The sequence below is a fragment of the Lepidochelys kempii genome, chromosome 10, assembly GCF_965140285.1.
Source record: "Lepidochelys kempii isolate rLepKem1 chromosome 10, rLepKem1.hap1, whole genome shotgun sequence".
In the NCBI taxonomy this organism is placed as follows: domain Eukaryota; kingdom Metazoa; phylum Chordata; order Testudines; family Cheloniidae; genus Lepidochelys; species Lepidochelys kempii.
In genome coordinates this window covers 40,435,546-40,507,634 of record NC_136389.1, presented here as the reverse complement: position 1 = coordinate 40,507,634, position 72,089 = coordinate 40,435,546, and the positions used below count along the sequence as shown (strand labels likewise).

General features: G+C 45.7%; 1 protein-coding gene across 1 annotated transcript; it reads left to right on the top strand.

Annotated features, from left to right (window-relative positions):
- Positions 1-24,407: 24,407 nt before the first annotated feature.
- On the top strand, positions 24,408-65,919 carry LOXL1 (lysyl oxidase like 1). Its single transcript, XM_073363080.2, has 7 exons — positions 24,408-25,971; positions 55,383-55,491; positions 57,412-57,549; positions 58,305-58,461; positions 59,923-60,018; positions 60,935-61,050; positions 62,459-65,919. Exons 1-7 carry the CDS (start codon positions 24,768-24,770, stop codon positions 62,463-62,465), a joined length of 1,827 nt encoding a protein of 608 aa, XP_073219181.1. The 5' UTR covers positions 24,408-24,767; the 3' UTR covers positions 62,466-65,919.
- Positions 65,920-72,089: the final 6,170 nt, after the last annotated feature.

The window sequence follows — 72,089 nt, the reverse complement described above, 5'->3', positions numbered from 1 at the left end:
AGATACTGAAAGCCACCAATATGTACATTTCCCACGAGAGCCAAATAAGACATTACTGTCACTAGAAGTTGCAGGCATGGTCTCTAACTTACTCAGTAGAGGGTGATTGGCTGACCTTTCACTGGATTGGAAAGGAAAAGTACATCACTTGAAATCAGAAGATGATCTAGTTCAGGAAACTTTTAAATAAACATAAGGAAGTATTTAAAGATGAACTGGGCACTTTTAAAAGGTTTCAGAGTAACAGCCGTGTTAGTCTGTATTCGCAAAAAGAAAAGGAGTACTTGTGGCACCTTAGAGACTAACCAATTTATTTGAGCATAAGCTTTCGTGAGCTACAGCTCACTTCATCGGATGCATAGCTCACGAAAGCTTATGCTCAAATAAATTGGTTAGTCTCTAAGGTGCCACAAGTACTCCTTTATTTTAAAAGGTGCTACTGCTAAAATTTATATAAACTCAAATGTCATACTTTGTTATTCCAAACCCAGATCTGTACCCTTTGCCATGAAACAAAGAATGAAACTGAGTTTAAAAAAAGACTACAGACAACTGGTATTATTGAATCTGTAAAATTTTCTCAATGGGCTGCACCAATAGCACCAGTGTTGAAGGCAGATGGCTCCATATACATATGTGGTGACTATAAGTTGCCTGTAAATAGACTATCACAATTAGAACAGTACCCAATTCCAAAACTTTGGATCAATCACAAGCCCTGATGTCATTGTTTAATGAGCTGAAAGCTGTGCCATGGATAGCATCACCCAGGATCAGGGCCGGCTCCAGCATTTTTGCTGCCCCAGGCAGCAAAAAAAAAAAAAAAAGGCGGAGTGATGGTGCAGCTGAATTGCCGCCAGCAACCGGAGAAGAGATGGTGCAGCAGCTGAAATTCCACAGCCACTGAGGGCTGATTGCTGCCCCAGAGCCCGACCTCCTCCCACCCCTTTACATTTGCCGCCCCAGGCACCTGCTTGGTTCACTGGTGCCTGGAGCCAGCCCTGCCCAGGATCCAGAGATGGGCAGTGACATTAACAGCCTATGAATACACCATTGTATACAAAGCTGGTAAGAAGATGGAAAATGCAGATGCTTTAAGCCAGTTGCCTTTACCAGACACACACACAAACAAAAATGGAGAGAGTGTTAATAATGGACTCTTGATGCACCTCTAGTGACAGGTAAAATCATAGATTGGTAAAGATCCAGTACTCACAAATGTGTGCTAAGGGGATGGTCCCTGACCAAAGCAGCCCTTATTATAAGTGATGCAATAAACTTGCTGTGCAAGGTGAGTGTGTATTATGGGGAGCATGGGTCATCATCCCAAAGCAAGGACATGAAGTAATAATGGATGAACTGCATCAGACACACACCCTGGTGCTACTAAAATGCAAGTTTTAGCCCAGAGTTACTTGCAGTGGCCAAAGAGGGATACTGATAGCTATTTTTCAAGAGAGTCAAAAAGCTCACTGTGGCTCTGCTCCATCTTGGGAGTGGCCCCAGAGGCCCTGGACAAGAGTACATAGTGATTATGCTGGACCATCTACAGAAAAAATGTTTTCAGTACAAATGTATGCATGTTCCAAATGAGTAGACGTCTAATCCCATGAATGCATCCACTAGTGAAGCCACCATAGAAAAATTAAAGACCAGTTTTAGTATCCATGGAAATGCTTGTACAAGAGAATGGATGTTCTTTCCCTAGCATGTAATTCCAAAGATTTATGACACAAAAGAGCATTCAACACATTACATTAGCACCTTACTATCCACCAAATGGGTTTGCTAAATGGGCAACTGAGTCATTTAAAGAGGGTATTAAAAGAATACCAGGAGGTACTATAGATACAAAAGTGTCTCATTACCTGCAGTCAAGTGCAATTCTGTCCGCAGCAGAGATGTTAATGGGAAGGAAACCAAGGTCAAAGTTAGACCTTATGCATCAATACTTAATGGGAAAAATTCTGAAAAAAAAAACAATAGAAGCAATAGCAACAACATGACAAACATGCTAAAGAAAAAAGAAAAGGAGGACTTGTGGCACCTTAGAGACTAACCAATTTATTAGAGCATAAGCTTTCGTGAGCTACAGCTCACTTCCTCAGATGCATATCGTGGAAACTGCAGCAGGCTTTATATATACACAGAGAATATGAAACAATACCTATTCCCACCCCACTGTCCTGCTGGTAATAGCTTATCTAAAGTGATTTCCAGCACAAATCCAGGTTTTCTCACCCTCCACCCCCCCACACAAATTCACTCTCCTGCTGGTGATAGCCCATCCAAAGTGACAACTCTTTACACAATGTGCATGACAATCAAGCTGGGCTATTTCCTGCATAAATCCAGGTTCTCACATCCCCCCCCACCCCCATACACACACAAACTCACTCTCCTGCTGGTAATAGCTCATTCAAACTGACCACTCTTCAAGTTAAAATCCAAGTTAAACCAGAACATCTGGGGGGGGGGGGGGGGTAGGAAAAAACAAGAGGAAACAGGCTACCTTGCATAATGACTTAGCCACTCCAAGTCTCTATTTAAGCCTAAATTAATAGTATCCAATTTGCAAATGAATTCCAATTCAGCAGTTTCTCGCTGGAGTCTGGATTTGAAGTTTTTTTGTTTTAAGATAGCGACCTTCATGTCTGTGATTGCGTGACCAGAGAGATTGAAGTGTTCTCCGACTGGTTTATGAATGTTATAATTCTTGACATCTGATTTGTGTCCATTTATTCTTTTACGTAGAGACTGTCCAGTTTGACCAATGTACATGGCAGAGGGGCATTGCTGGCACATGATGGCATATATCACATTGGTGGATGTGCAGGTGAACGAGCCTCTGATAGTGTGGCTGATGTTATTAGGCCCTGTGATGGTGTCCCCTGAATAGATATGTGGGCACAGTTGGCAACGGGCTTTGTTGCAAGGATAAGTTCCTGGGTTAGTGGTTCTGTTGTGTGGTATGTGGTTGTTGGTGAGTATTTGCTTCAGGTTGCGGGGCTGTCTGTAGGCAAGGACTGGCCTGTCTCCCAAGATTTGTGAGAGTGTTGGGTCATCCTTTAGGATAGGTTGTAGATCCTTAATAATGCGTTGGAAGGGTTTTAGTTGGGGGCTGAAGGTGACGGCTAGTGGCGTTCTGTTATTTTCTTTGTTAGGCCTGTCCTGTAGTAGGTAACTTCTGGGAACTCTTCTGGCTCTATCAATCTGTTTCTTTACTTCTGCAGGTGGGTATTGTAGTTGTAAGAAAGCTTGACAGAGATCTTGTAGGTGTTTGTCTCTGTCTGAGGGGTTGGAGCAAATGCGGTTGTATCGCAGAGCTTGGCTGTAGACGATGGATCGTGTGGTGTGGTCAGGGTGAAAGCTGGAGGCATGCAGGTAGGAATAGCGGTCAGTAGGTTTCCGGTATAGGGTGGTGTTTATGTGACCATTGTTTATTAGCACTGTAGTGTCCAGGAAGTGGATCTCTTGTGTGGACTGCACCAGGCTGAGGTTGGTGGTGGGATGGAAATTGTTGAAATCATGGTGGAATTCCTCAAGGGCTTCTTTTCCATGGGTCCAGATGATGAAGATGTCATCAATATAGCGCAAGTAGAGTAGGGGCTTTAGGGGACGAGAGCTGAGGAAGCGTTGTTCTAAATCAGCCATAAAAATGTTGGCATACTGTGGGGCCATGCGGGTACCCATAGCAGTGCCGCTGATCTGAAGGTATACATTGTCCCCAAATGTGAAGTAGTTATGGGTAAGGACAAAGTCACAAAGTTCAGCCACCAGGTTAGCCGTGACATTATCGGGGATAGTGTTCTTGACGGCTTGTAGTCCATCTTTGTGTGGAATGTTGGTGTAGAGGGCTTCTACATCCATAGTGGCCAGGATGGTGTTATCAGGAAGATCACCGATGGATTGTAGTTTCCTCAGGAAGTCAGTGGTGTCTCGAAGGTAGCTGGGAGTGCTGGTAGCGTAGGGCCTGAGGAGGGAGTCTACATAGCCAGACAATCCTGCTGTCAGGGTGCCAATGCCTGAGATGATGGGGCGCCCAGGATTTCCAGGTTTATGGATCTTGGGTAGTAGATAGAATATCCCAGGTCGGGGTTCCAGGGGTGTGTCTGTGCGGATTTGATCTTGTGCTTTTTCAGGAAGTTTCTTGAGCAAATGCTGTAGTTGCTTTTGGTAACTCTCAGTGGGATCAGAGGGTAATGGCTTGTAGAAACTCGTGTTGGAGAGCTGCCGAGCAGCCTCTTGTTCATATTCCGACCTATTCATGACGACAACAGCACCTCCTTTGTCAGCCTTTTTGATTATGATGTCAGAGTTGTTTCTGAGGCTGTGGATGGCATTGCGTTCCGCATGGCTGAGGTTATGGGGCAAGTGATGCTGCTTTTCCACAATTTCAGCCCGTGCACGTCGGCGGAAGCACTCTATGTAGAAGTCAACCCACCTAGCAATATTGTTAACCTATCCAACTATACTCTCAGCCCAGCAGAAGCAGCTGTTCTATCTCGGGGCCTCTCCTTCTGCCCCTCCACCCCCACGAACATGATACAGTTCTGTGGTGACCTAGAATCCTATTTTCGACGTCTCCGACTCAAGGAATATTTCCAAAATACCTCTGAACAGCATACTAATCCACAGAGGTCTCCCTACCAACACTACAGAAAGAGGGATTCTAGGTGGACTCCTCCTGAAGGTCGAAACAGCAGACTGGACTTCTACATAGAGTGCTTCCGCCGACGTGCACGGGCTGAAATTGTGGAAAAGCAGCATCACTTGCCCCATAACCTCAGCCATGCGGAACGCAATGCCATCCACAGCCTCAGAAACAACTCTGACATCATAATCAAAAAGGCTGACAAAGGAGGTGCTGTTGTCGTCATGAATAGGTCGGAATATGAACAAGAGGCTGCTCGGCAGCTCTCCAACACGAGTTTCTACAAGCCATTACCCTCTGATCCCACTGAGAGTTACCAAAAGCAACTACAGCATTTGCTCAAGAAACTTCCTGAAAAAGCACAAGATCAAATCCGCACAGACACACCCCTGGAACCCCGACCTGGGATATTCTATCTACTACCCAAGATCCATAAACCTGGAAATCCTGGGCGCCCCATCATCTCAGGCATTGGCACCCTGACAGCAGGATTGTCTGGCTATGTAGACTCCCTCCTCAGGCCCTACGCTACCAGCACTCCCAGCTACCTTCGAGACACCACTGACTTCCTGAGGAAACTACAATCCATCGGTGATCTTCCTGATAACACCATCCTGGCCACTATGGATGTAGAAGCCCTCTACACCAACATTCCACACAAAGATGGACTACAAGCCGTCAAGAACACTATCCCCGATAATGTCACGGCTAACCTGGTGGCTGAACTTTGTGACTTTGTCCTTACCCATAACTACTTCACATTTGGGGACAATGTATACCTTCAGATCAGCGGCACTGCTATGGGTACCCGCATGGCCCCACAGTATGCCAACATTTTTATGGCTGATTTAGAACAACGCTTCCTCAGCTCTCGTCCCCTAAAGCCCCTACTCTACTTGCGCTATATTGATGACATCTTCATCATCTGGACCCATGGAAAAGAAGCCCTTGAGGAATTCCACCATGATTTCAACAATTTCCATCCCACCACCAACCTCAGCCTGGTGCAGTCCACACAAGAGATCCACTTCCTGGACACTACAGTGCTAATAAACAATGGTCACATAAACACCACCCTATACCGGAAACCTACTGACCGCTATTCCTACCTGCATGCCTCCAGCTTTCACCCTGACCACACCACACGATCCATCGTCTACAGCCAAGCTCTGCGATACAACCGCATTTGCTCCAACCCCTCAGACAGAGACAAACACCTACAAGATCTCTGTCAAGCTTTCTTACAACTACAATACCCACCTGCAGAAGTAAAGAAACAGATTGATAGAGCCAGAAGAGTTCCCAGAAGTTACCTACTACAGGACAGGCCTAACAAAGAAAATAACAGAACGCCACTAGCCGTCACCTTCAGCCCCCAACTAAAACCCCTCCAACGCATTATTAAGGATCTACAACCTATCCTAAAGGATGACCCAACACTCTCACAAATCTTGGGAGACAGGCCAGTCCTTGCCTACAGACAGCCCCGCAACCTGAAGCAAATACTCACCAACAACCACATACCACACAACAGAACCACTAACCCAGGAACTTATCCTTGCAACAAAGCCCGTTGCCAACTGTGCCCACATATCTATTCAGGGGACACCATCACAGGGCCTAATAACATCAGCCACACTATCAGAGGCTCGTTCACCTGCACATCCACCAATGTGATATATGCCATCATGTGCCAGCAATGCCTCTCTGCCATGTACATTGGTCAAACTGGACAGTCTCTACGTAAAAGAATAAATGGACACAAATCAGATGTCAAGAATTATAACATTCATAAACCAGTCGGAGAACACTTCAATCTCTCTGGTCACGCGATCACAGACATGAAGGTCGCTATCTTAAAACAAAAAAACTTCAAATCCAGACTCCAGCGAGAAACTGCTGAATTGGAATTCATTTGCAAATTGGATACTATTAATTTAGGCTTAAATAGAGACTTGGAGTGGCTAAGTCATTATGCAAGGTAGCCTGTTTCCTCTTGTTTTTTCCTACCCCCCCCCCCCCAGATGTTCTGGTTTAACTTGGATTTTAACTTGAAGAGTGGTCAGTTTGGATGAGCTATTACCAGCAGGAGAGTGAGTTTGTGTGTGTATGGGGGTGGGGGGGATGTGAGAAAACCTGGATTTGTGCTGGAAATGGCCCACCTTAATTATGCACATTGTAGGTAGAATGGTCACTTTGGATGAGCTATTACCAGCAGGATAGTGAGTCTGTGTGTGTGGTTTTTGGGAGGGGGGTGAGGGGGTGAGAGAACCTGGATTTGTGCAGGAAATGGCCCAACTTTATTATCATGCACATTGTGTAAAGAGTTGTCACTTTGGATGGGCTATCACCAGCAGGAGAGTGAATTTGTGTGGGGAGGTGGAGGGTGAGAAAACCTGGATTTGTGCTGGAAATGGCCCACCTGATGATCACTTTAGATAAGCTATTACCAGCAGGACAGTGGGGTGGGAGAAGGTATTTTTTCATATTCTCTGTGTATAAATAAAGTCTGCTGCAGTTTCCACGGCATGCATCCGATGAAGTGAGCTGTAGCTCACGAAAGCTCATGCTCAAATAAATTGGTTAGTCTCTAAGGTGCCACAAGTACTCCTTTTCTTTATGCTAAAGAAAGTAGTTTTACTGTTGGAGAAGCTGTCTATACTAAAAACTTTGGGCCTGGTCCCAACTGGATGCTATTCTCCAACATGGTAATTCTGGGGGATGGCAGGGTCATATGCAGACATGTGAATCAACTGAGAAAGGATTGTGATGAACAAAGGAGATGTTAATACAGCAAGAATAGAACTGCCACTGGAGAATGCTCAATTAGATTCAGTGCTAGTTTCTGGAAGTCTGGAGGCAACAGCCTGACATCACCGGTGCCAACTTTTGTTGGCGCCAGTGGGTGCTTGCACACACCCCCCCGCCCCTGCCCCAACTCTGCCCCTATAGGATCCCTCCCCAAATCACTGCTCTGGCCCCGACTCCTCCCCCAAGTGTGCCGCGTTCCCCCTCCTCCCTGGCTTGCCACGCAAAACACGTTTCATGGCACAAGCGCTGGAGGGAGGGGGGAGAAGCAGGACCCAGCAGCATGCTCAGGGGAGGAGGCAGATCAGAGGCAGAGGCGAGCTGGGGAGTGGGGAGCTGCCAGTAGGTGCAGACCACCCACCAATTTTTCCCTGTGGGTACTGCAGCCCCTGAGCACCCACGGAGTCGGCACCTATGCCTGACACATGATTAGCTACTATGGAAAAACCTTGGACAAATGATCAAGTTACCACATCACAGAATGACAGGTTTGAACCAAAAGTTATTCCTGAAAGTGCAGCAGCAACAGTGGAATAGTAAGAGAAAAAAAAAAGAGCCACTGTGGCTAAACAAAGTACAAGAAGCAGTGAGAACCAAAAAGACATCCTTTAAAAAGCGGAAGTTAAATCTTAGTGAAGAAAATAGAAAGGAGCATAAACTCTGGCAAATGAAGTGTAAAAATATAATTAGGAAGGCCAAAAAAGAATTTGAAGTACAGCTAGCCAAAGACTCAAAAAGTAATAGCAAAACATTTAAGTACATCAGAAGGCGGACGCCTGCTAGACAACCAGTGGGGCCACTGGACGATCGAGATACTAAAGGAGCACTCAAGGATGATAAGGCCATTGCAGAGAAACTAAATGAATTCTTTGCATCGGTCCTCACGGATAAGAATGTGAGGGAGATTCGCAACTCTGAGCCATTCTTTTTACGTGACAAATCATAGAATATCAGAGTTGGAAGGGACCTCAGGAGGTCATCTAGTTGAACCCCCTGCTCAAAGCAGGACCAATCCCCAACTAAATCATCCCAGCCAGGGTTTTGTCAAGCCTGACCTTAAAAACCTCTAAGGAAGGAGATTCCACCTCCTCCCTAGGTAACCCATTCCAGTGTTTCACCACCCTCCTTGTGAAAAAGTTTTTCCTAATATACAACCTAAAACCTCCCCTACTGCAACTTGAGACCATTACTCCTTGTTCTGTCATCTGCTACCACTGAGAACAGTTGAGATCCATCCTCTTTGGAACCCCCTTTCAGGTAGTTGACAGCAGCTATCAAACCCTGCCCCCATTCTTCTCTTCTGCAGACTAAATAATCCCAGACTGAGGTGTCATTAGAGGTGGTTTTGGAACAAATTGATAAACTAAATAGCAATAAATCACCAAGACCAGATGGTATTCACCCAAGAGTTCTGAAGGAACTCAAATGTGAAATTGTAGCACTACTAATTGTAGTCTGTAACCTATCATTTAAATCAGCTTCTGTACCAAATGACTGGAGGATAGATAATGTAACACCAATTTCTAAAAAGGGCTCCAGAGGTGACCCTGGCAATTACAGGCTGGTAAGCCTGACTTCAGTACTGAGCAAACTGGTTGAAACTATAGTAATGAACAAAACTGTCAGACACAGATGAACATAGTTTATTGGGGAATAGTCAACATGGTTTTTGTAAAGGGAAAATCTTGCCTCACCAATCTACTAGAATTCTTTGAGGGAGTCAACAAGCATGTGGACAAGGAGGATCCAGTGGATGTAGTGTATTTAGATTTTCAGAAAGTCTTCAACAAGGTCCCTCACCAAAGGCTCTTAAGCAAAGTAAGTAGTCATGGGATAAGAGGGAAGGTCCTTTCATGGATCAGTAACTGGTTAAAAGATAGGAGACAAAGGGTAGGAATAAATGGTCAGTTTTCAGAATGGAGAGTAGTGTCCCCAAGGGGTCTGAACTGGGACCAGTACTATTTAACATTCATAAATGATCTGGAAAAAGGGGTAAACAGTGAGGTGAAAAATTTGCAGAAGATACAAAACTACTCAGGCAGACTACGAAGAGCTACAAAAGGATCTCTGAAAACTGGGTGACTGGGCAACAAAGTGGCAGATGAAATTCAATGTTTGATAAATGCAAAATAATGCACATTAGAAAACAATCCCAACTATACATATAAAATGATGGGGCCTAAATTAGCTGTTACCACTCAAGAAAGATCTTGGAGTCATTGTGGACAGTTCTCTGAAAACATCCACTAAATGTGCAGCAACAGTCAAAAAAGTGAACAGCATGTTAGGAGTCATTAACAAAGGGAAAGATAATAAGACAGAATATATCATATTGCCTCTATATAAATCCATGTCATTTTCACACAATGCACAGTCAACCTGTGGAACTCCATGCCAGACGGTTTTGGCCTTCACAACATCCTAACAGGGTTCAAAAAAGAACTAGATAAATTCATGGAGGATAGGTCCATCAATGGCTATTGGCCAGGAATGGTGTCCCTAGCCTCTGTTTCCCAGAAGCTGGGAATGAACGACAGGGGATGGATCACTTGATTACCTGTTCTCTTCATTCCCTCTGGGTCACCTAGCACTGGCCACTGTCAGAAGACAGGATACTGAGCTAGATGGACCCAGTATGGCCATTCTTGTAGAATTTCCTTTTGCAAATTCTATACAGGAGAAACATCCATCTAGATATTTGAACGATTATACAGTGTAATAGGGACAGAGTGCCTGTTTTATTATTTGTAATTTGAAATGCATTGCTAATTACTATTGCTGGGTTTTGTACATTGTAAAGTGAATACCTAAGGAGGTGGTGGGGGGGGGGGAGAAGATGTTACAAGTACAATAAATCATCCACTAGATGGAGTGGGCAGATTGTTAAATAAGGAAATGTGTAAAAAGAATGAGTACTATAAATCTATCTTCCTACTGTATTTTCCACTACATGCATCTGATGAAGTGGGCTTTAGCCCACAAAAGCTTATGCTCAAATAAACTGATTAGTCTCTAAGGTGCCACAAGTACTCCTCATTCTTTTTGCCGATACAGACTAACATGGCTACCACTCTGAAAGGAAATGTGTGACTGTCTACTATTTGCTTGTTGGGTGTTGGCAACTGCTCACCATGCAGGACCACAGAACCACTGCAAACATGTGTGTTGCTTGACTAAAGAGATTTAATACTTAAAGAAGCTGCTGTGTCAGTGGTTTATGACACAGTCTACAGGGGTCCATGCAATCTCAGTGGCCTGCCTGTGGTGTTCTCCATGCAGTATCTGTACTTAGGGTGCACCATGGAACTGGTTACCTGTGTAAAGATACTTGTGTGCATCAGGCCCTGTCTACAACACAGTGGGCACAATGGCAGGACACCTCCAGCTCTGCACTGTAGCTATGCCAGGGAGGGGAGAATGGGAGGGAGACCCAGGGGGCCCGCCGCCTCTCTGGATGCTGCTGGGATGGGGGAGTCCCGGGGGACCTGCCACTGTTCTGGCCGTCCCCAGGCTGCTCTGGCCACTCCAAGACCGCTGAGTCCCTAAACCAGCTGCATTGGCTGCTGCTCAGGCAGTCCCCGAGACGAGCTGCCCAGGACCACCAGAGCAGCAGCTGGTGTGGCTGGCCCAGGGACTGCCTGAGGGGCTGGGGCTGGCTGTAGAGATGCTCCAGCACTGGCCAGTGTGGCTGTCCCCGGGCCCGCCCCGCCCCGGGGCCGGGCAGCTCCAGCGGCCCGCCCCGCCCCGGGGCCGGGCAGCTCCAGCGGCCCGCCCCGCCCCGGGGCCGGGCTGCTCCAGCGGCCCGGCCCGCCCCGCCCCAGGAGGTCAGACTAGATGATCTAATGGTCCTTTCCTGGCCTTTTGCCCTGGGCATAGTTTTGCAGCGTTTATGGTTACACTGGGAACTGCTGGCCAGTAGTGGTCAAGCCAAGTGAAAGGAGAACGAATGGTATTATTATAATATTTACTATTTGAAATATGTTGGTGCCCAGCAGCCCCAGGCATGGCCTAGCACCCCATTGTGCTAGGTGCTGTACAAACACAGAACAAAGAGACCTAAAGTGCTAATTAATGGAGGAATTCTGAATCCTTGCCATGCTCCCAGAGGTTGCTTAGAGCATAATTCATTTCTGTTCTATATAGGCTTATATACCACACTCATCACTGCGGTATAAAGCCTGGCCCTGCATCCTTCTCTATTGCGGGATGCTTTGTGCATGTCCTACATTGTTATGCTCCATAAGTTGTCCCTCTCAGAGTACAGTTCAATGGAGGGATTCTTTCACTTGCCCTCTTTCGCATGTTCCTCGAGCTGCCCAATTGCATGCCTGCCATGACAGATGCTCTGGCTTCCTTCTTAACGCATGGCCTAGATATTTCCATCTTCTTCTCAGATTAATTTAAGATTAGCAATAAAATATATTGCATTCCATATATGAAATCAAAGAGGTTTTTAACAGGATTTCTGTTTGAGGAACAGAGCTGAGCAATATATTTTTGAATTTCAATTTAACTTTGTCATATAACATTAACATTTTCACAATGCATTTTAGGTGTTTGACCAGTACTAATGGAAACACTTTGCCCATTTATATCATCTTTCTTCCCTAGGATCCCAAGGGATCTCGTAAGGACCAATTACTGTCAATACTACACCATCCATTTGGGAAAGGCATTATCCCCATTTTAAAAATGGATAAACTGAGGCACAGAGACTGCAGGCCAGAGTTTCAAAAGAACTCAGGTTTGGATTTTCAACAGCTCAGTGCCCACATTTGGGGCTAGATTTCCCACAGCACCCAACATACCAAGTTCTTTTGAAAAACCCACCCCTTATTCTGGTGACTAAATGAAAACTGAGCTCTGTTGAGAATTTGGGCTCTAAAAGTGGCTTGCCCAAATTTACAGATAGTCATTAAATCAGTGGGAGAACTTCTGGGATGAGAATTCAGGGAGAATTCTGACTCCCAGAACACTTCTGTAGCCACTAGGTAAACCCACCCTTGTTTTAATCAAAGGTACTATTAATAAGGGTACAATGTTTCCATGCAGTGTACACCTTCTCCATTTACAGTGTCTCTTGAAAACTGTTTAATTAGGATCCAAGCTTAGTTGCTGAGAGGAACACATTAAGTAAGAATCCAATGGAGTGTGGCTATAGTGAGAAAAATGACTTCAGTCTGTCTTGCATACATTCTCTATCATTGACTGCCAGATCAGATTTGCTCATGTCACTGACAAACCAAGATTCCCTTAACTGCTGGTCTTGCCAGCTCTGATTGGGTCTCTGAAAACTAAGCCACATTCTTTGTGTCAGGGAGCACTGACCCTCTCCACAGTTTGGCAGGGAAGGGATTAACTCTTGGGCTGGCTGAAGGGAGCCCAGGTTCCTATCTTGGGTGCAAGGATTTGCCAGGGAGTTCACCCCCCACCACCACCGTAAGAACAAGGGGGCTGAATCAGGGTTTCTAGGTAGAAGGCTGGAGCTAAGCAGGGATCAAGGGATTTCCCCCTCCTTTTTGGAACTCAGCCAAAGCTACTGCCAACTTAGACCTTTGTTTCGGACTTTGGCTGCAGCAGGCGCTACCTTATACCTTTGACTGGGGCACTGACTGAGGAAAGTCTATTGTGTTTGTCGTTGGCCTCTACAGTAGTAGGGCATTCTTCAAATTTGCTTTTCTGTTTTTCACCACAAAGCTCATCACAAAAATGTTTAAATTCCATTGAGTCCAGTGGAAATTTAGGAGACTTTGTGGTTGCACCGAGACCAATACACTCTGAAATATTAATGGTGTCCATTGCACACCTGGTTGAAGGCCCTCAAGGAGCAACTAGAAAGACTCATAACAGGGAGAAGGTCTTTGAGACCTAGCAAGCATACTCAGTTTCCTGTCTTGTGATTAGCCTGCCAGCAAGAGACTGGCCTGCTGCTGCTGCCCATTACTACACACGAGCTTCCAACAAACAAGCCCATTTGGAAGGGCATTCGATTCCATGATAGATGCCTGCAAATTTAGTTTCCAAAGACCTCAGGTTATTTCCTCAAAAATTAAGCAACCCTTGAAGCTGCCAGACCTTTCAGAGGGTCCCCAAAAAGTTGGCAGTTGAGAGGCGTGATAGAGAATGGCAAAAGTATTGAGAACATCAGAATAGAATGGTGACTTAAGACTAGGGAAGGTGGCCATGAATTCATCATGGAGGGTTCCTGGGTGTTGGTGTCCACTGCCTCCCCATAACCATCCCCCAGAGTTGGTTATGACAATATTTCTGAGCCCACCCTCAGAAGTGGAGTAGTTAGGGAACAGAGCTGGTTAAAAAAAAAATTGAGAAAATAATCTTGATACAAATTTTTAAATTTCAGAGTTGTTCCCATTTCTCAGTGTTCCAAACATCCATTTTCCATTTCGCATGATTTTTAATCAATATCTTTGCTACATTCTTATTCATATCCATTGCTAAATTGTTTTCTACTTTTTCCATTTCCTGAAACCCTAGTTTTGTACTGAAAATTTTAGATTATGCCAATAATTTTTGGTGAAGTTTCCTTTTTGAAAAAACAAAAACAAAACCCCACAACTTTTCAGCGTGGAAACTTTGAGAGAACATTTTTAGCAGCTCCGGGAAATGTGGGTCCAAATTTTGAGAAAGACGCTAAAATCTGAGGAGAGTTACCTTCACATTCTTGTAGCTGGCCATTCTTTGTGCGCACAAATGTCCTCTTGCATTTATAATTGTGTGGAGTGGGAGGGTATGGTTAAGTATGTTCTGATGGAACAGTTTTACATAGAGCTAGATGGGAAATTGTTTTCCTCTCCTGTGACAGTTTGAGATTTCAGCATTTTTTTCTGTCCTGAATTGGGACAAATCAAAATTTTGACAGTTTTTGCAAATTGAAAATCTGGGAAGAAATAGCATTGATCAACTGAAACATTGTTTCAATAATTTCCAAATGTTATGTTTCAGTTTTGATTTTTTAAAATTGTATTTACATTTTTACTATAAATAACCTTAAGTTTCTAAACAAAAAAGTAGTTTAGACACAAAGCAGAACTTAGAAAATGCTGAAACAGGACAATGTCAAAACTAGCGTTTCCAAAATTTGACAAAGCCAACAATTTTCTACAAATGATTTTAATTTCAATGAATTGGTATTTTCTGGCCAAAAGAGTTTCATTAAAAAACCTCCAAATGAGCTCTAGTTTTCCAATGGAAAAATGCTGATTCAGTGCAATCAAAATGTTGATAACACATTAAATTTCATTGAACGTTCCATGGCAAATTAAAGGAAAATTAGCTTGAAACACCTTGTTACAGATACAAGAGAGGAAATGATAAAATCAAAACTAAGTATTTCAAGAAGATTAAATATTCCCAAAATATTTCATTTCGGGAATATTTAATGTCACAACAAAAGTCTGAGATTTCAACTTTTTAATCCTGATTTAGGACTATAACGGGTCACATTCACCTCAATAGATTAATGGGACTAAATCAGGGTGTCCAGATAATCCTCATCTGAGAATATTAAAGGAACCAGCAAATGAAATTACAAGCCCATTAGCAAGAATTTTTAATGACTCTGTAAATTCAGGGTTTGTACTGTATGATTGGAGAATTGCTAACGGTTCCTATTTTTAAGAAAGGAAAAAAGAGATCCAGGTAACAGGCCTGTTAGTTTGACATCTGTAGCATGCAAGGTCTTGGAAATACTTTCAAAGGAGAAAGTAGTTAAGGACATTGAGGTCAATGGTAAATGGGACAAAATACAACATATACTACCTTTATAAAAGGTAGATCGTGCCAAACCAACCTGATCTCCTTCTTTGAGAAAGTAACAGATTTTTTAGACAAAGGAAACGCAGTGGATCTAGTTTACCTTGATTTCAGTAAGGCGTTTGATACAGTGCCACATGGAGAACTATTAGTTAAATTGGAAAAGATGGGGATCAATATGAAAATTGAAAAGTGGATAAGGAATTGGTTAAAAGGGAGACAACAGCAGGTCACACTGAAAGGTGAACTGTGAGACTGGAGGGAGGTTACCAGTGGAGTTCCTCAGGGATCAGTTTTGGGACCAATCTTTTTATTACTGAACTTGGCACAAAAAGTGGGAGTGTGCTAATAAAGTTTGCAGATGATACAAAGCTGGGAGGTATTGCCAATTCAGAGAAGGACCTGGATATCATACAGAAAGATCTGGACGACCTTGTAAACTGGAGTAATAGTAATAGGATGAAATTTAATAGTGAGAAGTGTAAGGTCATGCATTTAGGGATTAACACAAATTTTAGTTATAAACTGGGGACGCATCAATTGGAAGTAACAGAGGAGGAGAAGGACCTTGGAGTATTGGTTGGCCACAGGATGACTGAGCCACCAATGTGATATGGCCATAAAAAAAGCTAATGCAGTCTTGGGATGCATCAGGCGAGGTATTTCCAGTAAAGATAAGGAGGTGTTCGTACTGTTATACAAGGCACTGGCGAGACCTCATCTGGAATATTGTGTGCAGTTCTGGTCTCCCATGTTTAAGAAGGATGAATTCAAATTGGAACAGGTACAGAGAAGGGCTACTAGGATGATCCCAGGAATGGAAAACCTGTCTTTGAAAGGAGACTCAAGGAGCTTGGCTTGTTTAGCCTAACCAAAAGAAGGTTGAGGGGAGATATGATTGCTCTCTTTATATATATCACAGGGATAGATACCAGGGAGGGAGAGGAATTATTTAAGCTCAGTACCAGTGTGAACACAAGAACAAATGGATATAAACTGGCCATCAGGAAGTTTAGACTTGACATTAGAAGAAGGTTTCTAACCATCAGAGGAGTGAAGTTCTGGAACAGACTTCCAAGGAAAGCAGTGGGGGCAAAAGACTTATCAGGCTTCAAGATTAAACTCGATAAGTTTATGCAGGAGATGGTGTAATAGGATAACATGATTTTGGCAATTAATTGATCTTGGACTATTAGTGGTATATAGGCCTAATGGCCTGTGATGGGATGTTATATGGGGTGGGAGCTGAGTTACTACAAAGAATTCTTTCCTGGGTATCTGGCTGGTGAATCTTGCCCACATGCTCAGGGTTCAGCTGACTGCCATATTTGGGGTCAGGAAGGACTTTTCCTCCAGGGCAGATTGGCAGAGGCACTGTGGCTTTTTTGCCTTCCCCTGCAGTGTGGGGCACGGGTCACTTGTTGGAGGATTCTCTGCACCTTGATGTCTTTAAACCATGATTTGAGGATTTCAATAGCTCAGACATAGATGAGAGGTTTATTGTAGGAGTGGGTGGGTGAGATTCTGTAGGCTGCGTTGTGCAGGAGGTCAGACTAGATAATCATAATGGTCCCTTCTGACCTTAAAGTCTATGAACCTCTCATAAGCACCCCTGGCTGAGTGCCTGCACTCTCTACCTGTTTGTGGTGGGTCTTCACTGACTCAGCTCTCCATCCAAGTTATATACAATCTGAGATAAAAACAAAGCAAATCCCTTTTGGGGTATAAGTCCAACAGCGGCCTCTCAGTTCCTTCTGTGATGTCTGTTTGTCCCTGCTCCAAAATTGAGCAGTGCCCCAGGGCTCCTTCCCCGGAGGCAGTGTCTTCACCCTCTCCGGGCCTTTCTGGCCCCACCTCATCAGCTATGCCACTAGAGTTCAGTCCCCCTTCTGGGTGTTAGGATATAAATATTCAGGCCTGTCTGTAAAGACCTATACTCTAAGAATTTAGGTGTATTCTTATCACTTGGCTAATTCTAGAGGTATAAAAGAAAGAATCAAAATCACTGTCTGCTGGTGTAAGGGCCTTCTCTTACTGTGACAGTCTGAGGCCCTGTTCTTAGGCTAAGGCCTTTGGCAAAGCAGCAGAGGCAGCCATAAACTGGGAAGTGACCAGTCACATCCTCACATTCCAACCTAGTCACATTGAAATAAGGTGCAATCGGGCTGTTAGGAATACAATCCTGTCCTGATAGTGCCTATGGCCTCCAGAGAAAGAGAAGTGCTTAGAAAATGTAAAAGGAAACTTAGTTTGATAGCATCCTGTCTAGCAAGAACTCACTTATCAATAGCTGGGAAGTGAAATCCTCACTTCTGTATTGTTTTGTCATTATAGTTCCCACTTTGCTATTGTTTTTCTGCATAATCTGTCTGGTTCTGTGATTGTTCCTGTCTGTTGTATAATTAATTTTGCTGGGTGTAAACTAATTAAGGTGGTGGGATATAATTGGTTACATAATCATGTTACAATGTTAGGATTGGTTAGTTAAATTTCAGTAAAATGATTGGTTAAGGTATAGCTAAGCAGAACAATATATAGTCTGCAGTCAATCAGGAAGTGAGGGGGGCGGGAATGGAACAGGGATGGGGAATTGGAATCGGAATCGTGTTTTGCTAAGGGGGGGAATGGGAACAGGGACACAGGTAAGGCTCTGTGGTGTCAGAGGTGGGAAGCAGGACACTAAGGAAGGAAACTGGAATCATGCTTGCTGGAAATTCACCCCAATAAACATTGAATTGTTTGCACCTTTGTACTTCAGGTATTTTTGCTCTTGGTTCATGTGAGAAGGACCAGGGAAGTAAGTGGGTGAAGAAATAAGCCCCCTAACATCTTGGTGCTGGTAACTCAGATGCATTGCATCGGATAGGTGAGTGGCAGCCTGTAAGTCCCCCTCCCCAACAGTCCGTGCAGCTGCTTGGAGGGGGTATCGCGAACTCTCGTGATGGTAGTTGTGGGTTCTGGCAAGCCAGGGTAAAGGATTTTTTGGATAAATGAATAAGGAAGAACTAGGGCCCATTCCAGGTGCAGGGGTCAACCTGGGATGAGATTAAAAAGGAAATGGAGGAAGTGTTAGGGGACCCAGAGGAATGGGGGGTGGCTGAGGAGCCCACCCTCCTTGGTATATGGGTAGTGGAAGAAGGTCTCTGCCCATGGGGATGGAATGCCTTCCAGGGAAAGGAGACACTTCAGTCTGCTTGTGAGAGGTTTGAAGTAAGGGCAGCATTATGGGAAGCTGCCAGTAATCTTTCAAGTTCGGTGCTGCTTCAACAAGGGCTGCTGAAGGGTTGTAAATTAGTTAGGGGTGGTTAAAGATTTGGCACAAAAGGGTTTAAAGTCAAAAGCAGAGTTAACAAACTACCTTTAGAGACTGGAGCTGGGACTTGGTCCTGGGGGAGTGGAGAGAAAGAAGGGGAAGAAAAAAAATTTTCAAAGTGCAAAATGGCAGGGTTTGCAGGAGCAGGTAACAACCCCCACTCTTCTCCCAGAACCAGAATGAGAACCTGGGGATAAGAACCTGGGGAACTGTTTCAACTCAGGGAGCCTACTCTTGGCTCAGAGCTAACTATATCCTTTTCTACTTTTACTAGGTTTACTTAACTTGCTGCTGGTAGCCTACACTTTAAACTGACCTGACAGGCTTAATTGGTTTCTTTCCACCTCTCCCCCCATCACACTTTTGTTTTTCCTGAAGTTTTAATGGCGGGTACTTTGGATACTTATGTGAAATGTTTTTGGTTATTTTGGATAAAGTATGACTGAGGTCTGCTGTATTCCACTAGAATTTTTGGAGTAAAAGATCCATGGGCATCCATGGAGACAAATGTTTTACTGCCTCTTTGAACAGTCTCAAGGTAAAGACAGCACAGGTTAAGGCAGCTGTGTGGCAATAATTGTACTTGGTGGCTAAGTTGTTACAGACAAATTACACTACCTTAAAGAACTAAATGTAGGAGTAAGTGATTTAAAGAAGTGAGTGAAAAGTTACAAATAGCTTTTGCAAAAATTGATAATACAGGGTTTTCAGGAAAGTAAACATTTGGGAGTTGTGGAAATGGTAAAAGGTAACTGTTGTGAAGATGTTAAAAGGGTAACTGTTGTGGTGTTACAAGAAGGAAGTTTTTGTTTAATGATAAAACCCAGTTATATAAATGTGACTGCACAGAGTTGCACATACAGTTACATTGGATGGAAGCTTGGTAATTAAATTATCCAAAGGGGTCAGGTAGAGTGGCTACTACCACCACTATGCTTCTGTCCCCAGAAGCCTTTACAGCTAGTCTGAAGGAAAATGGGCCCTTTCCCACAGAAATGGTCTATAAGGGACTGCTGACAGCAGCAGGTGGAGAGAGAATCTGATCCAAATAATTTGACTATTGGGTAATGTAATCAAAATCACTAAAGGAATGTAAGGGGTTTCTATTGGAACTTAACTTGGCCGCCCCTACTTGTGTCTAGTTGTACAAGATGGGAGTGTAATCAGGTACAGTTGTGAAAAAGAGTAATCGCAGTGCAAGAAATGTTAGGCAAAAGAGAATTGTGTGTGCATAAGAAAAGGAGAAAGGGAGGAATGATGGGAACACTGAGCCTCGGGGTGGCTCTGGGGGATTGGACTGTCACTTTGGTGGGTGTGTATGAAAACTTTGTGGGAATGGGGGAGGCAGTTACACCTTGTGTAAAATTAATATGGCTAATATAATGTTATGGAAGTTAAACTATATGGAAGGAATGTGCATTTTCCCAGGATGTGTGCAGTGTATATAGGAGAAGGGGTAAAAGAAATGCAAATAAAACATGGTACTTAAATAAAACCCTGCTAGGGCTCCAAAAGGAGCCACAATAGGTTGTGCTTTCTTTTTCAGATCTGTGATTTGGAGCAGGAGATGAAAGTGGAAAGTAATCAGAACTCTGGTGGAAGTAAAATGTTTCCCTTTTAATGAGCTGCTAACAGCTTTGGATCCAAAAGCAAGCTAGTAAGCCTCTGTGTAAATGCAAATTACTTAGCTGATGGGCACAAAGGAGCTGCAGATAATGAATACATCGGGTCAGCAAACGAGTTACTAGAAGACTCAGATTATGGCCCTCCAGGAAATGGAGGTGAAAAAACAAGTCAAGCCTGAAAATAAGGGGAACAGGTTAACCTTAAGGTGTGTGTACAGTGCTAAAATCTGAAGCTGTGTCTCAGCTATTACCTGAGAAACTTAATGCTTGGTACAGCAGAGAAACTATTGCAAACTTGGTGTGTTGTACAAGAGGGGAAACTGAGGTACACCATCTCATGAATTTCATAAGTGACCCGTGAGTGGGATAATTCATTACCCTGACTATAGAACAAAATAAGGACAGCCTTGAGGTAATTCTTCTGTTTTTCCTGCAATTAGAAGAAAATTTGTAAAAGAAAGTGGTATTATTATTAAAGCAATAATCTGTCCCCACCAGGGGGGTGGAAGTTGTTTCTTTTGTTTTTCAGACACTCTACAAGCAAGCTGGCGCCAGCAGGAAAAATAACCCAGAATACCATGGATCTGTGTTTTGTGTTTGTCTGTGGTGTGTGTCTTGTTGCTAGCATTGTTGTTTTAATGAACAAAAAACTTCATGACATGGGTGGGGGATGGCTTCAAAAGGCTGACCTTGAGGGTGGGGAGGGAGATGTGTATGGGAATACAAAATGCTCAACTAGGAGGCCAGCACCTGTGTAATAGCTACTGTGGTACCTGGAAATGGAATGGTAACTAAGGTGGTCCCCACAAGCCCTATGGAAATAATGAGAAGGGCAGGAGCTCACTGGGAATCAATGGAGGGGTGTGTGTAAAATAGTGTAAATCAACAGAAGATGTTTGGATATGCCCCTCTCCTATGACTATAGAGGAGTGGGATCAATGGCCTATGCAAGGGGTGGACAATTGGGCATACTGTGTATAAGGTGTTTTGCTGGGAATGTACATACTACTGGGGGCACAATTACACTGGCCCATAACTACACACATAGAATATCAGGGTTGGAAGGGACCTCAGGAGGTCATCTAGTCCAACCCCCTGCTATCTATGCTGCTATCTGGACTTTGGTGCACAAATGGATCTGTGAATCTTATTGCTGTGAATAATCAAACCAGGGCATACGGCCTGATTCCATACCAAGTGGTCAAGCTGGTTTGAACAATATCCCATTTCTCTGTGAACCTTCAATGGACTTATGATATGGACAAAAGCACACAAAACCTGCAGGAGAAGCTTGTTGCAACTGGACACAAGATCATGACCCTGTCGAAGGAGGGGAGGCAGTGTTGTGGTGGCTCGGATGTTGGATCATGCTGCAGTGGTCAGGACTCAGTGTTGCTGTGGATTTTGTATTGTTAACTGTACTTGTGTTATGTTGCATATGGAGATATGCTATAAGTACTGTAATAAGCCCTCCAAACCCTACAGTGTACTAGGCAACCCGGACCCAACCTTCTCAGGCCCACTATAATGGGAAGTCTGAAACACTAATTGGAATAGGTATGCCCGTACGAGAGAAGGTGCAGGGTACTATACTACACAAGGGGCAGTGGGACAAATGGAATATTGATACCTTCCACCTTGATGCCTGGCCCTATCAGGAAATGTGTCGCCATATGTCCTATGCTTTTCCAGGGATACCTGGGCAGGAGGATCCCAAAAGAAAAAGAAAAAAAAAGGGGTGGAGTGTTAGGATATAGATATTCAGGCCTAGACTTTAAGAATTTAGATGTATTCTTATCACTTGGCTAGTTCTAGAGGTATAAAAGAAAGAATCAAAATCACTGTCTGCCGGTGTAAGGGCCTTCTCTTACTGTTACAGTCTGAGGCCCTGTTCTTAGGCTAAGGCCTTTGGCAAAGCAGCAGAGGCAGCCATAAACTGGGAAGTGACCAGTCACATCCTCACATTCCAACCTAGTCACACTGAAATAAGGTGCAATCGGGCTGTTAGGAATACAATCCTGTCCTGATAATGCCGATCACCTCCAGGGAAAGGGAAGTGCCTAGAAGATGTAAAAGGAAACTTAGTTTGATAGCATCCTGTCTGGCAAGAACTCACTTATCAATAGCTGGGAGGTGAAATCCTCACTTCTGTATTGTTTTGTCATTATAGTTCCCACTTTGCTATTGTTTGTCTGCATAATCTGTCTGGTTCTGTGATTGTTCCTGTCTGCTGTATAATTAATTTTGCTGGGTGTAAACTAATTAAGGTGGTGGGAGAAAATTGGTTACATAATCATGTTACAATATGTTAGGATTGGTTAGTTAAATTTCAGTAAAATGTTTGGTTAAGGTATAGCTAAGCAGAACTCAAGTTTTACTATATAGTCTGCAGTCAATCAGGGAGTGAGTATGTGTGTGGGGAGAATGGGAACAGGGAATGGGGGTGGGGAAATTGGAGTCATGTTTTGCTAAGTGGGGGAATGGGAACAGGGACAGAGATAAAGCTCTGTGGTGTCAGAGCTGGGAAGAGGGACACTAAGGAAGGAAACTGGAATCATGCTTGCTTGACGTTCACCCCAATAAACATCAAATTGTTTGCACCTTTGGACTTCTTGCATGAAGAGAGAGCAACAATACCTGAAGGACCAGGGAAGTAAGTGGGTGAAGGAATAAGCCCCCTAACACTGGGGTACTTCAATGACCACACCATTTTCCCAGTGGCTGGTGTGGGGGGACCTGGGCCTACCCTCCACTCCAGGTCCCAGCCCAGGGACCTTATAGATAGCAGCCATCTACAATGTTCCTCTAAGCTTTAAATATACTGCACTGCTTCTACAACTACCTGGGCCACTTCCCCACAACCCTGTGCCATCTTCACCCTTATCTCAGGGCCTTGTCCTGATGGAATCCCCACAACCAGGTCAGGGCTCCTTCTTGCTCTCCCTGGCTTCTGGCAGCATTACCTTAGCTAAGGTCCTGCAGGTATCTCAGCTATCCACACTCCTCCAGCTCTAGTAAGGCACTGAACTCACTCTGGCCCTGCAGCTCTTCTTATACTAGTCTGCTGGGCCCTGACTGGCTGCATCCCACACAGCCATTGTAGGCAGCTCAGAGGGCCTCTCTACTGCCCTTTTCTGGGGCAGGGTGTGGCAGGGCCAAAAGGCCTCCAGCAGGGGGCCTCACACTAGTCCATCCCGTCACAAGGACAAAACCAAATTCAAATGTCATAGAATTTTCTGTGGGACAGACATTTTGTTTGTTCAACCAGCTCTAATGCAAAAACCTGCAGGCACAATCTGAGAGATACAAACCAGTTTGAAAACATGACCCACACTCTGTGGCTAAGACAGCGGTTAAAAAATTCAGGGGGTCTCAGAGAGAAGACATCAAACTGAAGGGTCAAAACTATGAAAAGGATTGGAGTAAAAAATCCTAGTGAATCTAACCATTGGAACAGACTACCAAGGGCTGTGGTAAATTCTCCATCTATATTAGGGATGTTTCATGTATATTAAATTAAGATTGGATGTCTTCTTAAAAGATACACTCATGGTCAACTAGGCTCAATGTGGGAAACACTGAGTGAGGTTTTCTGGCCTGGGCTATGCAGGAGGTTGGATTAGATCAGAATGTTCCTTTCTGGCCTTAAAACCTCTGAAATCCAGGAATGCATTTCATTTTGAGATGGGCCCTGGATCTACACAGCCCCAGACTTGCTGGGTATCAGTAGCCAGGTCTGAATTTTGCAGTCTGAACTTTTCTCCCATTGCATGGGAAAAAATGGGGTCCTGCAAGACAGGAAAGGTAGGGTCTGCCTCCAGATCTGTCACTAACTCATTCTTGTGACCTTTGGGTCACTCTACCTGGCCGACTATCTCACTTACTCCATCAGTAACAGGAGGATTCTGATGTAAAGAGCTTTGAGATTTCTGGGCAAAAATCGCGCATTGCTGTTAAAACAGTCAGCTTTATTCAAACTGGCTGTTTCAGGAAGAAACAACGGTTGCACTGAACTGTACGGACACTTGTTGCTCATAAATAGTGTTCCATCTTGGGGCTGTTTTACTCAAACACCATATATAAAATAGCCTTGGGGAAATTGTGAAGTGCTGCTGAATTACTGAAAACTGATGGGCTCTAGGACCCAGTGGAGGAACGTCACACGAGCTGTCCTCAAACCTCTCCAAACTTTTCACAGCCTGTTGCTTATTCATTGAGATCAGGAGGAGTAAATCCATCCAGCCCAGAGAGAGAGAGAGAGAGAGGAACATCCCTGCTCGGAACATAGCAGCAATGTGAAAACCATTCACGGAGAAGCCCTGCAAACTTTACTGAAGCCTTGAGACCAAAAGCGGCTCTTTTCCTCCTTTCATCTCCCAAGTCAATTCCACATATGTTGGCCTGGCCATGCAGCCTGCGGGAGAGCTGTGCAGTTTAGAACAGGCCAGGAATGGACAGAGTTAGAGCTGTTCACATCAGGAAGCAGCGTAGAGGCTCTGGAGAGAGGAACAGCTGGCAGAGGCCATCCAGGCTGCCTCTTTGGTTTGGTTTTGCAAATACTAGCCATTAAATCATCCGCTCCTCTTTGGTCACAATGACGGCCTGTGGCTTGTGCGACTGGTGGGCTGTGATGGGCTGCGGGATCTTTCTGCTGGTCCATGGGCAGCAGCCACAGAGCAGCAACACAGACGGCAATCGGTGGAGGCAGATGATCCAGTGGGAGAACAATGGCAGGGTGTACAGCCTCTTGAATACAGGGTCTGAGTACGTGCCCGCTGGCCAGGAGCCGGCGGATGGCAGCACCAGGGTCCTGCTAGCTGACACCCCCAGGAGTCAAAGCAGAAGGGGGCAGGGGAACCTCAGGAGGCAAGCGCCCACCTTGCCAGTCAGGGTGGGCTCCGACACCATCCGGGGCCAGACACGGCACCCATTTGGCTTTGGCCAAGTCCCAGAGAACTGGCGGGAAGGTCCTGTCGGAGACAGCACCAGCTCCCAGAGGATCAGGCCATCCACCAGCCGGCAACGACAGACCAGCTCCTCCGCTGCCACCGTCGCGGCCTCTTCTTCATTCTCACACTCCTCCTTTGGGCAGCCCTCCTACTCACAGTTCCCCTTCCCCCAGCCCCCTTTTGGGAACCAGCATGAGCCCTATGATGCCCAGGTGTCTCGGGGCTATGACGAAGGCTACCTGTACTACCACAGCACAGGAAACGGAGGGGGCGCTGTTGCATCAGCTGCTGCTGGTGTCGGTGTCCTATACCCCTTCCAGTCCAGGGCACGGTATGAGGAATATGGGGAGGACCAGAATCCCTACCGAGCCCAAGGCTACTATCCTGCTCCAGAGAGGCCCTATGTTGCAGTGCCCCCCCAGCCCCAGCCTGCTGATGGCCTGGATAGGAGGTACTCCCACAGCTTGTATCATGACACTAGCGCCACTGCGGAGCAAGGCTTCCAAGATCCTTATTCAGCAAGTCGAAACCAGCAGCCAATGGGACAAGGGGTCCCCACTATGGACAATTTACAGCTCAGCCCGGGGTCCCCTTTGGGGGCCAGCCCTGGGTATGGAACTGACCCACGATTGGGGCGATACCCCCCTTACGGTAACATGCCACTGGAGCCCTATGTCCCACCCCACAACGTGGAACCCCAGCCACCTTTCCGGAACTTGGATCCCTATGGGGCTCCGCGACCTGAACCCTACCTCCCTGTGAGGAGCCCGGAAGCCCCACAAGTGATATCCGACAACCAAGCCCGGGTCAGCGTGGGCAGTGTTTACAGACCTCCTCAGAACGGACGGGGTGAGTCCTTGGCCCTGGGAGCTATGGGTGTGTGGATGGGGAGGCTGGAGTGCTGCACAGTACCTGAGTTAGACACACACTATGGCCTGTTTACCCACGGCCTTTTCAGGGACACGCCAGAAGGCAGAGCCCTATGGGAGCAGAGACTCCCCTACACCTGCGTCAACTCCCTTCTGTTCCACATTCTGTTTCTGAATCACAAAGCAGCCCAGTTGCTTACAGCGGCCCAAGGCATCTCCTGCAGTTCAGCTGCCTGAGTAATGAGGATGGGACCATAGGGTCTGAGCAGAGCCAGATGATGGACAGAGGGAGGCATTCCTGTGTATTCAGGTAGTGGGTGGGGACATATGTGGGGAAGGTGCCATTATACACTAGGTTGATTGACACCCTGTTAACATAGGCGACAAATTTTTCCAGTGCCAGTGGGTACTCGACCCCCACCCTCACCCCAGCCCCGCCCCAACTCCACCCTGCCCCGCCTCCTCCCGCCCCTGCCCCACCCCCATTCCGACCCCTTCCCCAAAGTCCCCACCCCAACTCTGCCCCCTCCCTGCCCCTATTGGATTCCTTCCCCAAATTCCGGCCCCAGCCCCGCCTCTTCCCCGAGCGTGCTGCGTTCCCCCTCCTCCCCTCTCCCTCCCAGTGCTTGCTGCCATGAAACAGCTGTTTTGTGGCAGCAAGCACTGAGAGCTAGGGAGGAGGCGGAGGTGAGCTGGGGTGAGGGGGGGCAGGGCGGGGAGTCTGCATCCACCAATTTTTCCCCAGCCACAGAGCACCCATGGAGTTGGCACCTATGCCTGTTAACACCTTATATAGATCAGGGTGAACTGGGCGGCGAACCTGAGAATGGGCCCAAGTGTCACTGCATCGCGGGGGCTGAGCTGTGCTGTGCTCCTGGGGTCCAGCAGCACTGCATCGCGGGGGTGATGTGCACTGTGCTCCTTGGCTCAGAAGCACTGCATCGTGAGACATCATTTGCAGTGCACTCCAGCTATGAACCGATTTGTAATTATGTCCCGTTTCTTGCCTGTATTCTGCACTGTGGACTGCTCTGCAGTTGTACAGGAGATAGGATACAGGCTAGGTTGCACAGTTTAGCACTGCATTGTGCAGGAGGGTCTGGTGTGATGAGCATCATCAAGGTCAGAACAGTGACACTCAGTGGTTTCACATGATTTTGACCCCAAAATAGGCCAGTGTTATAGCTTTTGGCTGAGTTTGCTTTCCATATTTTTGTTTTGAGTTGGAACTCAAAACAAAGGCTAGCGAGTGTGACAGGAAACCTGTGGAATTTAACTCCCCCCCCCCCAAAATGATTTGGATGAACCCATGGAAACCCCGGCTCACCAGACCCCTCTGACCCCTGTGACTCCTTTAGCCTGGCCAGCTCCCTAGTGGTTACTGAGATAAGCACGTCCAGAATGGGCTGGCTGATACACAAGAACAAAGACACCTCTCCAGGCTCCGCGCTCAGTTCCCCTGGGGAGCCCTACATGCTGGTGTAGGCTGGATGAGTATGATGGCTCTTTGTGTGCTGCTGCTGCTCAGCACAAGGCTACAGGTTCCATGCTGGCAGTGCAGCAAGATGTGGCTGGGATGTCTCAGTGCAGACGATCTAGGAGTTTGGTAATGGGCTACAGAAACCTAGGACACCTGTTTGGGGCCAGCTATGGATGGTAGAGATCAAGAACTGTAGCCATCAGTAGTGGTTTGGGGGACTATATGTAATTAATTGGTGGGTCTCAGTCCAGTTCCTTCATGAAAACTGGTCTCACAATTGGCATTAATTGGCCCTCTCATTGGCATTCTCAGCAGAGAGGCCAAAGATTATATGGAATCCTCTGGACAAGGGCTGAGGATCAGGTGTCCACACTAAGATCAATCGATCTGTCAAGTCAGCTGCCATCAGTGCCGTTGATCACGAGGTGTTGCTGGTTCATTTGGAAGCTCTAGCAGGAGAGGAGGGGGCTGCTCTTGGTGTCTGTTCTTTCCTTGCTGAGCACTCCCCAAGGGGGATTTGGGTGACTGTTTGAACTCCCACTGGAGGCCCACAGGGCTTCATTTTCACTCCTGTACTCCATGATCTACTCTGGCTTCCTGTTGGCCTCCCTCGGTGGCATTGGTGGTGCTGTAAAACCCTAGATGGCCTGGGACCTGTCTGTCTGAATCCCCTTTCTCTGTGTGTCAGAACCCCAGCTGCAGTAAACAGAGGGGCTCAACTGGACCCTGTACAAGGGAAGGAGCTGCTGGCAGAGTGTTCTCTGGGGAAGGGCCCTCGACTTTGTAACATCTCCACCACTTGATCCAAAACAGCCCATTGACCTTCAGGGCATGCTGCTGACCCGTCCAATTACCCAGGCCTTGAGGGAGTGAGGGGCTGGTGTTGCTTGGGTTTGGGGTTATTTCTGGTTGGCTGTTTTCTGGTCTGGAGCAGAAGAGAAACTGCTGTTTTTATCTTCCATGCAGCTGTGTTTTAGTTCCTGGGAAACGTGCTTACTGTCTGGCTTGGGTGTTTTTTTAATATAGATCATCGGTCAAAAGAAATAGTAATAATAGTTATTATTTATCTTAGTGTAGGATCCAAAGGCCGCAGCTGAGATCCCAGCCCCACTGAGCTAGGTCCTGTATGGACACAGAGACAGTCCATGCCCAAAAGTCTAGGAGGAAAAGAAAAATAATTCACCTGAGGTCACATAGCAGCTCAGTGGTGGAACCCGGGATAAAACTCTGATGTCTCCGGACTAGCAGTCCAGCTGCTCTCTCCTCTTTCTCCCCTATAACTGGGCCTTTCAGGTCAGTTAGCCAAGAGCCAAGGCTGTCCCTGTGCTTTGATTATAAACAGAGACCTCTAGTCCACAGGGCAGTCATTGAGGCAGGTTTCTTAATTGGTAAAATCACCTTTAAATAGAATCAAATGTTAATTGCCATTTCTAATCTCTTTAAACATTCAGTCAACCTGCCCAAGTCGCAGCTCATGGCCTGGAAGGAATTTACGAAATTCCAAGCCCATAACTGAGCTGGTTACATCGCCTGTTAGTGAAGCAGCCAGATCATTAGATTGTGTGAGCTGAGTTTTGTGCACTGTATGGACATCCTCTCTTCCTTCTGCCACTCACACAACAAAAGCATCTTAAAAGGCAACTGACAAGACTCGGTGATCCCGTCCCTACCACACTTTGGCACTTGTTCATGCCAAAACCAAACACCATTCAACTTTCAGCTGTTATTTTCAGTCCTTGTTGATTGCTAAGATATTTAAGTGTAAACTGAACCTTTCCTCTTTGCAATCAACTCCTTAATGACTCACTCCATCATCAGGAAATCACAGTCCCATGCTAGCAATACCACAATAGCATCCACTTTAGTATGGCACTCTAGCTAGCAATGCTCAAATACAACTCATAATTAATACTCTTTGGTACTTATAGAAGAGTGTTTTTCATCCAGAGATCTCACAGCAGCTCACTTTAACCAAGGTGTTTACATTTTATTAGCCCCATCCTACAGACATGGAAATTGAGTCATAGGGAGGCAAAGTGATTGGCTAGAATCACAAAGTAAGTAGGAGCTTATCTAAATAGTTTTACCTGTGAAGTGAAAGAAGGTAGGGTGACAAGTGCTGATCAGTTGTGTAGTCAATGGCTTGACCATGATTTGGTTCATTATGAAGTATATACAAAGACCAAATAACCAATGTCAGTAAGGTTTATTAATATGGTGTGAGAAAAAGGTTCTGTCTATATAATACCAGTCTCCAAGCTGCCCCATGCAGTGATGTTACAGTCACTTAACACAGAAGGTGTGCTCCCCAAGTTACATGTTTCAGCTGGTATTATTTATATAATTTTACAAGTTACACATAGAATCGTAGAATCATAGAACTGGAAAGGACCTCGAGAGGTCATCTAGTCCGGTCCCCTGCACTCATGGCTGGACTAAGTATTATCTAGACCATTCCTGACAGGTGTTTGTCTAACCTGCTCTTAAAAGTCTCCAATGATGGCGATTCCACAACCGCCCTAGGCAATTTATTCCAGTGCTTAAGCACCCTGACAGTTAGGAATTTTTTCCTAATGTCCAACCTAATCCTCCCTTGCTGCAATTTAAGCCCATTGCTTCTTGTCCTATCCTCAGAGGTTAAGAAAAAAAATTCTTCTCCCTCCTCCTTATAACAATCTTTTATGTACTTGAAAACAATTATCATGTCCTCTCTCAGTCTTCTCTTTTCCAGACTAAACAAACCCAGTTTTTTCAATCTTCCCTCATAGGTCATGTTTTTTAGACCTTTAATCATTTTTGTTGCTCTTCTCTGGACTTTCTCCGATTTGTCCACATCTTTCCTGAAATGTGGCACCCAGAACTGGACACAATATTCCAGTTGAGGCATAATCAGCATGGAGTAAAGCAGAAGAATTACTACTCGTGTCTTGCTTACAACACTCCTGTAAAACATCCCAGAATGATGTTCGCTTTTTTTGCAAGAGTGTTACACTGTTGACTCATATTTAGCTTATGACCCCCAGATCTCTTTCCGCAGTACTCCTTCCTACGCAGTCGTTTCCCATTTTGTATGGGTGCAACTAATTGTTCCTTCCTAAGTGAAGTACTTTGCATTTGTCCTTATTGAATTTCATCCTATTTACTTCAGACCATCTCTTTACGCATCACTAAAATCCAACCCATCAGTTGTCCCAGTTCCCTAACTGGTTCTTCTGTTCCTTCCTTATCTTTGTTGTGAATACTAGCATTCCAGGTACCGGTCCATGAAGGAACTTCCTAAGTGTACTAAGATATAAAACGAATGTCTCTTGATTTTGACAAGTTTCCTATCTGCTTATGCCATATGTTTACTTCAGCAAATACAAGCAGTTATGGGATACTTAGTATACTTATAAGTAAACAAGCTTATGGTATGGGTCAGTTTAGGTTATATCACTGTGCTTAATGTTACTAGTGCTTAATGGATACTAATATATATGGTGTGGATAATAGATGTTATTAATATGATATATTTTAAAGAAAAGGATATAAAGAAAAGGAATACTTGTGGCACCTTAGAGACTAACAAATTTATTTGAGCATAAGCTTTCGTGAGCTACAGCTCACTTCATCGGATGCATTTGTGAATGTAAGCTGTAGCTCACGAAAGCTTATGCTCAAATAAATTTGTTAGTCTCTAAGGTGCCACAAGTACTCCTTTTCTTTTTGCAAATACAGACTAACACGGCTGCTACTCTGAAACCTATATTTATATGCTAGCCAGCATATATTAGTCAACACAAGGGTCTCTCAAAGAGAAGAGTTTCAGGAAAGGTTCCCATTCATGATTGCCAGAGATGTCCAAAATGTTCACAATGAATTCTGAAACCAGGTGAAACTGGGGCAAATCTGTGGTTTCATTCCTACAGCAATGACTACATTCAGATTCACTGAGAGTCTAAAAAACCTTTGGAGTCAATGCAGTCTGGATTTCAAGTGAGCCCAGGCCAGTTTATGGTTCAGCTATAAAGCAAGTGAATCTCTCTGAGTCACTGAGATTCACTCTGACCCTTCAGGGTAGAGTTGTGTGAATAACTGAATTTTTTGGATGAGTGGCGAAGCCAAAAAATCGGGGAAAAAATCCTTGGGTCAACCCAAAATAATTATTTTCGGTGAAACAACAAAATAAAAAAATAAAAGCTTAATTTAGATCAAACAAAACATTTAATTTGACCTGAAACATTTTGTTTTGGTTTGGGGTTTTTTAACCTATTAATAAAAATGCAGTGAAATCCTAAACAAAACAGAATTCCAAGTGTAAAAATCAAAATGTTTCATTTAAAAAATATCAAAACAAAACATTTAGGATTTTTCAGCATTTTTTTTTCTTTCTGTTTTTTCCCCCCAACAACCAGCTTGGCAAATTCAACTGTAATTTGCAAAAATGTTTTGGTCAACACAAACATGTGTTTTTCAGCCATAAAACAAAGTCTCAGCTGATAAATTGTGTCCAGCTCTAGTGATTGGGACATGACGTTCAAGGCAAAAGTCAATGAGGAGTAAACATACCTGTGATCTACTGCTGAGGGGAAGGGTCACAGGAGGCCCGATCAACCAGCTCTACTGATCATGTTGTCCAAAAATCTCCACAGGGACCTACTGTAAACTTGTAAAAGTCCAGCTGGGTGATCAGTACTGGGCAGAGGGAGGAGGCAGAATTGGGACAGAGATGAGAGGCTCTAGGAGGAGCTGAACTTGAGAAGCTCAGGCCTGGCTTCTGCTGTTGGTTACAAAGTTAATTGAAGTTATAGAATCTAAACTTCAGCCCGATCTCCTTCTGCCTGTGGGCAGAGCTTTAGGGGCCCAGCAGCATGATGCAACAGTAGGAGCCATGTGGCCCAAATGTCAGGTGATGATACTGCAATGCTGTGGACCTGATCCAAAGCACATTTAATTCAAGGACCCCAATGCAACCAGCAAACAACTGGATGGATGTTTGAGAAACCTTCTAAGCACCCCTGTGGTGTCCAACCATTCGATTGGATATCAGTGTTGGAGACCCAGCAAGTCTTAGAATCATAGAATCATAGAATATCAGGGTTGGAAGGGACCTCAGGAGGTCATCTAGTCCAACCCCCTGCTCAAAGCAGGACCAATCCCCAATTTTTGCCCCAGTTCCCTAAATGGCCCCCTCAAGGATTGAACTCACAACCCTGGGTTTAGCAGGCCAATACTCAAACCACTGAGCTATCCCTCCCCCCTTTCCACTCTTTCCACTGTACCTTTCCCTCCCTCCTTCCCAAAATGCCATGAACTCCCTGGGTGGCAGGAGTGGGGCTGTCTGGTTGGAACTCCACCTTGAGTGGGTGTCTTCAGCTCAGAAATTCTGAGCTGAGATTCTGTGCCTGGAAAGTGCCAGCGTTCACGGGCATAGCTGGCCTTGAGCATGTGCTTGTGATCAGATCCCTCCAAGTCCATGTTTCATGCAAGCAGCACTGAACAAAGGGCTAATTTTATGAGCTTGACCTCATTTCCTTCTGGCCTGGCTCCAGGGGCTGCAGAAGCAAAGGGGAGCTGAGTGTGTATATATTCTTGTCAACTTGCAATACTAAACACATGTGAACTTTCTAAAATAAACACAACCCCCATGCTCTTTGCTCCATTTACACTACCATTTGTTTCTCTCTCTCTCTCTGCTGTTAACATGCTCTCTGGCGTCAATTCTTTCCTCTTCCCCATCCATTCTCTTTCTCCTTCCTTTTACCTTAATATTTATTTCCAGCACTTACTTCACTTTCTCCATTGCATATTTTGTTATATTTAAGTCTTCTCTTTCTCTCTCTTTCGCTCCATCTGCTGCCATTTGTCTCTGTCTCTTGCCTCCTTCTGTTCTTATCTCCTCTTGATCTAGTTTAAAACCTTTTCATTGGAAACCCACTTCCATGTTTTGCTTTTCTGTACTTAAGCAATCCAGACAAAGATCCACAGGGAACGTGTGACTCAGGGAATTGAAACAATAACAAGGATCTTCATTGGTCAACCCTGAGTGTTCAAAAATTGCAAGTCAGGCCCTAAAACTTGCGAGATTAAAAAAATCCTTGATAAATCTGGTGTTCTTTTGCTTTGCTTTCTGGTTGTCCTCAGGCTTCTCTCTCCAACCACAAGGACTAGAAACTTACTTTAAAAAAATTAAAGCATCATCATCACATGATTCCAGAAGAAGAAGATTTAAAACAAACACCAATTATCATGAGACTTGGGATAAAATTGTGAGAATTGGCAACACTGCCCCCTCTCTCAAGGGTATTTTTTTTATAAGATACTAGTCATCCCAGAAAAATTCTCTCTGTCAGTGGACTGGTTGGCCAGGAGAACCAAGGGGACTGTACTGGTGACAGGATTGTTTGATTTTGATGTCACAGATGCACCCATTCCATGAGCCAAACAAAATCCCAATCTTCCCTCAGTTCCCTTCTCCTTCCCCCAAAACCAGGTAGACAAAACCCTGTGGTTCTTGCAGGGCGCTTGGCATCTGCTCCCATATGGGACCTGGGACCAGAGCGCTCCAGGGCCATTACATTTCAACTTCTAAGGGTACATCAGCAGTGCGATTCTGGGGTGTGATTGCAGCTCATGTGGGTGTACCAGAACTAGTTTTGAGCTAGCTAGGTCAGGCATTGGAGCAGCGAAGCTGCAGCAGCACTTGGGTGCTACTGATGCAGCTTCCCTGCTCCAGTACAGGGCTGTCCTGAGGCATACACAACATACTCAGCTGCATAGGGCACCTGAAAATTTGGGGCACCACTGGGTCTTAGTGTCCACCCATCTGATTTTCCTATCCCTGTTCTGACCCTTCCTACAGGTTCCTGCAGCTGGCTTCTTCGGGAGGGGATCTAGTAGTTAAAAATGAAAAAGCCTTCCAGCCTGCCAGACCTATTAGCAGAACACTGAAACTGTTGAACAGCCATTCAAGGGGTAATGAAGCCATTTAACAAGCATTTGCCAAACCCCAGGTATATACTGTCAGTTTCTGAATTTACTGACAAAAACAGTTGTGCATTACTATAATATTTACTCAGAACATGTCAGTCTACAGGACCTTAGTTTAAAATTTGCTTTAAAAATATTTAATTAGTGTGTTTGTGAAGATTGTAAAATCACATCTCTAAAAAATCCTTGCATAGATTTTTAGATGCACAATCATCTTTAGCCTTAAATACTTGGCTCTTCAGACATATAGTTTTTTAAATAAATCCTTCAAAAGACCACCCTTATCTAAAATACACATTTTAATTACTATACTAAAAAAAACTTGCTTCCAAAGTCTTCCTGTCCTTTTTGTCCATCCCTTTCTCCCTTCACCCACCCACCCCCATCTCCACTGAACAGAGCCTTAAAGGGACAACACCCCTTTTCTTCCAGGTAGCTGGACAAAGAGTTTCCCTTTCTTTACTTTTGACTATCTGGTGAACTAAGAGAACCCTCCAGCAAAATCAGTACCTTAGTAAGATATAAAATCCTTTGTTATGCCTAAAATCTTTGGAAACATATTTTTTAAAGTTGGTGAAATTTCATAAACATGTCTATTGTTATGGTGATCACACAAGGCAAATTAGTGTTCCCTTTTTCTAAAAGCAATGAACTTTGTTATGAACACACTAAACCTCTGTGACTGATTAATTTAAAATAATGTCTTTGTTTCAGTGAGTTAAATATGTAGTAATCTGGAATGATTACTTTATGAAGGCTTAAGAATACATTTAAAATATAAAATCAGCTTAGAAATACTGATTAAGAAAATGTAAAACAGAGAAGAGCTGCATCATGTATTCCATAATATTTAATGTTGTATTCAGCAAGACAGCTGACTCACCCTTACTACAAAGTTTTTGCAAATAAATGTCTGACTAACTTCAGGGCATATCAAAAAACCTGTGATTGACATTTTTTATTCCCAAGTTTAGTGCTTTTAATTAGGTACCTTCTGCATGTCCATTCTATGTGAGGGAGATGGTACAGGGGTCTCTGCGTGGAACTGTGATGCTCCACCACCGTGAGGCAGGCTGGGCGTCTTTGTTATCCTTTGGTGCCTCGTCCCCTCACTCACCCACCCATCCACCCCGCCGGGCTGCAAGCTCGGGCTGCCGTTGGGCATAGGGGCACCAGTTTAATAATACTGCATAGGGGCCCATAAATCCTAAGGACGGCCCTGCTCCAGTACCATGGTAACTGGAGTAAAGCTAGCTTGAATATGTTTGGGCCTGAACTTTGTGTCTCTGGCCAATCTCTCCATCTGAGTTAGGGAACAGAATAGGGCAAGGGGCAACCACCCCTTATAAAACATCTAAAGAAGATGTTACCTTCTGCCTGGTGGGGTACTGAAGGGGGCATCCCATTGCCTGGCCTCCTCAGCTCCCTCCAAGGAGAGGGCTGTCTCCAAGAGGCCTGGCCATTCTGCTCTGAGCAGTTTCTGCAGCAGAACCACTTTCCTCCCCTTGCCTCCACATGTCTCTGATTAGATTTATTTTCATGTTTCTTTCCATATATGTACTCAGGTCACCTAGCAACCACTCAACCCAGCATAGCTGTCTTGGTTTCCCACAGGGATTTGTGTTCACTCTGTGGGCGGCTTGGTTTGGAGGGCTGGGATTTTTCTGCACATTTACCAGCACATATGAGTTCAGGGTACCGGTGGAATAACAGGCCCCCTCCCTCCTCTGCTCCCTCAGCAGGTGGGGGTCCTGTGTCCTTCTGCTAATCCATAAACTCCAGGGCCTGACCGCTTGTGGGCATTAAAGTTCCTATGACACTTTTCACAGGAGGTGTTAGCCCCAGTGTCCTGGCCAGCTTTCAGGCTAAGTAATTACATTCTGGCTGAGCTGAAAGTCCCTGAGCAGCTTCAATTAGAGAAGTTAGTCTCCTCCTATAAACTGTTGGGTAGTGTTCCTAATAGAGAAGAGTGGCCATGTTCCAGTTCAGAAGTACCTGTGTTCCACTCTGTGTGTGTATGTGTAATTACTTATAGACTTTCAAATTTCTTTCCATGTGAGGATCTCAAAGCAGTTTGCAAAATTGGTGAATAAACCATGCGTGAGGTAGGTCCATGTAAATATTCCGATTTTATAGGTGGGGAAACTGAGGCACTGACAGAGTAAGTGACATGCCCAAAGTCACCCAGTAAAATGGCAGCAGTGCTGAAAATAGAATCCTGGGGGTCCCCCGCTCCAAACCCTCCAAACCCTTCCCTCTTTGGAAACTAATAATAATACCTAGCTCTTTTCATCAGTAATCTCACATCAATTTACAAAGGTGCTCAGTACTCTTATCAAGGGCCGGCCTCAGGGAAAATGGCACCCTGCACGAACTAGCATTTTGGCGCTCCTGACCCCTGTGGGCGCAGTGCCTCCCATTGCCCCTGACCCCCATGGCTCCTCACCTGTGTCCCCAACCCCTGCACTACCCTCCCACCTGCACCCCCAACCCCTGCCTCTCTCTTGTGCCCCAACTCCTGCATGTGCCCCTTTTGCCCCTAAGCCCTGCACCCCTCTCCTGTGCCCAGGTTGGGAAACTGACCCAGATGCATGGAGCAGCTGGCATTGCTGCTCGCTCTCTCCACCCCCACCACACTGCTCCTCCGCACACCCCTAGGGGATTGGGGGAGGGGGGGGGGAATGAGGCCCGACATCAGGGCCCCCTGCATCCAGGTCACTTTTCCCACCTAGGCTGCATAAGTACTTGGTGCTGCTCCTTGCTCCCCCACTCACAGCCCCCTAGGGGTGCATGGAGGAACGTTGGAGGTTGGGGGTGAGCAGTATCTGTGCATCTCTCCTTGTCCTCCACCAGGCGGAAGCAGGGAGAAATCTGGGCACCCTTCCACACGGCACTCCCCTGCCAGCCGGGAGCAGTTTCTGACTTTACACTGGCAATGCACACCTCTGTGCTGCTGCACAGCACCCCCTTGACCATCACGCCCCTGGGCAGTTGCCTGGGTGGTCCACCCCAAAGGCTGACCCTGCCACTATCCCCCTTTACAGGTGCGGAAACTGAGGCACAAGGAGGTGAAGGGACTTGCCCAACATCACACATGGGTCACTGGCAGAGCTGGGAATTGAACCCAGTCTTCCTGGTCTCTAGCTCTAGACATGTGTAGTTATCAGTAGGGTGGCTCAATCCTGCAGCCCTCATTCAGGCACAACTTCAGTTGAAGCGTGTATGAAGGGACTGCTGTTATTGGTCCACAGTGAGCACCGTCCATGTGGCTCAGCAGGCTACCCTGTGAGACCCCTCCCATGGCTGGCTGCCTCCATGCACACTGCTCCCCAGCCACACTCTGCCCACCAATACACTGCTGTGTGTGTGCTATGGGCACAATAGATAAGATTGATTCCCCCCATGCTGTGTCTGCCAGCTGGTGGGCAGGTTTCGCAGCAGGCCTCCCTCATGATTGGTGTCTGCGGTGTGATAGTTGCACTTGCTGTGCGTGGGTCTTGCGGGGACCCTCACTGTCCAGAGGGAGCTAACACTTTTGTGCAAGGTTCTGACTATGCAATTATCTGGTTCTTTTTGGAACTCGGTTACACCTTTTGACCTCACAACATCCTCTAGGAATGACTTCCACAGATTGACTGTGCATTCTCCACTGCATTCATGATTTTATAGACTTCTGACATATCCAATCTTAGTCATCTCTTTTCTAAGTGGAGTAGTCCTGTTCTTGCCTCATACAGAAGCTGTTCCATACCCCAATCATTTTTGTTGCCCTCCTCTGTACCTTTTCCAGTTTTATCTTTTTTGAGACAGGACCACCAGAACTGCACACATTATTCCATGTGTGGGCAAAGCATGTATTAATATAGTGGCATGATATTTTCTATCCCATAATCTATCCCTTTCCTAATGGTTCCTAACATTCACTTAGCTTTTTTGACTGCAGATGCACACTGAGCAAATATTTTCAGAGAACTGTCTACGACTCCACGATCTTTCTTGACTGTTAACAGCTAATTTAAACTCATTTTTGTATGTATAGTTGGAATTATTTTTTCCACTGTGCATTACTATTTCTTTTGTTTATCATTTTTACAGTGCAAATATTTGTAATAAAAATAATATACACTTTGATTTCAATTACAACACAGAATACAATATATATGAAAATGTAGAAAAACATCCAAAATATTTAATACATTTCAATTGGTATTCTGTTTTTAACAGTGCGATTAAAACTGCAATTAATTGCGATTAGTTTTTTTAATCACAATTAATTTTTTTGAGATAATCTCATGAGTTAACTGCAATTAATCGACAGCCCTAATACACACACACACACACACACAGACACACACACACACTCAGAGGCAGTCCTTGAATTTATGATATTCGACTTACAATGAACGGCACTTCCAATACTTCTAAATTGATACCCTGATTAGACTTATGACAATTGGTTTCAACTTTATGATGGTCAGTCTCGCAGTGGAGTGGCTTGCGGTTCTGACTTACGACATTTCAACTTAAGACGCAATTTTCAGGATATTGTGTCATAAGTACAAGGACTGCCTGTATACATCTATATCTATATATATAAATATATAGATATAAAAACTCTTGGGTGAATACCATCTGGTCTTGGTGACTTATTACTGTTTAATTTATCAGTTTGTTCCAAACGCTCCTCTGTTGACACCTTTGTCTGGGACAGTTCCTTGGATTTGTCACCTACAAGAATGGCTTGCATGTGGGGGTGTTCCCCACATCCTCGGCAGTGAAGACTGATGCAAAAAATTCATTTTGCTTCTCTGCAATGGCCTTCTCTTCCTTGAGCGCTCCTGTAGCTCTTCTATCGTCCAGTGGCCCCACTGATTGTTTAGCAGCTTCCTGCTTCTGATGTACTTTAAAAAAATCTGTTAGTTTTTTTTGTTGTTGCTCTTCAAATCTTTCTTCGTCTGCCTTATTGTACTTTGACACTTGACTGGCCAGAGTTTATGCTCCTTTTAATTTTCCTCAGTAGGATTTGACTTCCAGTTTTAAAGGTTGCTGTTTTAACTCTCACAGCCTCTTTTACTCTGCTGGTTAGACATGGTGGCATTTTTGGGTCCTCTTATGTTTTTCATGTTTTTTTTAATTTGATTATCTGAGACTTTGTTTTTTATTAAAAATTCTTGGCTTGATGGGTTGGAAACAAGGTCCAGTAGCCATGAGCTTACACAAGACATCCCTGGGCAAAGATCAGGACATGCCATATTTGGGGCAACCTTTGATCCAGTGGAACCAGACTTTTTGATGTTTTAAACTGTCTGATAGAGCTGGGTGAAGGTTTTTGAATTAATAGTTTGTTCATCAAAAATGCAATTGTGGATCGCCTGAAACTAGATGCAAATTTGGGTTGAATTTGGTGAACAGTTTTGGCCAGAAAAAAACAATAGATTTATTTTTAAATCAAAACCCACCTCCGCAGGCTGCTGTGAGGATAAATGTATGAAAGACTGGGATGTGCACAGACATTACAGCCATGGAATACCTTTGATCATTATGACTGGAGCCATTTAGCCCTTGGGATGGCATTGGCTCCAGTTGCAAAAGGTTCAAGTTAGCTGCTGAGTACTTATCAAAGCATCACTGGTACCTGGCTTGTGGGCATGGTCATGAACCCAAATGAAGAAAAGAACAAGTGGAAAGTCGGGGCTTTGCAGCCGGAGTGACTGGAGAACAGGCGGTTTGCCTTTGTCAGCTGAGATGGCTTTTAATGATGGCACTTATGGCACACCTTATGGCACCTGGAGGGGAAGGGAATGAGAGGGAGACTGTCCCCATTCCTTGGGCTACCCTGCCTGCTGGTAACAGCAACATTCCATGGCAGATCAGTTTGCTGGGAGGCTGAGGCTGACCCTGGATGCTGCAGGGCATTTTTTTTCAACCAAAAAGGCTTTTTAGCCAAAAATGAACATTTTTGCAGAAAATATTAATTCTGATCAAATTATTCCCTTTTGCAATGAAAAATTGTTACCAGAAACTGATTTTTAACCCCAAAATGATTTTTCAAAAAACAAATGTTTTGGGGTTTGAGGTTTCTTCTTGTTGAAAAAACCCCAGGCAATGTTCATAGGAAATTTCAGGAGGGGAAAAAAGGGGGTTTGTTTTTTTCCAAAAATTCCTACAAAAATCACTGGGATTTTTTAACCAACTAGAATCCTGCATCTCCACTTCCTTCCTATCTTACGAAGCGAGGTCACTTTCCATTACTCTCTTTCTTTCCAACTTTCATGGTTCACTGATTCCTTCGGCTTTCGACTGTCTGTTTATATCAAGAATTTAGGGCCAACTTTTATTGAAGCAAACTGGAGTCTTTCCACTGCCTTCAGTAGGCAATGGATCGGATCCTTAAAGGATGCCCATCACTGTAGTATCTCGGCACTGAAGCACTTACATGTCAGAAACATAAAGCTCCAGGCTTAATGAGCTCTGCTGCCTCCAACCCTGAGTCCAGCTGGTTCGATTTATAGAGCTAAAAGGGGGAAGGGGCTGCATCGCCAACAAGATCTCAGTTTTACTCAAGTTCACTTGGATCCCACTGGGGACCGAAGGCTCTCCTTGGCCACAGCCCCTGCAGCAGAAATGCAAAGCTCAGCTCACTTTGCCTTCAGCCTTGTGTACCTCAGGCCTGACCTGGGGCTCAAGGTGGGAGAGTGCAGTTCAGCTCGTGTGGCCCAATCAATTCTTGGCCTTCCCCTGAGACAAGAGCAATAATCTGCTCACATTGCAGGGGTGGTTTGATGATGGAGTCACTTGCCCTCTGACAAATGGGTTTGAACTTGTGATCTAAAGCAAATGGTTCCATATTCTGCTGTCTCCTCCCTCCGTCCTCTGCCAGGTTTCATTTCAAACACATCACTTGTTAGAGGTGTCTTGCAATAATACATTACACTTGTACAGCTCCTTTCCCAACATTTGTGCAGTAACCACCATACCCATTTTATGGAAGGATAAACTATAAGAAAGGAACTTATCATACAGCAAGTCAGTGGCAAGAGCCAGAAACATAACCCAATGGTTCTGACTCCCAGCCCTCTGTTCTGCGCCCCAAACAGCATTCTTGTCACTATCTCAATGTAAAACTCCATCTATTGTTGTAATGAAGCCATAGGAAAGGGACGAAGAACAAGTTTTTTCAGTCAACATTTTTTGGATGTTGATGTGAAATTTCAAAACAGAAAAAATCTGGATAATGTTGATGAAAAATTTCCCCTATTTTTCAACTAACTATGGGGCTGGTCAGATTGGGTTTGGTTGGCAGCGGAGGCCTGTTTGTTTGATTGTTTTGTTTGTTTTTTGAGGAATTTTCAAAATTTCAGTTTTCAAAAAAGGGTGGGGAAATGTTGATAAATTGTTCATGAAATATTTCCACTTTCTTCGAGCTACGTGTGGTGAGGCTGTCAATCTGCCTCCTTTTACCAGCACTGAATTAAGAAAGAAAGAAAGAAAGAAAGAAAGAAAGAAAGAAAGAAAGAAAGAAAGAAAGAAAGAAAGAAAGAAAGAAAGAAAGAAAGAAAGAAAGAAAGAAAGAAAGAAAGAAAAAGCCTAGCTTCTTGATGGGAAAGGAACTGAAGAACTTAGTTTAATGATACTTGTAAGACTTGTACATCCATTAATGCTGTCCTCAAGCACAATTGTGGTGCTTTAGCAGGTACACTTGATAGTTGCTTAAGCCACAATCAAGAATGTTTTATAATCAGTTATTATTCAAATATGTTGAGGATTCTTGACATAAAGACCAAATCTTGCCATTCTTTCTCAGTGCTTCCTCAGACAGAACTCCCATTGATTGAGTAGGTCATGCAACCCAGCGATTGAAAGCAACCCTACAATAACTAACCAGTATGCGCAACCCAGAATTAGTGAGCCCCCGCTTCGATTGCCAACCAGCATGCACAGTACAGTACTATTGAGTGATTAGAATAACAAATCAGGGAGTGCAGCCCTGCACATATAAGCAGCCCTACAATAACAAACCACTGTGCTCCGCCCAGTGCTTTTGAGCAGCCCTACAATAACAAGGCAGTGCAGAAACTTGTGGGAAGGGAAGATCCATGTTGGTAAAGGAATCTGATTGCTGTCTCAAGTTCCCAAGATTTATTATAAACATCAGTGAAAAGGAAACATTTTTATAAATAATGACCAATCCCCTGGCAATGTTCCTGTCTATAATGTAGGCACAAATCATCAAGGAAGAAGGATGGGGCCCAGTTCTGAATTCCTTCCCTGAAGCATGGCTGATCAGCCTGGGGTGTTCTTCTTTTCTTTTCTTTTTAGTGAACAGTTTCTTTCGAAAAAACAGTTGTTTCCCCTGACGCCTTCTCCTTGTCTTTGTGTTCAAATCCCCCTGTGCATTACATCACCAGAAATGACCAAGCATAGAGGCAGGAAACAAGATCCAATCTAGTGACGTGATTTCTCCAGGGAAAGCAGTTCAAGAAACAAGAAGGCATTGTTCTCTGGAAGAAAAAAAACCACTCAGGACCTGATCCAGTTCCCGTTGAAACTGATGGAAAGGTTCCCACTGACTCCAGCGGGAGCTGGAGCAGAGCTGAAGTCTCTGGAATTCAGCAACCTCTGGCAGCACAGAGGAAGGCTTGTTGCAACACAGGCAAAGGGTAAGCCACATAAAGCTCACTTTGCACAAGCATCCCAGATTGTCTGAAACTCACCTGAGCTGCTCTGCTGTGGGAAGCTGGGCTGCAAATCCATTACAAATTGTAGTCAAAGGAGGAGGACTATGCCATAACCGTGAGGTCTGATTGCACTCTGAAATACAGAAGAAAGGGGGAGACGGGGGCTGTAGAGCTTGGGGATTGGTCTGCTGGGGCATCAGCGCTGATTCTGGGGATAAGTGGTAATCCTTCCACTTGTACAGCACAGTGTACCCAGGTATTTAAATAACAGCTGGAGCTTGTCACCCATAGGGGTGATGGTGGTTCTCAAACAGGGGTGTGCAGCATTATCCCCATTCAACAGAGAGGGAAACTGAGGCACAGCACATAGATGAGACTTGCCCAAGATCCCACAGGGAGTCAGTGGCAGAGCTGAGGAATAGCACCCAGATCCCCTGAAGCCCAGCCCTCTAGACCATAGTCACCCTGAAGCAGGATCTAAAAGCCTTTTATAAGTGCAAACTTGTCCAGCCTCATGAGGGAGGTTAGTGGAACTGCAGCACAGCAAGGTGAAGCAATCTCCCCAGTCATTGGCACACTGGGACTGAGGGCAGAGGTGCAAATGGAAGAGACCCAGCTCCCCCCAGGTCCAACCATTAGGCCAAACTCACCCCCCCATTCATAGTAATGGGATCACGTCATTTTCTTCCCACTGCCCTTCAGGGGCTCTGAAGACTGAGGCTCTACTTCCAGCTGAGCTCTGTAATGACTCAGCCTCCCCCCAGCCCTATTTCCTAACCTGGCCCTCTCCTGGCCATTGTCAACATCTTGCCTCCTTCTGCTTCTGCTATGAGGCTTCATCTTCCAGCACGGGCCTCCTTCCTGAGGCATGAGGCTGGTCTGGGGATACGGCACAAGAATCAGGATAAGCTGATGCTAAACCTCTGTGAGCTAATCTACTCTTCTAAAGCAAGATGGGAAGACATCCCTTGGCAACGTTGGGGAGGCTGGCGCTGAGCACTTACTTTGCCTCACTTTGGAAGCTGGAAACAGGAGAGTCTGATGGGAATGTGCTGGAGGAGCATGAAGGGCCAGGAGACAAAATAACAACAATCCAGAATGGAAAGCAGCCCAGGCATCCCATTCCTGCTCTGTACACTTGCCTCACTAGCTGCAATGCGTGTGCAACGTGTTTTGATGTCTGGCTCAGGACAGTCTGGCCCGTGCCTAGCGTCCCAGCTCCTGGAGTCACAGCCTGAGAGCAGAGCTCTCAGCTAACACAAATGTGATTAGCCCTTATGGACGCAAAGAAAGCTTGACAAGGTGAACTGGATGTAATTGATGCCTGCCTGAGTCTACAGACAGCCTGAAACTATAGTTCCAAGAGGTGTGGACTGCCCCATTCATCTTAATTCTGACTCCTGCAGCCTCCCGAAGGAGTGGGAGGGAGGGTCATGAATCAGGGATAGGGCCACAAGGACACCATGTGGGGTTTGTCTAGAGCCCCCCATGGTCTGAACTTGGCCCTGCTCTCAGTGTCTCTCCCACTGTCTTCTGAGCCTTTTCCCTGGTTGTGCTCCTGGTTGAAGTCCATTCCCTGGGATAATTGCCCCCTCTGTAAAAGCAATTCTCCCAAAGGAGCCTTTCTCCCCTTCAGCTGCATCCCCTTGCTTTAGAATCTTTGGCTGGGATGTAACGTCACAAGGGAAGGAGTGGGCCCCCCAGCCCTTGGACTGTGCAAAGGGGGCTGCACAAAGCACTGGAGACTATGTTAGAGGAACATAAGAACAGCCATACCATGTCAGACCAAAGGACCATCTAGCTCAGTATCCTGTCTTCTGACAGTGGCCAATGTCAGGTGCCCCAGAGGGAATTAATAGAACAGGTAATCATCAAGTGATCCATTCCTTGTCACCCATTCCCAACTTCTGAAAAATAGGGTTGGGACGCCATCCCTGCCCATTCTGGCTATTAGTCATTGATGGACCTATCCTCCATTAATTTATCTAATTCTTTTTTGAATCCTGTTATAGCCTTGGCGATCACAACATCCTCTGGCAGAGTTCCACAGGCTGACTGTGTGTTGTTTGAAAAAATACTTCTTTTTGTTTGTTTTTAAACCTGCTGCCTATTAATTTCATTTGGTGACCCCTAGTTCTTGTGTTATGAGAAGAAGTAAATAACACTTCCTTATTTACTTTCTCCGCACCAGTCATGATTTCATAGACCCCTATCATATCCCCCCTTAGTCATCTCTTTTCCAAGCTGAAAAGTCCCAGTTTTATTAATCTCTCCTCATACGGAAGCTGTTCCATACCCCTAATCATTTTTGTTGCCTTTTTCTGAACCTTTTCCATTCCAATATATCTTTTTTGAAATGGGACGACCACATCTGCACACAGTGTTCAAAATGTGGGCACATCATGGATTTATATAGAGGCAATATGATATTTTCTGTCTTATTATCTATCCTTTTCTAAATGATTTCCAACATTCTGTTAGCTTTTTTGACTGCTGCTGCACATTTTAGAGAACTATCCACAATAACTCCAAGATCTCTTTCTTGAATGGTAACAACAAATTTAGACCCCCATCATTTTATACGTATAGTTGGGATTATGTTTTCCAACATGAATTACTTTGCACTTATCAACATTGAATTTCATCTGCCATTTTGTTGCCCAGTCACCTAGTTTTGTGAGATCCTTTTGTAACTCTTTCAGTCTGCTTTGGGCTTAACTATCTTGAGTAGTTTTGTATCATCTGCAAATTTTGCCACTTCAATGTTTACCCCTTTTTCCAGATCATTTATGAATATGTTAAATAGGACTGGTCCCAGTACACACCCCTGGGGGACACTACTATTTACCTCTCTCCATTTTGAAAACTATTTATTCCTACCCTTTGTTTCCTATCTTTTAACCAGTTACCATTCCATGAGAGGACCTTCCCTCTTATCCCATGACAGCTTACTTTGCTTAAGAGCCTTTGGTGAGGGACCTTGTCAAAGACTTTCTGAAAATCTAAGTAAACTATATCCACTGGAACCCCCCTGTCCACATGCTTGTTGATCCCCTCAAAGAATTCTAGTAGATTGGTGAGGCATGATTTCCCTTTACAAAAACCATGTTAACTCTTCCACAACAAATTATGTTCATCTATGTGGCCGACAATTCTGTTCTTTACAATAGTTTCAACCAGTTTGCCCGGTACTGAAGTCAGGCTGTAATTGCTGGGATCACCTCTGGAGCTCTTTTAAAAAAATGTCACATTATCTATCCTCCAGTCATTTGGTATGGAAGCTGATTTAAATTATTTAAAGTTTGCATACCACAGTTAGAAGTTCTGCAATTTCACATATGAGTTCCTTCAGAACTCTTGGGTGAATGCCATCTGGTCCTGGTGACTTATTACTATTTAATTTATCAGTTTCTTCCAAAATCTCCTCTAATGACACCTCAATATGGAACAGTTCCTCAGCTCTGTCACCTAAAAAGAATGGCTCAGGTTTGGGAATCTCCCTCACATCTTCAGCCATGAAGACTGAAGCAAAGAATTCATTTAGTTTCTCCGCAATGACCTTATTGTCCTTGAGTGCTCCTTTAGCATCTCAATCGTCCAGTGGACCCATGTGTTGTTTAGCAGACTTCCTGCTTCTGATATACTTAAAAATGCAGGAGAAGCCTGCATTGGCTGGCCACCTACAGATTTTGCAGCTCTGATTTCTGCAATTGACCTTTTGATGGCACCACCCACAGGCTCTGGCTTCCTCCTTGCCCTGGAGGTGCTCAACCCCTGCTCCACCCCAAGCCCTGATCCACCCCAAGCCCCGCCCCACTCCACCCCTTTGCCCATGCCCCCACTGCCACCCAACCACTGCCTCTTCCCATCCCTGCTCCTCCCACTCCGCCCAGCACCTCCTGCATGCCATGGAACAGCTGATCTTCAGCACGCGGGAGGCACTGGGTGGGAGGGGAAGGGGAGGAGCTAGCTGCCGTTGAGTGCTAAGCATCCACTAATTTTTTTCCGTGGGTGCTCCAGCCCTGCAGCACCCACGGAGTCAGCACCTATGGACCACCTTCTCTTTCCTGTTTAGCTGTGGAAACATAGAATCATAGAATATCAGGGTTGGAAGGGACCTCAGGAGGTCATCTAGTCCAACCCCCTGCTCAGAGCATAACTAATCCACAACTAAATCATCCCAGCCGGGGCTTTGTCAAGCCTGACCTTAAAAACTTCAAAGGAAGGAGATTCCACCATGTCAAGGTTCCTTCCCCACTCTGAACTCTAGGGTACAGATGTGGGGACCTGCATGAAAACCTCCTAAGCTTACTTTTACCAGCTTAGGTTAAAACTTCCCCAAGATACAAACTATTTTACCCTTTGCCCTTGGACTTCCACTGCCACCACCAAATGTTTATCGGGGTTTATTTTATTAGGAAAGCATTGTTTGGAAACGTCTTTCCCCCCAAAATCCTCCCAACCCTTGACCACACTTCCTGGGGAAGGTTTGATAAAAATCCTCACCAATTTGCATAGGTGACCACAGACCCAAACCCTTGGATCTTAAGAACAATACAAAAAGCATTCAGGTCTTACAAGAAGAATTTTAATAGAAGAAACAGTAAAAAAGAAGTAACAATAAAAAGAATCACCTCTGTAAAATCAGGATGGTAAATACCTCACAGGGTAATTAGATTCAAAACATAGAGAATCCCTCTATGCAAAACCTTAGGTTACAAAAAGACACACAGACAGGAATATCCATTCCATTCAGCACAGCTTAATTTCTCAGCCATTTAAAGAAATCATAATGTAACGCATATCTAGCTAGAGTACTTACTAAATTCTAAGACTCCATTCCTGTTCTGTCCCCGGCAAAAGCATCAAACAGACAGACACAGACCCTTTGTTTTTCTCCCTCCTTCCAGCTTTTGAAAGTATCTTGTCTCCTCATTGGTCATTTTGTTCAGGTGTCAGCGAGGTTATCCTAGCTTCTTAACCCTTTACAGGTGAGAGGATTTTTCCTCTGGCCAGGAGGGATTTTAAAGGGGTTTACCCTTCCCTTTATATTTATGACACACCACCTCCCCAGGTAACGCATTCCAGTGTTTCACCACCCTCCTAGTGAAAAAGTTTTTCCTAATATCCAACCTAAACCTCCCCCACTGCAACTTGAGACCATTACTCCTCATTCTGTCATCTGCTACCACTGAGAACAGTCTAGATCCATCCTCTTTGGAACCCCCTTTCAGCTAGTTGAAAGTAGCTATCAAATCCCCCCTCATTCTTCTCTTCCGCAGACTAAACAATCCCAGTTCCCTCAGCCTCTCCTCAGAAGTCATGTGTTCCAGTCCCCTAATCATTTTTGTTGCCCTCCACTGGACGCTTTCCAATTTTTCCACATCCTTTTCGTAGTGTGGGGCCCAAAACTGGACACAGTACTCCAGATGAGGCCTCACCAATGCCTAATAGAGGGGAACGATCACGTCCCTCGATCTGCTGGCAATGCCCCGACTTATACATCCCAAAATGCCATTGGTCTTCTTGGCAACAATGGCACACTGTTGACTCATATCCAGCTTCTCGTCCACTAGAACCCTTAGGTTTCAGAGTAACAGCCGTGTTAGTCTGTATTTGCAAAAAGAAAAGGAGTACTTGTGGCACCTCAGAGACTAACCAATTTATTTGAGCATAAGCTTTCGTGAGCTACAGCTCACTTCATCAGATGCATATTGTGGAAAGTACAGAAGACGTTTTTATACACACAAACCATGAAAAAATAGGTGATTATCACTAGAAAAGGTTTTCTCTCCCTCCACCCCACTCTCCTGCTGGTAATAGCTTATGTAAAGTGATCACTCTCCTTACAATGTGTATGATAATCAAGGTGGGCCATTTCCAGCACAAATCCAGGGTTTAACAAGAACGTCTGAGGAAGGAGGGGAAGGGGGGGAAGTGCTGGTAGCGTAGGGCCTGAGGAGGGAGTCTACATAGCCAAGATCCATAAACCTGGAAATCCTGGGCGCCCCATCATCTCAGGCATTGGCACCCTGACAGCAGGATTGTCTGGATATGTAGACTCCCTCCTCAGGCCCTACGCTACCAGCACTCTCAGCTACCTTCGAGACACCACTGACTTCCTGAGGAAACTACAATCCATCGGTGATCTTCCTGATAGCACCATCCTGGCCACTATGGATGTAGAAGCCCTCTACACCAACATTCCACACAAAGATGGACTACAAGCCGTCAAGAACACTATCCCTGATAATGTCACGGCTAACCTGGTGGCTGAACTTTGTGACTTTCTCCTTGCCCATAACTATTTTACATTTGGGGACAATGTATACCTTCAAATCAGCGGCACTGCTATGGGTACCCGCATGGCCCCACAGTATGCCAACATTTTTATGGCTGACTTAGAAGAATGCATCCTCAGCTCTCATCCCCTAATGCCCCTACTCTACTTGCGCTATATTGATGACATCTTCATCATCTGGACCCATGGAAAAGGAGCCCTTGAGGAATTCCACCATGATTTCAACAATTTCCATCCCACCATCAACCTCAGCCTGGTCCAGTCCACACAAGAGATCCACTTCCTGGACACTACAGTGCTAATAAACGATGGTCACATAAACACCACCCCATACCGGAAACCTACTGACCGCTATTCCTACCTACATGCCTCCAGACTTCACCCTGACCACACCACACCATCCATTGTCTACAGCCAAGTTCTGCGATACAACCGCATTTGCTCCAACCCCTCAGACAGAGACAAACACCTACAAGATCTCTATCAAGCATTCTTACAACTACAATACCCACCTGCGGAAGTGAAGAAACAGATTGATAGAGCCAGAAGAGTTCCCAGAAGTCACCTACTACAGAACAGGCCTAACAAAGAAAATAACAGAACACCACTAGCCGTCACCTTCAGCCCCCAACTAAAACCCCTCCAACGCATTATCAAGGATCTACAACCTATCGTGAAGGATGACCCATCACTCTCACAAATCTTGGGAGACAGGCCAGTCCTTGCCTACAGACAGCCCCCCAACCTGAAGCGAATACTCACCAGCAACCACATACCACACAACAGAACCACTAATCCAGGAACCTATCCTTGCAACAAAGCCCGTTGTCAACTGTGCCCACATATCTATTCAGGGGACACCATCACAGGGCCTAATAACATCAGCCACACTATCAGAGGCTCGTTCACCTGCACATCTACCAATGTGATATATGCCATCATGTGCCAGCAATGCCCCTCTGCCGTATACATTGGTCAAACTGGACAGTCTCTACGTAAAAGAATAAATGAACACAAATCAGATGTCAAGAATTATAACATTCATAAACCAGTCGGAGAACACTTCAATCTCTCTGGTTACGCGATTACAGACATGAAACTTGCGATATTACAACAGAAAAACTTCAAATCCAGACTCCAGCAAGAGACTGCTGAATTGGAATTCATTTGGAAATTGGATACAATTAACTCAGGCTTGAATAGAGACTGGGAGTGGCTAAGTCATTATGCAAGGTAACCTATTTTCCCCTGTTTTTTCCTCTCCCCCCCCCCCGCCCAGACGTTCTTGTTAAACCCTGGATTTGTGCTGGAAATGACCCACCTTGATTATCATACACATTGTAAGGAGAGTGATCATTTTACATAAGCTATTACCAGCAGGAGAGTGGGGTGAGGAGAGAGAAAATCTTTGGTAGTGATAATCACCCATTTTTTCATGGTTTGTGTGTATAAAAACGTCTTCTGTACTTTCAACAGAATGCATCTGATGAAGTGAGCTGTAGCTCACGAAAGCTTACGCTCAAATAACTTGGTTAGTCTCTAAGGTGCCACAAGCACTCCTTTTCTTTTTAGAACCCTTAGGTCCTTTTCTGCAGAACTGCTGCCTAGACATTCGGTCCCTAGTCCATAGCGGTCCATGGGATTCATCTGTCCTAAGTGCAGGACTCTGCACTTGTCCTTGTTGAACCTCATCAGATTTCTTTTGGCCCAATCCTCCAATTTGTCTAGGTCCCTCTGTATCCCATCCCTACCCTCATAGAATCATAGAATTTCAGGGTTGGAAGGGACCTCAGGAGGTTATCTAGTCCAACCCCCTGCTCAAAGCAGAACCAATCCCCAATTTTTGCCCCAGATCCCTAAATGGCCCCCTCAAGGATTGAACTCACAACACTGGGTTTAGCAGGCCAATGCTCAAACCACTGAGCTATCCCTCCCTCCAGCGTATCTACCTCTCCTCCCAGTTTAGTGTCATCTGCAAACTTGCTGAGGGTGCAGTCCACACCATCCTCCAGATCATTAATGAAGATATTGAACAAAACCGGCCCCAGGACCGACCCTTGGGGCACTCCACTTGATACCGGCTGCCAACTAGACATGGAGCCATTGATCACTACCCGTTGAGCCCGACAATCTAGCCAGCTTTCTATCCACCTTATCGTCCATTCATCCAGCCCATACTTCTTTAACTTGCTGGCAAGAATACTGTGGGAGACCGTGTCAAAAGCTTTGCTAAAGTCAAGGAACAACACGTCCACGGCTTTCCCCTCATCCACAGAGCCAGTTATCTCATCATAGAAGGCAATTAGATTAGTCAGGCATGACTTGCCCTTGATGAATCCATGCTGACTGTTCCTGATCACTTTCCTCTCCTCTAAGCACTTCAGAATTGATTCCTTGAGGACCTGCTCCATGATTTTTCAAGGGACTGAGGTGAGGCTGATTGGCCTGTAGTTCCCCGGATCCTCCTTCTTCCCTTCTTTAAAGATGGGCACTACATTAGCCTTTTTCCAGTCGTCCGGGACCTCCCCCAATCGCCATGAGTTTTCAAAGATAATGGCCAATGGCTCTGCAATCACATCCGCCAACTCCTTTAGCACTCTTGGATGCAGCGCATCCGGCCTCATGGACTTGTGCTCGTCCAGCTTTTCTAAATATTCCCGAACCACTTCTTTCTCCACAGAGGGCTGGTCACCTCCTCCCCATGCTGTGCTGCCCAGTGCAGTAGTCTGGGAGCTGACCTTGTTCGTGAAGACAGGGGCAAAAAAAGCATTGAGTACATTCGCTTTTTTCACATCCTCTGTCACTAGGTTGCCTCCCTCATTCAGTAAAAGACACACACTTTCCTTGACTTTCTTCTTGTTGCGAACATACCTGAAGAAAGCCTTCTTGTTACTCTTAACATCTCTTGCTAGCTGCAACTCCAGGTGTGATTTGGCATTCCTGATTTCACTCCTGCGTGCCCGAGCAATATTTTTATACTCTTCCCTGGTCATCTGTCCAATCTTCCACTTCTCGTAAGCTTCTTTTTTGTGTTTAAGATCAGCAAGGATTTCACTGTGAAGCCAAGCTGGTCGACTGCCATATTTACTATTCTTTCTACACTTTGGGATGGTTTGTCCCTCTAACCTCAATAAGGATTCTTTAAAATACAGCCAGCTCTCCTGGACTCCTTTCCCCCTCATGTTATTCTCCCAGGGGATCCTGCCCATCAATTCCCTGAGGTTGTCAAAGTCTGCTTTTCTGAAGTCCAGGGTCCGTATTCTGCTGCTCTCCTTTCTTCCTTGTGTCAGGATCCTGAACTCGACCATTTCATGGTCACTGCCTCCCAGGTTCCCATCCACTTTTGCTTCCCCTACTAATTCTTCCTGGTTTGTGAGCAGCAGGTCAAGAAGAGCTCTGCCCCTAGTTGGTTCCTCCAGCACTGACAACAGGACATTGTCCCCTACACTTCCCAAAAACTTCCTGGATTGTCTGTGCACCGCTGTATTACTCTCCCAGCAGATATCAGGGTGATTGAAGTCTCCTATGAGAACCAGGGCTTGCGATCTAGTAACTTCCGTTAGTTGCCAGAAGAAAGCCTCGTCCACCTCATCCCCCTGGTCCGGTGGTCTATAGCAGACTCCCACCATGACATCACCCTTGTTGCTCACACTTCTATACTTAATCCAGAGACTCTCAGGTTTTTCTGCAGTTTCATACCGGAGTTCTGAGCAGTCATACTGCTCTCTTACATACAGTGCAACTCCCCCACCTTTTCTGCCCTGCCTGTCCTTCCTGAACAGTTTATATCCATCCATGACAGTACTCCAGTCATGTGAGTTATCCCACCAAGTCTCTGTTATTCCAATCAGATCATAATTCCTTGACTGTGCCAGGACTTCCAGTTCTCCCTGCTTGTTTCCCAGGCTTCTTGCATTTGTGTATAGGCACTTGAGATAACTTGCTGTTTGTCCTGCTTTCTTAGCATGAGGCAGGAGCCCTCCCCTCTGGCACTCTCCTGCTCATGCTTCCTCCCGGTATCCCACTTCCCCACTTACCTCAGGGCTTTGGTCTCCTTCTCCTGGTGAACCTAGTTTATAACCCTCCTCACTAGGTTAGCCAGCCTGCTTGCCAAGATTCTCTTCCCTCTCTTCGTTAGGTGGAGCCCATCTCTGCCTAGCACTCCTCCTTCTTGGAACACCATCCCATGGTCAAAGAATCCAAAGCCTTCTCTCTGACACCACCTGCATAGCCATTTGTTGACTTCCACGATTCAACGGTCTCTACCCAGGCCTTTTCCTTCCACAGGAGGATGGACGAGAACACCACTTGCCCCTCAAACTCCTTTATCCTTCTTCCCAGAGCCACATAGTCTGCAGTGATCTGCTCAAGGCCATTCTTGGCAGTATCATTGGTGCCCACGTGGAGAAGCATGAAGGGTTAGCGATCAGAGGGCTTGATGAGTCTCGGCAGTCTCTCTCTCACATCATGAATCCTAGCTCCTGGCAAGCAGCAGACTTCTCGGTTTTCCCGGTCGGCGTGGCAGATAGATGACTCAGTCCCCCTGAGGAGAGATTCCTTTACCACCACCACCCGCCTCCTTCTCTTGGGAGCGGTGGTCATGGAACCCCCATCCCTAAAACAGTGCATCTCATGCCTTCCAATCGGCAGAGTCTCCTTCTGTTCCCTTCCCTCAGATGTATCATCTAGTTCACTCTCCACATTAGTACCTGTGGAAAGAACATGAAATCAGTTGCTTACCTGCATCATGCACCCCTTTCAGTGCGAAGGAAGGTAAATATTGGCCCTTCACCTCTTCTCATAACTAGATTAGCTCCCTATTTGCCACCTTCTATACTTTTGCCAAATATTAATCTCTCTCCCGTTATATCTCAACTAGAGTTACGGTGCCCCATACTCCAGCAAGGCAGCATCATCCTGGAAAAAAGCAACCCTTTTGTAGAGTTGTAATGATCATTCTCCTCTCACTAAGTCCCAGTATCCAGTTTGTGAGATGTTGGTTTCACAGGCCATGTCTACACTATAAAGTTTAATCAGTGTAAGTTATGTTAGCATTCTGCCACCAAGTTTTGTATATTGCCCAAGTGTGTTTCACCGCAAGCCTATCCCCAGATCCTTTCCCTGATCAGAATTCCTGAAACTTGTGTTTGTAATGTCCTAGTGAAATCCCTGGGGCCAAGATTATGCCCTCCCCTTTCTGAGTATGACACATTCTGAGTTCAGTGGAACATTGAGAGAAAATTTAAGCAATCAGATTGTCTAATGCAGAGCGCATTAGTTCCCTGGAAAAGCCCTGTCAGTACCACCTGTAACCATCACAGCACCCAGATCTAGAATGCACAGCTTCTTGGCAGCCTCTTTTCCTTTTCAGATTCACCCAGAGAGGTGGTGTGGTCTAGCCAAAAGGAGTGAATAGATCAAAAGCTTCCATTACTGATTTCTGTGCTATCACTTGTCTGTGGATTCCCTGGCATGTTACCAAGGCTGTTAATCTTTCATGCCCACTAAATTCACTTTAAAAAATAAATAATTAAATAGGAAGAACTCATTTCTGGTGCTGTCTCCCAGCCAGGTTGGTACTAAGGTAATTGCTATCTCCGCTGGTTTGGAAGGAAAAAGAAGCCACAATCCACTGCAAATCTGATGGGTAACCCAGCCAATGGAATCTTTCATTTAATCAGTTCCAGGAGGCTGGATGAAGCAGGCTGCCTTTGAAAATGTAAGTTTGATTTGCCAATGAAACGGAGGTGGGAGGGGGGAAGTGAAGAGGATTTCCATCTTTAGCTGAAATTAAAAAAACATGGCAGTCACCAAGGCAAGCTTTCCCAATGAGATTAGGAGCAGCTGCCTCCAAGTCTGAGAATACTGCTTTGTCAGACGCACATAGCGAGCAGCTCCTGTTAGTCTTTAAGTGGCTGATGTATTTTCAGGCTTTTCTCAGGCTGCGTCTCTATCTTTTACAGGCCTCCCTGACTTAGTACCTGATCCAAACTATGTCCAGGCCTCCACCTACATCCAGAGAGCTCACCTCTATTCTCTCCGCTGTGCCGCTGAGGAAAAGTGCCTCGCCAGGTAAGGAGATGCGTGACTCCATGTTGCCAACGCTTGTGATTATACATGAGTATTGTACTATTTGGGGTTCTCCCTGAAGCCCCAGTTCCTGGAGTCAGGAGATTAGGGAAGAATCTGAACTTTCCTATATAAAAGAAGTTTCTAACCCTCGTGGTTGCAGAGAAAAGCTGGACAACTTAAAGGCTCAGAAACCTGAAGGCAAAGAAAAATAATCCAATTTTTTTCAGTCTCATGATTTTTAAACAATCTCATGATTTTTGAATGTTTGGAGTTCATGATACTGTTGTCGCTACCTTAGTATTAATGATGGGCCAGCCAAAAATCTGGTTGAATTTGGAAAGCTTCCGGTGTTAACTCAGAGGTGCGCAAATTTGGCCAGCAAAAGCACTAAACAGGAAGTCTAGGAGAGAATGAATCTGAGGATTGTTGTTTTACTGTTGTACAGCCCTTTTCTGCACATGTCCAGATTTCTGAGAAGGGACAAAAAATTTCAATGAAAACCATTTTTAATAGAAAAAAATCATTTGTGCCCATGAAAATCTACCTTCATTCACTGTGGATACAATGGAATGTGAAGATTCGTGTAACTGTTCTTTCTAGTTCATACACTGAATATATTGGTGATTGATATTCTATTAAATTAGAGGTTTCAGAGTAGCAGCCGTGTTAGTCTGTATACGCAAAAAGAACAGGAGGACTTGTGGCACCTTAGAGACTAACAAATTTATTTGAACATAAGCTTTCATGAGCTACAGCTCACTTCATCGGATGCATAGATAGATAGATAGATGCCACCATCACTAATAGTCTCTGGAATTTACTTGGCATTTCTGTAGCTGCTTAAGGCAGTGCTGTGCTGAATATAATGAAACATTGCCTTTGCTTGGTGAGGACCAGATTCTGATACAGCTGGTCACATTGGGTAGTATCTTACTCTGTACATAGTGCCATTAACACCAGTGTAGTAAGGTGATGTTTGACAGGAGTAAGGGTATCAGAATCTGGCCTTAATTAAGCAGATGTGCCTTGGAATGCACAGTATTAGCAGATGCGGCTCATATATTAATGAGGGGCTGGGTTATTTTACGTGATGTATTTTTGTTCCCCTTGCAATGACTCATCTCAGCTTCCCTGCACTGTAAAGTTTAGAGCGCACATAGAATTGCAATCAGTTCCTGTGCTCAAAATGAACTTTGTGTGAAGGGCCCACTTGGAGCTGGGCAGCTGTTCTCAGCTGGACTCTTAGCACCACTTAAACCCAACAATTAAGCAATTGATGCCTCAGCCTTGTCACGCTCTGTATAACCCTTCTCCTCCAATGGGGTAGCAGAGCCTTTCCCTCCCCCTCCCCCTCCCCCGCCCTCCCTCCCAGGGGCAGGTTATGACAAGCTGAACTGAACAAATAATGAATTTTTTTGTTTGGCTGAAGAAAAGACGGGTTCAATTAAAACAAAAACCATGTTTTTCAAAACATTTCATTAAATCAAAAACTTGGAAAATCTAATTTTGGAATGTTGCAGTTGTTTTGAAATTACCGGTAATCTGCTTTCAAGTTTTGTGTTCTGATTCAGCCAACTTTGTGTGTTTTCACCACCACCACCCCTTTGTTTTTTTTAACCAGCCACACTGGAAAAGAAAATGCTGCTTCAAACTGAATAGCTGAAACGAAAAGTTTTGACTTAAAATCAAACCCAGAAGGGATACATCAGCTTTAACCCGAATTCAGGAACAGTTTCTGAGCTAAAAAATAAAATAAAATGCATTTTTCAGCAAAAAAATCTATTCACTGAAAAAAATTCCCTCTGCTCCAAGTAGAAGCTCCATCCCTCAGCCCATCCAGTGCTCAGATGTCACCAGCTGTTTTCAGGGTGAAGTGACTTTCACCCATCTCCCCCATTTCCTTCCTTTTAACCCCTTCAGCACTGCCTACACCCCCGAGGCCACCGACTACGACATCCGGGTGCTGCTGAGGTTCCCGCAGCGGGTGAAGAACCAGGGCACAGCAGACTTCCTGCCCAACCGCCCCCGCCACAACTGGGAGTGGCACAGCTGCCACCAGTAAGTTGAGGAGAACTTGGCACTCCTCAGCAACTTACTAGTCCATCTCTGGGTGACAGGGCCTTGCCAAGGGGACCTTCCTTTGGTGGGCAGAGGCTGGTATCCAGCCGTGGGGAGCCACCCAGGCTGGTTCAGGGTGAGGCTCGGTTCAGTAAAGTAGCTTGAGTACATGCTTCAGCGTTTTGCTGAACTGGGATCTAGGTCAATATGCTGAGGATTAGAGCCACCCCTGGCTATAGATCAATGGACTTGCCTCCTCCATTCCCACCTTACTTTCCTCTCTCCATTTTCTCATTCCCTCACTCCAATCCTTTTCTTCTTTCTTTTTTCCTCTGCTCCTCTTTTCTTTCATCCTTTCTCTGCAATATTTATTTATCCCACCCCACAAACCCAAAACCATTTCCCTGCCAGCTCCTCCTCTTGTCTCCATGCTGCTCAGAGTGAGTATCCTGTGCTGATCCCAAAGGGTCAGGCCACATCATCACGGACCCCTGAACTGAGTGCCACGGGCAAAGAGAAGTTTGGGCTTCTAATGTTGTGACCTATGCATTGTGGGAGCAGGTGGCTTTCAAGAAGCCGCACACTCCATCGCTCAGAGCCCCAGCATTTTCTAAATGTGGGGTGGGGAGGATCTGGGATCCTGCCACTTTCCCTGCCCCCGCCCACTCCTGGGCTGCTCTGGTGCCCCTGCACCCACCCAGCATATATCTGTGAATATCACTGTGGTACATGCTTCTGCCCTGGGTTTCCCCCAGGCACTACCACAGCATGGACGAGTTCAGCCACTACGACCTGCTGGATGCGGCCACAGGGAGAAAGGTGGCCGAGGGCCACAAGGCTAGCTTCTGCCTGGAGGACACCACCTGCGACTTTGGGAACCTGAAGCGCTATGCCTGCACTTCACATACCCAGGTGAGAGGAGGAGGAGATGTGTCCAACGAATTCAGGGCCACTCTACCGTCTGGCTGCAATTTAGTGCAGGGCTTTCTTCCCCGACCATCCCAGTCTCCCAGGACACCCAGCTGTGAGTGGGCAGGAAGAGTCACCTATGGGAGCTGCGGAAGGGATTAGTGAGTGTCTGGACCTGGTCAGGAATCTCCCTCACTCAGGGCATCATGCCAGTGCAGGGGTTACACCTCCCTCTGGAATTTCAAGCAGGCTCAGGTGGGCATGTCCTATTGATTTCCTGGCACAGGCACTGGAGCCCTCCCCAAAGGGCGGGGGGGTCGATCCCACCCCCTGCGAAGCCAGAGGGGCGCCGGGGAGCGAAAGCAGACCCCTGCCTGTGTCCCGGGCTCCCCGCCCAGGGCAGGTAGAGGGACCCACGCTCCCCACAGCTGCCCATGCAGCTCTCCCCAACCTGGCTCCAGCCCAGGAGGGAGGGGGGCTCGGAATCGTAGCCCAGCCATGATAAGAGCCAGGCGGGCAGCTGTGCGGAGCCTGGGTCCCTCCACCTGCCCTGGGCGGGGGACACGGGCCAGGGATGCCCTCAGCAGCCCCCCACACTCCAGGCAGGTGGAGGGACCCAGTCTCCGCACAGCTGCTGCCTGGGCTCCCTAGGTGGGCTCCCTCCATGCTAGCCTGGCTGTGGGGGGGCTGGCTTGGGGGGGAGAGGAGGGGAAGGGTCGGAGTCCACCCCAGTGAAAAGTGTACCAGCCAGGCCCCACTTCCCCGGTTCTGGCTCCTCTGTTTCCTGGGCTTGCCCAGCGCAGGGAAAGGAGAGGCACCCAGGGCAGCAACATCTTTGGCTGAGCATTCGGTAGTGCTTTTGTATGTATATATGTATATAGGATTAGTCTGCACTCCACGCTTGAATCTTTCTGATGCTCAGATATATAGGGCTGAGCAAAACACAGATGCACCAATTTTTCCTGAAATGAAATAAAATAGTTATTCCAGATGGGCACAGCAATCCACTCCAGTATTTTCATATAGCCATCACAGGCATTACATTTGCTGGACAGTCCTCAGACTGCTTGTTCCCTTCGCATTCAAAATGCCTGAACTGGATGATTGTGTCCACCAGGAATGGACTCTGCATGCAAACCTTGGGAAGGAGAAAAACCTGAACTAGATTCCTTTGCCCACATGGAATGGACTCTGCAATACAGCTCCTGGGAGAAAAACATGTGTTTTGCAATAGTAAACGTTGCAGACTAGACAGGCCACCTGCACAGAATTGAGCAGTGTGGGTAATTCCTGAACATATTTCTATATAAAGAAAGAGAGGGAACAACAGAAAACGAAAAATGAGAAATGCTAAAGATAAAAAGCAAAGTCCATACCCTGTGTTATGCAGGAGGTCAGACTAGATGAACTGATGGCTCCGTGTGGGCCCTATGAATTGTGAGCACTGCTCTCTCCTTTTGTCAGGGCTTGAGTCCCGGTTGCTATGACACCTACAATGCCGACATTGATTGCCAGTGGATTGACATAACAGACGTTCAGCCTGGAAATTACATCCTAAAGGTTGGTTTCCCTGTATGTAGAGCTTCTCTGTACGGGCCATTGCCATGAATAGAGCTAGGCAGTTACTCGTGAAATCCATGGTGAATTTAGTGCTGGATTTTGGTTTGTGTGTGTCCACGGCCCCATTGCTAGTCCCCTTGGTTGTGAACATCCATCCTCAAAGCATGTGAATAACATGGCTGATCAGACATTTGTTTGAGGACAGAAGCAGCTGCACGGAGGGCCCAGTCACAAGCTACACATTGGCAATTAGAAGTAACAGTGGGGGTGGGGGAGAGGTATGAAAATGAAACAATAGCTGGTAACCCCAAGAACAGATGGAAAGAAAGCCATTGTGTACTCATACTCAAACACATTTTTAGGACCAAATTAAGCCCTGCTACGAGTGGGCACAATGCCATTCGGTTCAAGGGAAGCTAAGCCCAATTACACCAGCGCTGAATTTGACTCTCTTTGTTTACAGCTTTCTTTTTTTGACCATTTGCTACAGTGAAGCAAGATGGTTGCATCAGGATAACAAACTGTTTTCTTGGAAGAAAGTGGAGGTGTTTTACCTGTAGAAGAAACCATAAAAGTAGAATAGCAAAACTGCCCATGATAGTTTAGTTCCCTAAAAGGAATAACACCCACACCAACCCCGTAAATAATGTGCATTTTTCATTGAAAAAAATTCTAGTTGTACATTATCATGTGTTTACAGTAAAGCCCAGGGACCTGCCAAGAACTGGGCCCCATTGCACTAGGTGCTGTACTGCCACAGAGTAGTAGCTAGTCCTTGTCCTAATTTACAAGCTAAATAGACAAGTTAGACACAAGGGGTCTAACACACAGTTACATCTCTCTCACTCGCTCTCTCTCTCTCCACTGACTATCAGAGGAACTGTTTCCTGATGTGGTCTTTGTCTTGTTTTCTCAGGTTCAAGTGAACCCCAAGTACCTGGTGCTGGAGTCTGACTTCACCAACAATGTTGTGAGGTGCAATATTCACTATACTGGACGCTACGTTGCCACTACAAACTGCAAAATTGCCCAGTAAGAGCACTGGTGAAACTCTCCCACTCCTTGTGTGTTTGCCTGGGTTCTTCCATTACTGTGGTATCCAGGCATCTCACCTCTTTCTTTTTCTGCCTCCATCACTTCTTGGTGGTGTAGACTTACAGATCAAAAGGGAAATGTAAGGATGGAGCTGCCAGGGAGCTGCTGTTGGGGAGGGGCATGGGAAATGCAGAAATGGTACTTGAATCAGGGGTGGGGAAAGGGTCTTTCCAGAACTAGACCTGAGGGTCTAGTGCAGCAGTTCTCAAACTTCATTGCATCATGACCCCCTTCTGACAACAAAAATTACTACATGACCCCAGGAGGGGGGACCGAAGACTGAGCCCACCCGAGCCCTGCCGCCTGAGCCCCATTGCCCCCCGTTGCGGGGGCAAAGCTGAAACTCAATGGCTTCTGCCCTGGGCAGGGAACATGTAACCTTAGCCCTGGGTGGCGGGGCTTGTCCTTCAGACTTGCTGGGGCCTAGGGCCAACACCAGTCTTGGGGACCCCATTAAAATGGGGTCCCAAGCCACAGTTTGAGAATCCCTGGTCTAGTGGAGCAACAGTTGGCACCTGAAATGGAGTTGTTCTGTGTCCAGCTGCCACCTTCAGAATAATCTGCTCCCCAAGCAGCCCTTTGCCACAGAACAAAAAACAACTTGCTCTGCTCCCTTATTCAGTGTTAGGCTGTGGTCTCATCAACACCATTCCCGTGAGATGTCTGCGGGATTCCTGCCAGGCACTGCTACGGGTCCTGGGAGCTGTTTCCCTCGTCAGTGCTCCATGCCACAGTGGGACAGGATGCCTTGCCGGCATTCTATGAGTTGTGAATCTCAATTAAACTCACAGGCTGAAATCCTTGCCCCATTAACATCAATAGGAGCTTTGCCATTGATTTTAGTGGGGCCAGAGTTTCATCCATAGGTCCTCCAGATCCCAGGGAAGACCAGGCTGTATTGTATGGGATCTGGGATTTCCAGATTGCTCTGTAGCTTTCTGGTGCCTAACTCCCTTTCAGGATCTGGGCCATGGTGGGTGTGCTAGTTGACAGCTGAACCTTAGCTGGGCTACCCCTCCCTTCACATAACAAGCCACAATAAAGTTACTCCCATTTTTCCACTGAAACTTTTTTTCAGTGGAAATTAGCTTTTTGACCAAAAATTAAAATATTCATTTTGGTCATTATTATTGCAGATTTTCTGTGCACACTTTCAGTAAACATTTTAGTTTTTCAGTTTAGTTTTTGGTTTTCAAAGATTGAAAATTTTTACTAAATGCATGTTTGCCATAATAAGGGGTCGGGGGACAGAGATGACACAGGACTTTTTTTTTCCCCCTTCCTAAAAATAATGAGCATTTTCCAACCAGTCTGCCTGCTGAGTGCTCTTATTTTCCTCTTGCAGGTCGTGATCCACACAGGGAGGGGTGCATGAGACCTGACCCCACCTCCCAACCCAAATTCAATGCTTTCAAGATGGCATTTGAGATGTCAGCTTCTGAGGTGCATGATACAGTGGGGCATCAGATGTTTGTCCATTCCAGCAGCCCCTGGAGACAAAAAAAGTATTTCTCAATTTTAAGAACATGAGGGAAATGAGCGTGATTATTTTAAATATTTTTATACTTAACTTTTCTTCGATCTTTGGGGCTTTTCTCTGTTTCCACGTGGAGTTTGCTGATGATTTAGGTTAAATAAAACAAGGGTTATTACTGTACCAGGCACTACCAATATCTGTAGATTACATGCTATATCGGTAGATAGCTCTATAGTCTAAACTGTGCCCTGCTGTACAATATGGGGCTGTATTTTTGTGCAGGTTTGCTAGTGACATTACAAATCCTAGCCCCCAGCCTCACAGTAAGAATACAGCTGTAATCTGGGTGTATTTTATTTTGTATAATCTGACACCAACACACTCCAAATAGGAATTAAGGTGAAAAGTTTCAAATGCGACCTCTGGTTTTGTCTACGTTCCTGAGTGCCCAGTCTAAGACTTCTAGGGTCTGATTGTCAGAGGTACTGAGCACCTGCAGTTCCCATTGCCTTCAGCTGGAATAGTGGGTATTCAGGGCTTCTGAAATCAAGCCCAAATTGTTCTGTTTTAGGACACCCAACGTTTAGCCAAATCTCTAGGGCTAAAATCTTCTTTCAGTACCTTTAATGTTACAAGTCATTGACCCAGGCCCCATTGTGCTAGGTGCTGTTCAGATACAGAACAACAAACTGGTCCCTGTCCAAATAATTTACAACTTAAGTAAAGCAATGCAACGTCACTCAGTACTGACGTCACAGTCAGAGGGCACTGCATTTAGCCATATAAAATAGTCAGAGGGGTTACTCCTGATTTACACTGGTGAACGTGAGATCAGACTCTGTCAGGGAGTTTTAATTTTTATTCAGTTTAAAGGGATGCTGTCAACTGAATATTTATATTTTGTTTAAAAAGCCAGAAGGGATTAAAAAATACCTAATATGACTGGAAATATCTTAGTTTATAATTTAAAAGAAAAATAATAATCACATCAGGTTGTTTTATAATTTTTTAAAAATTAGTGTTAAACTTTCCCCTACAGCGTTGTGAATCCAAACACCAACAGGACAGGGGGATTGTGACAGGCTTCCCACAGGGTGCCACCTGGAACTGGGGTACCACTGAGCCTTCTGACCCACAAGCCTGGGCTCTCTCTCACACTGTACTGCTGTGACAAGCTGCAGATATGCTCCTGGTCTTACATTTCCACCAGCATATACAGAGGTAGGAACACACCCAGCTGCAGTTACATGCAGGGTCTCTGACTAGCCACTGCACAAACCAACAGTAGAAAGGCTAAAACCAAAGTAACTCTCAGCTCCCCAGTCACCACCCCCCTCTGGAGCATAAACCCAAAATTATACTGTCTTGCGCTGCACAGGGAACTACAGCATAAGCTCATAGATTTCTCCACTTCCCCCCTCAATGTGGAGAGGAATATACAACAGCCTATCTGAGCTAAAATTCCTATGCACTTCATTCCAAACTCACTGGTTTAGATTAAAACGTAAAATAAATTTATTAATTACAAAAGATAGATTTTAAGTGATTATAAGGGCTAGCAAACAGATCACAGTGAATTACCCAGCAAATAAACAAAAACGCAACCTAAACTTATTATCCTAGAGAGATTGGATATAAATAGCAGATTCTCACCCTAACTGATGGTACAGACTTGTAGATTCTTAAGGCACAAGCTGCATTAGCTTTACATCTTGGGTTTCTCAGGTCTTCATACACAGGCTAGAAATCCCTTTAGCCTGGGTCCAGCACTTCCTCCAGTTCAGTTTTTGTTCCTCGGACGTTTCCAGGAGTCTTCTCGTGTGGGGAGTCACTCCATTGCCTTATATAGCTTTCGCATATGAGATGAGGTCACTCCATTGCCTTATATAGCTTTCGCATATGGTGGGAACCCTTTGTTTTAAAACTTGGTTCCCAGCCCAATCTGTGGAAAAATACTAACATCTGGAGTCCAGAGACATGTAGTCTGGTCACATGACCTTGCAGTGTTATAGCAGCCATTGCTTACAGGCTGGTCAAAACGCCTACAGGAAGATTAAACATTCCACAGTCCATTTTTTTGCTGATGGGTCATCAGCCCCGTCTGACTTATTCATTGTTGTACCTGAAAGGCTGGCTGTGCGTGTTTTCCAGAGTAATCCTGTAGCAAGTCGCTGACTCACCAGCGTGGCACCTCCTGCTGGTCACCCGGGAATTAGCTCAATTCCAGCACTCAGAGTGCCTCCTGCTGGCCAGTGTCCCTCCTGCCCCAGGCCCCGTGTCCCTCCCAGTCCCTAGTGCCCCTTTCTTTGCAGTGCTGCCCTGCAGCAGTGCCCCCACACTCTGGGTCTCCCCTCCCAGGGGAACCCCCTCCCTCTATGCCCACCTTGCCTCAGTGACTACTGCCAGTCGTCATTTAGCCCCCTTTCTCTGGGACAAACTTCAGTCTGTAATGGCCACTCATCATTGGCAAGGGGGTTGGACCAGCTGCCTCTGCCTATCCCCGGCTGCACCTTTAACAAGGCCGCAACTGGAGCTCTCCAGCTCCTGTTGCCCTTCCCCAGCATTGCTCTGCTTCATAGAATCATAGAATCATAGAATCATAGAATATCAGGGTTGGAAGGGACCCCAGAAGGTCATCTAGTCCAACCCCCTGCTCAAAGCAGGACCAATTCCCAGTTAAATCATTCAGGTACCCTGTGCTCCCAGGCAGCTAGGTCCTTCCCACTCCAAGGCTGGCGTGAGTAAATTCAGTGTGACTATGCTAAGGGGTACTGCATTAAGTACCCCCAGGATATGTCTATACCACAAAAGCTGAGCAGGGCCAGTCTACCGGGGTTAGCATGAATCCAGCTAGAATGGCTAACAATAGCAATGAAAACAGCACAGGGCAGGTGTACAGCCCCAGCATGAGCCCTGGGTATGTACTCAGCTTCCTAGCCCACGCTGCACTGTCTTTCTGGTTGTTGTTACCTGCACTGGATTCGAGCTAGGTAGGTTATGCTAGGCTGTGCACAGCTCTTGCAGAGTAGATACACCCTAAGTAATACTATTGCAGGGACAGCTGCTGCTGCATATGGTGTTATATTTCCCCAGGCTCCATAACGGAGGAGAGAGAGAGTGGGCCTCAGAACGAAGCCTCGGAGCCAAATAATACCCTGTCCCCCCTGAACTTTGGATCTGAACCCAGCCTTTGTGAATCAGGACCGAGGCTTCTGGTCTTGCGCCACAACAGTATTGAGTAGCCTAATGAACCCATATGTGATCAGTGAAAGGTTTAAAGCTATTACAGGTTATACAGTGCAGCTATATTTGTGAGCCAACCAATGAAATAAAATCCTTTTTCAATCACTATGATGCAGGAAATTAGCATTATTATTGATGTACCAAGCGCTCTTTGCCATTGTATCTGATACTATAATATATGGCAATGACTAGCAGAGCTGTTAAAGGACTAGAGCTACCCTGGACTGAGTTCTTAACCATCTGCCTGATGTGACATGGATGGCCCCCGCTTCCACACTCCCCCCTTCCCCTCCGTGCTGGATCAGGAATGAAAATGAGGAATCCACTTATCAGTGACTCTGGAGAGGCTCCTCTGCATTACGTTTAGAGGTGGGCTCAAGCAGCAATGTTTGGCTCTAGGTCCCAACCTTCCCAAAGTTCAGGGGAGTTTGGCTCTGGATTTTGTTGCTGTCAGCACTGGAGCCAGAAGGAATTGATTGCTGGCATCATGTGAGCTTGATCTCCATGCTGCTTCCGCAGCAGAGTCACCTGATGGATGCTTTGTGCCACCATGCATCTTGCCTGGCTCTAGGACCACTCTGGAGATGTTGCACAGACCCAGTGCAATCTCAACAGGCTCCAATCCGGCCATGCCCATCCCTCCCCCCGCACCCTCCCCCAGACCTAAATTAATCCCCAACCTGGAAAAAAGAGATTGCCCCATAATTCAAGCCTGCTGCTCCTCCTGTTTCTACCCATGCCCCAGCGCTCTCCACTTCCTCCATCTCCCCTCCCAGGCAGAACATAGGAGGGAGAAATCTTAGCTTCGTTTCCCGAGGAGGGGAGTGGGGTAAAGGTATCAGGAGACCCCACTCTTCTTCATTTTTGCTCTCTCCATGGATCATTGGGCGCAGTCCAGGGCCACCCAGAGTGGGGGCAAGTGGGGCAATTTGCTCCAAGCCCCGGGCCCCGCAGACAGGTCAGGGGCAATTTCGGCAGCAATTCAGCAGCACGTCTTTCAGTCCCTCTCTTCCTCGTCGGCGGCACTTTGGCAGCAGCTCGATCGCTCCACTTCAGTCTTCTGTGGCAATTCAGCGGTGGGTACTCCTGTCCTCTTCTTTCTTCGGTGGCATGACTTGGGTTTTTCTTTTTTTTTTCTTCGCCGCTCGGGGTGGCAAAACTAACTTTTTTTATGGATGGGGCCCCCGAAAATGCTTTGCTCCAGGCTCCCTGAATCCTCTGGGCGGCACTGGTGCAGTCAACCTCTCTTCTTTCCTCCAGCCAAAGATCTGTCACCTCTGACGTACCCCATGGATGCCTGGACTTCACAACCATAAGCAGTGAGAGGACTCAGTTTCTCCTGCACCATATACACAGGCCTCTACTCCCTAAACTAAAGGAGACTCTTCATTTGCTATAGTAGGGCTTTCATCAGATCTGTGCCTCCAGCCACTAGGCAGAGCCATGATAATACTCACTCAAAGCAGTTCTGATGCCATCCACTAGAGGGCAGTGGTACACAGACACACTGTGTACATGTTTCAGAGTAACAGCCGTGTTAGTCTGTATTCGCAAAAAGAAAAGGAGTACTTGTGGCACCTTAGAGACTAACCAATTTATTTGAGCATGAGCAGCTGGTACCAATCCCCCTGGTCTCAGCGTGCCTGCAGAGCAGAGATAGGCAAAGCTTGAGAGGGCTGATATGAGTAAACAGCCACAAGTACAGCAGAACCACTGCAGTCTAGAAATATGCTGAGAATCTCTCCCAAGATGTGGTTTCCACTAGGCTGTAAATCTGTTGAGCAGAGCCCTCATTTTGCTTTCGATCCCCGCCAGAAAGCAGGATGCGCAGGGGCCTGGAGGAAATGTAAAAAGGAAAATGTAAAACCTCAAGTTCAAAAAAGTTGGGTTAAGTGTTGGGTAAGGCTTGGGGCCTATTGTTACTTTAGGTTCCATCTAAGAAACCTTTAGGGCCCACCCTGGACAGCAAAGTCACATGAATTGCCTCATAAAGAAGGCTGGTGTGGGTCATACTGGAATTCTACTCCTGGCCTAGACCGGGGGCACTAGAGCTTGCAGCATGTCCACTGTCTTGCTACCCAGTGTACATTGCCATGGCAATGGGAACACAGCCTCAAAGCTGACCACTCAACAAACACACACAAAACCCTACCCAGAAACTGCTGCATCCATCTCAAAGCAGACCAGTGCATCTTGGGCAGGGCAGTGGGGATAGAACTTATAGCAAATCCTTTTAAGTAGAGTTAATTGAACCCTGCAAAACAGTCTTGGTGAACATTGGTATGAATTCCAAAGAGCAGTTTGCACCCACCATGCCTACATCTTGCTATTTCATTCATGATTGCTTGTTTTTTTTAAGGAACTGGCTGTTTTTCATCCCAAGACCTGTAGTCAGAAAATTAACCAGGTGCAAACAAGAGTATTTGCTACTCATTATTCTACTTGCATTTAAATATGGACCCCCAAGTGTTATATCCTTGCGGGCAACAGTTTTAGGAAGAAATCACTTGAGACACAGAGAGCTGAGCCATAAAAGCAGCCACATATTTCCACACACTGAACTAAGCAAACCAGCCAAAACTGGCTGAGCTATCCCCTAATAATCTAACTCAGTTGCCATAGCAACAACAAGATGCTATTACCACGACAACCAAATACACAACTTATTCCTCCCCCCGAATAAGAACATCCCCTAAATAAAACAAACACTAAACTAGAGAAGGAGGGTAGCCTGCCTCCATTCCGTGCTAAACCCCGGGGATTATTTTGCCCCATAACTGCAGGTTCACCCAAGCTAAAGATCCAGCCATTGAGGAAGTCTTCTGCCTCTAGGTGGATTACGGCGAACTTCTGGTGTTGTTGCACCCAAAAGTACCTTGGGCGCAGGCCTGACGATGGGCTCAGGGTTTGTAGCGCGAACGGGTGAGGAGGTGGTAACAGCTTGTTCCAGGCAAGGGGATATCTCAGCCACCGGCAGCAATGGAGCAGAACAGTCAGGAACAGGGTGATTCTTGATTTGGTGCCTCGCCAGAAGAGGTGAAATCAGACAACTCAACGAAAGATGTGTCCTGAGGACTGGCATGACCTGGCAACAGCTGATACACATGTCACCTCCAGGTGAGAGTCTCTGCAGTCCGGACTGTGTAGAAAACAGGTCCTGTTTGAGCGATGATCATGGCAAAGACCCATTTAGCTCCAGAAGTATAATTCCAAGTCAAAACTGGCTGTCCCGAGCTAAAGGTTCGGTCTTTTGCTCTGGGTGCACGTCTGCTGACTTGATATTGCTGCTGATGTTGCACAATTTGTCTGGGTTCAGAAGGTTTCAGCAGATCAAAGTAAGTGTGCAGCTGTCGTCCCAGCATTAGAAAGGCTGGGGATGCCTTGGTTGTAGCATGAGGTGTGTTTCTGTAGGAAAGTAAGGTGTCCAGACGCTTTTGAATGGAGTGTTGTCCCCTTGCTGATTTCAAAGCTTGTTTCATTGTCATTGCAAAAATCTTTCAGCTAATCCATTGGTAGATGGTGCATATGGTGGTGAAGTGATGTGGTGTATCCCATTTGCCTTCATAAAATTTTGAAACGCCTGAGAGACAAACTGTGGTCCGTTGTCGCTCACAAGTTGTTCTGGCAGACCAAAACAACTAAAGAGTCCCCGTAGTTTTTGGATAATAGAGACTTCTGGCCATTTAGAATGGGCATCTACCACCGCCAAGAACATGCTTCCTTCAAGGGGACCAGTGAAGTCAACATGAATACGTTGACATGGGTTTTCAGGCCAGTCCCATGGGTGTAGGGGCGCCCACTGGGGTGTATTCCTGACACCCTGGCATGACATACAAGCTCCTGCCTTCTCTTCTATAGCACTGTCCAATCCAGGCCACCAAAAATAGCGTCGTGCAATTTCCTTCGTGTGTACTATTCCACAGTGACCGGAATGTAGCTCTTCTAACATCTGTGATCTCAGTGGTGGTGGGATAATGACATGTCTCCCCCACAACAAACAACCAGACTGGATCGATAACTCCATCCTCCTGGACATGTAGGTAACCAGGTCGGGTGAGACAGAAGAGGTTGGTCGCGATTTTCCATGCATCACCAGGTTCATTAACGCGAGTTGCCTTCTTTATCTGAGTAGCAGTGATGGGTGTATTCTCTACGAGTTCAAAGTAGAAGATTTCCTTTTGGGTAGTATCTTGATGTTTGACTGGCAAAGGCAACCTTGAGAGACCATCTGCATTGCCGTGCAGAGTGGATTTCAAATATTTGATTTCATATGTGTGCGCTGAAAGTAACAATGCCCAACATTGCATACGACTAGCAGCCAATGGAGGAATGCCTGTGTAGGGTCCAAAAATTGACGTCAGAGGTTGGATGGTCTGTAAGAAGAGTAGGAGTACTTGTGGCACCTTAGAGACTAACCAATTTATTTGAGCATGAGCTTTCGTGAGCTACAGCTCACTTCATCGGGTGCACACTCTGAAACCTGTAAGAAGAGTAAACTGCTGCCCAAACAGGTACTGATGAAACTTCCGAATTCCAAAAACGATTCCCAATGCCTCACGTTCAATTTGGGCATAGTTAGTTTCTGCTTTGCTTAGCGTGCATGAAGTAAAAGCAATTGGTCTCTCTTCTCCCAAAGGCATAATGTGTGACACGACCACTCCCACTACATAAGGGGAGACTTCGCAGGCAAATTTTAGGGGTAAGGATGGATCAAAGTGCGTTGGAACTTCAGAATTTAGCAATGCATCCTTAGCTTTGTTAAATGCAACATTACAGGCTTCAGTCCTCTTCCAGGTCTTGTTCTGCCCAAGGAGTTCGTGAAGTGGTTTAGCAGTGTGGCTAACTGTGAGATGAACTTTCCATGATAGTTCAATAGTGCTAGAAAAGAGCGCAGATGACTAACATTTCAAGCCAGGGGAGCCTCCATAATAGCCTTAAATTTTCCAGGGGCCTTATGAAGACCCACAGCATCAATGATCTGTCTCAAATATTCAACAGAGAGCTGGAAGAATTCACACTTGTCTTTGCGGACTCATAGGCCATACTCTTTGTCTTTGTAGCGTAGCCTCTTCATTCCTTCCAGTGACCAGGATGTCATCCAGATAGCACTGAATGCCTGGCAAGCCACACAGGATCTGATCCATAGCCCTCGGGAACAGGGCGGGAGCAGACGTTTTTCTGAAGGGTAGGCAACAGTATCGATAAAGCCCCTTATGAGTCACAATAGTTGACAACTCTTGAGACGTTTCATCGACGTGCATCTGTAAATACGCTTGACTCAGATCAATCTTACTTAACTTTTGTCCCCCAGCCAGGCCCGCGAAGAGGTCATCGATGCGGGGAAGCAGGAATTGCTCTGCACACAACACTGGGTTGACAGTGACTTTAAATTCACCACAAATCCGGAGGGAGCCATCTTTCTTCACTATTGGAATGATAGGAGTGGCCCATGGCCTATGGGTAACTGGTATTAGGACTCCATTTGTGACCAGGTGCTCCAGGTCTGCTTCAACTTTCAGCCTGATGGCATATGCCACAGTTCGAGCTTTCAGATATTTTGGTTGACTGTCAGGTTTAATATTCGATGTCACAGTGATTCCCTTCATACTTTGCAGATCCTCTCCAAAAGCAGCAGCATGTTTCCTTAGTATAAGATCAGACTGGTTTCTTCTTTAGTCATTCGGTGCACTTCTGCCCAGTTCAGCTGAATCTTCCCAACCCAAGACCTATCCATTAAGGCTGGGTAATTACCTCTCACCAGAAACAGTGGCAATTTAGCAGCTTGTCCACTGAGTTCCACTTTAACATCAATAATGCCCAACATGGGCACAGCTTCTCCCGTATATGTCTTCAGAACAGTTTTTGTTGCCTTAAGCGGAAGATGCTGTAGCTTTTCTTTATACACAGTCTCAGGGACCAGCGAGACGGCTGCACCAGTGTCCAGCTCCATGTGTATGGGTTTGTCATCCAACAGCGGGGTTACCCAGTATTCATGTGAGCCCACGGCCAAAGACAAAATGTGCAGTGGCACTTCTTCTTGCGATGAGGGGTCATCTTGGTCATCCTGGGTCTGCTCTAGGGGTATGCAGGTTCCCCTTTTTGGTCAGCCAGACCACAGGCCTCTTTTTCTTTTGTTTACAGGCACCCTCAATGTGTCCCTTTTTGCCACGGTGTCGACACACCAGGTCCTTGCACCAGCATTCTGATGCCTGGTGACCCGGCTTACCACAGCGGTAACATTCCTGACTCCGCACAG

What these genes read in the sequence shown, in the direction of transcription:
- LOXL1 (XM_073363080.2), top strand. Translation starts at nt 24,768, where the DNA reads ATGACGGCCTGTGGCTTGTGCGACTGGTGGGCTGTGATGGGCTGCGGG. An exon ending in GAGTGGCACAGCTGCCACCA is followed by an intron (nt 57,550 to 58,304) that starts GTAAGTTGAGGA and finishes GGTTTCCCCCAG; the next exon opens with GCACTACCACAGCATGGACG. An exon ending in CTGGAAATTACATCCTAAAG is followed by an intron (nt 60,019 to 60,934) that starts GTTGGTTTCCCT and finishes TTGTTTTCTCAG; the next exon opens with GTTCAAGTGAACCCCAAGTA.